The sequence below is a fragment of the Pelophylax lessonae genome, assembly GCF_965119305.1.
Source record: "Pelophylax lessonae genome assembly, chromosome: 1".
In the NCBI taxonomy this organism is placed as follows: Eukaryota; Metazoa; Chordata; class Amphibia; order Anura; family Ranidae; genus Pelophylax; species Pelophylax lessonae.
Window position 1 is genome coordinate 429,456,410 of NC_138768.1, and position 72,089 is coordinate 429,528,498.

Here is a 72,089-nt window from a genome sequence, read left to right on the forward strand (position 1 = left end):
ATCTGTCCGCCGCAATGTCGCAGTCCCGCAAAAAAAATCGCAGATCGCCGCCATTACGCGTTAAAAAAAAACACCAAAAATGACAGAAATCTTTCCCTTTGTTAGTAAACGCAATAACTTTTGCGCAAACCAATCAAAATACGCTTATTGCGATTTTTTTTACCAAACATATGTAGCATAAAACAAATTAGCCAAAAATTTTTAAAAAAATTGGTTTTTACATCTTTTTTGGGGGGAATTTCATATAAAAAAATGTTAAAAATATTGTTATTTTTTCAAAATAAACGCTCTTTTTTTGTTTATAGCGCAAAAAGTAAAAATCGCACAGGTGATCAAATACCACCAAAAGAAAGCTCTGTTTGTGGGAAAAAAAGGACGTAAATTTCGTTTGGGTACGGCGTTGCACGACCGCGCAATTGTCAGTTGAAGTCGCACAGCGCCGAATCGCAAAAAGTGGCCTGGACGGAAGACAGCAAAATCCTCCGGTGGTAAAGTGGTTAAGAGAAGTTTTAACCCTTCCTCACTATATGAAAAGAAACAAATAATACAGCACGGGGAGCCAAGAAAACAATGATTTCTAACATGGCAAACAAGCTTGGGTGTCTGGTTTCCACAATATATGCACAAAAATCATCAAACATAGATCCTAGTACCACATATAATAAACGCGACAGAAGCACTGTATGATATAATGTATCCACAAAGTGCAAAACATTTGAAAGTCAATTCCATCTACTTTCAATAATAAAAAAGCTCCTAATGTATTAAAACAAGTTAAAAACTCAAAGTGTTTACAAACATACATCACTTCTTCAGGCCTTGGGTTAGGTAGAAATCAACTCTTTGCAGAGAAACTGTTTTAAAATGTTTACTCTATTATCCGTACAATGCAATTAAAGAAAAACTGTAATTGTTTGATGAGGCAGGGGGGTAGCGTAATAATGTGGCTACATAAGGCTGTGTTCACACGGATCCGATACGAAAGTCATATGACTTCCAATCTGACTTTGCCCTGCGATTTCAAGTCCAACTTCTATGTGACTTCAATGAACAGGATCCGACCATACCAGGCCCTTTGAATTTGGTATGAATCTTGAGGAGGGAACCCCACGCCAAAATTGAAAAAAAAAAAAAACAGCGTGGGGTTCCCCCTAAATCCACACCAGACCCTTATCCAAGCATGCAGCCCAGCAGGTCAGGAAAGAGGGGAGGACATACGAGCAGTCCCCCCCCCCTCCTGGACCATACCAGGCCACATGCCCTCAACATGGGTGGGGGTGGGTGCATTGGGGCAGGGGGGCTCTGCACCCACACCCTAAAGCACCTTGTTCCCATGTTGATGGGAACAAGGGCCTCTTCCCGACAACCCTGGGCAATGGTTGTGGGGGTCAGCGGGCAGGGGGCTTATTGGAATCTGGAAGCCCCTCTTTAACAAGGGGACCCCCAAATCCCTGCCCCCCCCAGTGTGAATGAGTATGGGATAACCCTACCCATTCACCCCTAAAAAAAGTAGTGTAAGGTAAATAAAAACAAGAGACGGTTTTTGACAAGTGAAGAATGTCCCCCATCATAGCTCCAGCGCGTCTTCTTTCTCCAGTTCCGCCACTGTTTTGTTCTTCCTCCAGTCTTCTCTCTCAGCTGCTGTGGTCGTCGCTGCTGCTATCTTCTTTGCCACCAGCTCCCACCTTTGTATCATCTCCGATGTCTGCTAGTTCTTATATAGCCATGAGGCATGGCCATTCGGTGACGTCACCATGAGACCCTGTCCCTTGTGACATCACAAGGGGCGGAGTCTCATGGTAATGTCACTGGATGGCCATGCCCCATGGTTATAACTGGCAGACATCGGGCTGACACAAAGGCAGAAAGCAGCATCAGGGGATGACCGGGAAGGTGGCAGAGAAGACAACAGCGGCGAACACAGCCACGGCAGAGAGCCCAGAAGCGGAGGGAGAAGATCAAAGGAAGAACACATGACCAGAGGGAGAAGACAGCAGCAGACGGAGAAGACTGGAAGAAGAACAAATCGGTGGCAGAACCAGAGAAAGAAGACACCTTGGAGCTACAATGGGGGACATTCTTCACATTTAATAAAGTACTCTCTTGTTTTTATTTACACTGCACAGCTTTTTTTAAGGGTGAATGGGTAGGGGTACAATGTACCCCATACTCATTCACAAAGGGGGGAGGGCCAGGATCTAGGGGCCCCATTGTTAAAGGTCACTCTAAAGTGGTTGTAAACCTCAGACATTAAATATGAAAAAGCATATCCCTCTATGGTGTGTGCTGTCCCAACCCAGAGCACTAAATGTCACTTCTGACAAGTTTTCCTGATATCAAAAGTTAAATGGTGACAGGGGAAGGCGCTCCAGCTAATGTACATCCTCAGTTATTTTGCTGTGTGTTGTGTGCAGAGGGGTGTGTCCCTTCTCTCCAATAAGCTGTCAGAGATCTCCTCATTAAGCTCTGCAGAGTGTAACTTCAGCTCTCTGCCCCATTTTTTTCTGAAATCTCAGACAAGCTCATACATTCAGGACTTTAAATAGATGTAGAGAAGAGAAGACTGCAGATAGACAGATACAACTTATGTAGGAGGATTTCTTTCATCTCCGTGTATCACTTCACTGGGAACAGTGGGGAAAAAATGTATTCGATCGACTACACATTTTGTAAGTTTGCTCATTTACAAAGAAATTAACGGTCTATAATTTTTATCATAAGTGTATGTTAAATGATAGAGACAGCATATAATTTAAAAATCCAGAAAGAAACACATAAAACAAATGTTATCAATTAAGTTGCAGTTCAGTGAGTAAAATAGGTGTTTGATCCCCAAGCAAAACATGGCTTAGTACTTGGTGGAGAAACCCTTGTTGGCAAGCACAAAGGTAAGACATTTCTTGTAGTTAGTGACAAGGTTTGCACACATCTCAGGCGGGATTTTGGTCCACTCTTTTTTACAGATCGTCTCTAAATCCTTAAGGCTTTTTGACTGTCGCTTGGCAACTTGAAGTTTCAGCTCCCTCCATAAATTTCCTATAGGATTAAGGTCTGGAGACTGGCTAGCCCATTCCCTGACCTTAATGTGCTTCTTCTTGAGCCATGTCTTTGTAGCCTTGGCGGTAGGATTTGGGTCATTGTCATGCTGAAAGACCCATCCATGACCCATCTTCAGTGTTCTGGCTGAGGGAAGAAGGTCCTCATCCAAGATTTTACAAAACATGGCCCCATCCATTGGCCCTTCAATGCGGCAACGTCTGTCCGTATCTTCAGCAGAAAAACCGCCCCAAAACATAATGTTTCCACCTGTTTAATTGTAGGGATGGTGATCTTAGAATCATAGTCAGCATTTTTCTTCCTCCAAACACGGCGAGTCCCCCTCCTCAAGAAGGCACATGTATAGTCATGCCAATGAATAGCTAAATGTTTCAGGGAAGGATTGGGAGAAAGTGCTGTGATCAGATGAGACCAAAATTTGGCTCTTTGCCATTAACTCAACTCGCCGTGTTTGGAGAAAGAAAAATGCTGACTATGACCCTAAGAGCACCATCCCTACGGTCAAGCACAGAGGTGGAAACATGATGGGGGCTGTTTCTCTGCTAAAGGTACTGGCTGACTTTGCCACATTGGGGGGTCAATGGACAGGGCCATGTATTGTAAAATCTTGGATGAGAACCTTCTTCCCTCAGCCAGAACACTGAAGATGGGTCTTCCAGCATGACCATGACCCAAAACATATCATTAAGGCAACAAAAGGAGTGGCTCAAGAAGAAGCACATTAAGGTCAGAGTGGCCTAGTCAGTTTCCAGACCTTAATCCTTTAGAAAATGTATGGAGGGAGCTAAAACAGAGTTGCCAAGAGACAGCCAATAAACCTTAAGAATTTAGAGAAGAAGAGTGGACCGAAATCCCTCCTGAGATGCGTGAAAACCTGGTCACCAATTACAAGAAGCGTCTTACCGCTGTGCTTGCCAACAAGGGTTTCTCCACTAAGTACTAAGCCATGTTTTGATTGGGGATCAAATACTTTTTTCCCCACTGTATATGTAAAGGTTTACAACCACATCAAACTGTAACATCGCATGTCATTCATACAGGAATCGCACTACATTCCTGTGCAAATCACATGCGATTCTGCGCAGTGGGATTTGAGCCCATTAATTTTGATGGCTCAAATCGCACCACATTAGCATGAGACTCGGCTGATCACAGATCGAAGTGAGGGGCCGGTCCCCACCCCTTACCACGTGACCAGCTGTCAGCTAATGACAGCTGATCACGTGATGTAAAAAGCAGCCGGCGATCAGCTATTTTTTTTCTCCTCACGTTGTCAGCGTGAGGAGAAAAAACAACCGATCGCCGCTGCTGTCAGAGGGACATCAATCCCGAAGAGGAGCATCTGTGCCCACCAGTCCCCACCAGCACCACCTACCAATGCAGGTCAGTGCCACCTACCAGTGCCCAACAGTGCTACCTATCAGTGCCACCTATCAGTGCCCACCAGCACCCCATCATCAGTGCTGCCTATTAGTGTCACCTACCAGTGCTTATCATTGCCCATCAGTGCCACCTATTAGTGTCCATCAGTGTCCATGAGTGCCACCTATCAGTGCCATCTATTAGTGCCCTTCAGTGCCACCATCAGTGCTATCATCAGTGCCACCTTATCAGTGCCCACCAGTGCAGCCTATCAGTGCCTATCAGGGCCCATCAGTGCCGCCTCGTCAGCACACATCGATGAAGGAGAAAAATTACCTGATTGCAAAATTTTATAACAAACCATAAAAACAGTTTTTCTTTTTTTCCAAAATGTTTGGTCTTTTGTTTGTTCAGCAAAAAAAAAAAAAAAAAAAAAAGTGGGGATTAAAAAGAAAAGAAAGCTCTATTTGTTTGAAATTGTTTCTCATTCAAAGAGTGACAGCGCTGAAAGCTGAGAATTGGCCTGGGCAGGAAGAGAGTTTAAGTGCCTAGTGGGCAAGTGGTTAACAAGCAGGTTGATAACAAAGAATAATGTCTCACATTGCACTGGTTACAGGAGAGTACTGGAAACATAAAAAGGCAGAGTACATGCTCACTTACAAAACATGATTATCACTCTGTAAGTTGTACTACCAAACTGGTTGGCTATTACTTATTACGCTCCACCCTATAGATAAGTGGGTATATAAAGAGGATCAAAACCTACCTGTTCCACACTATGATTAAGGCATGTCTACTATGTTATTGCACAAAGCTTGTAAGTGGATTTCAGAATGGTGGCCAGTTCATCTATGGATTGTTTGACACTGCTTGAAAAATGTAGCCATGAACCACCAGCTGAGGAGATTCTGGCACTTCATCTATGGTGAGCTGTCTTTCCTTGATTATATATTTTTACTGAACCTTACACAAATTATGTACATTAGTAAGAAGGCAATAACAGTTGTGCCAATATAAACATATTTATACAGTATGCTTGTCAAGGTTCAGCAATAATGTAACATTATACTCCAGTCCAACCCTGAGTGGACACCTCATTTTCACTTTTAATATTTTGACAGGTGTAGTAATGGTAGTTTTCTTTAAAACAGCGGTTCTCAACTCCAGTCCTCAGGGCACACTAACAGGCCAGATTTTAAGTATTACCTTGGGGAGACACAGACTAGAATACTGCAATCACTGAGCAGCAAATTATATCACCTCTGATGTATTTCAGTTATCTTGCAAACCTGGCCTGTTAATGGGCCCTGAGGACAGAAGTTGAGAACCACTGGTTTAAAAGGATCATTCATCTGCTATAGTCACAAAATGAATGATCAATTTAAAACCTGACTCTGCATGTGGGAAAGGGGTAGAAGTAAACATGTATAAATATTCATGCAAAAAACAAGCATAATGATGGTCAATATTCAGCTAGATTGTAACTGGCTAAACCTATTTATGGAGCACTGATACATGAATCTTGAATGAGTTCAGAGCTGTATACCGCATTCGAAGAGCCATAATCCCAGATTTCATCAGTAGATGGCACTGCAGCTTAAATAAAGAATTACATTTTGATTGAAACTAGTCCTCTTACAATTTAGCGAGGCTTCACAACCAGATGGGGTTTCATTTAAGGCTGGTTCAAACCAGATGCAGTCCAGTGCATTTTTACCCTGCATCAAAAACGCATGCAGAGTGTTTTCCATGTAACCCAATGGCCCTAGTTCACATCAGTGCAGTGCATTCCAGTGCAGTCAAAAAAAGCAGAACATGCTGCATTTTTTTGCTGTATGGAATGCATCTCGAACATGACAACACATGGAAAATGCACTGGAATGCATGTAAATAAAACAGAAATGCACAAGAACACACATGCCCTGAACTGAGAGAAGGAAAAAGAGGGGGAAAATGCATTAAACACATCAAAAATGCATGTAAATGTGCATGCAGGAACGCATCTGGAATGCAGAAACTGTAGTGTGCACTTGTCCTTAGAGCAGAAACTTTCTATAATTTTATTAAAATAAAAACAAAACAATTCTTGTGAATATTTTATTACTTTAAAATGAAATTCAACTGCAGCCAAATATTTCATGTTCTCTGTACTATGCTTTCATGACCAGGTTTCTTGGAATCCATTTGTCTTGTTTTAATACTGGCTCTGATAAGCAGTATTTAGCATTTTGGAACAGGACTATGGCTATGCTAACACAAAATGAACAAGAACAGTGCCATATGGTTAAGCACCCATTCAGACTTGGGCATGTGCGTTGGCCCATTCATTTCCTACGAGTCTAATGCACCAAAAATAGTACTTGACTCTATCATATGTTATTCCTCATTATCTATAGTATAGTAAGTGTGATTGTACTTATAAGTACACTGACAGGACCATACCGGGTGCCTAGGGGGGTAGCTGCATGACTACTGCCAAATTAATGATTTTATTCATGTCTATTCACTTTGGAGGAAATCCTTTTTTATTTTTCAGATGACAATGTACATAATTAAGCCCCAATATACTGTACCCATGTGAAATTAAAAATGTTTGTTTTGGCAGGATTCTGACATCATTATGTTTCGGTAACTGAAAGGTGTTGTTCTACTGGTAGCGGTTTTCCTTTAAATTTTCATGGTGTCCTGCTTGGCTCTAAAACATTGCACTGTGGTGCAATTTTATCAAGTTGCTATAAAAATCTGACTTTCGACATGAATTAAGGTGTCTAGGTGACATATTTTCTGAACCACAAGTGTAAAACATTCATGCATTACTGGGGGGCTGAAGGGTCAGGTTTGTTGTTTTGTAAGGACGTACTGGGAAAATATAGATAGAAATGAATGGAATGTACCCAGAAATGCATGTGCAGTGCATGTTAATAACGTGCACTATTGTGTAAAACAAGAATAGACAGTATTTTTAAAATGCAGAGCAATTTTGCTCTTTTATATGTAACAGCACCTTTGTAATCATCCCTGCCCCCCAGTCCTGTCATTAGTTCATGATCCAGCAAGATGTTGAATATTTGGCCTTGTCAGCATTGCATAGCTGCTAGTCAAAATGTTCTTGCCTAGGCCCAATCAAGCACTCTGCACTCTCACTGAATCCCTAGGGGAGCTTTGTCGAAAAGCTACAGCAGCAGATGCCTATCTGGGTTAGTAAGTATAAGACTAGGAGTTCTCTTCTTTTTCTTATAGCTCGGAGATATTTTTAACTTTTTTTTTCAATAAAACGATAAAGTCTAAATCTCAAAAGTACAAAACTACGGGCATCGAGCCTGTGAAACTGGCTGTATTCTAACTACTTCTGCAAACCCATCACCAAACCAGCATGTCATGTGCATGGTATCAAGGCTAAAATAAAACAGACGATCCAGGCAACGATTTCTTCTGTAAACTGAGCGAGGGTCAGCTGATAGTACAGTGCTGATTGCACACTTTGCTTCTTCAATTGAATGAAAGTAGCGGAAGGATGGTCCCCCTGAGAAAATACATTTAAGTAAATTATGGTTATTCATTTCATGCATCATGCTTGCAGGACCAATTCTATTACCATGTTTTTTTTTTTTACAAGCATTACATCACACAAAAATCAGGTGTAGAGGAGTAGTACAGCTTCACTGTATGGGTACCATTTCAGTATAGCAAACATTCAAGATTGAACCCAACTACTCTAGAATTAATTTACAAATACTAAAATAAAGCCATAGTCAAACCTTTAAGATATGTAAAAATTATTTTTATAGAGACCCATTTGTTTATATTATGACATGAAATGTTAATGGAAATTCATATCCAGTATATAAGTTCACTGTAAAATGAATAATGACCTGCTTGTATGCATATATGTTATCGTTGCTTCCTCTGTGGCTAAAGCTCTGAATTAAGAAGGGAAGGGTGTCTTCTACTTCATAGTTACTGTTGACCATTAGAAGTGTCATTCCACTCAAAGCTGGCATTTCAGTTCTTAGCAGATGTTGGAGATGTAAACCACCTGATAGCTTCTCGTGCCTCTCAAAAGGGATCTCTGCACACAGAATTTCAAAAGTGGATAGGTATATAGTTGAGAACTATCGCAGGGAAATCTCATCTTAGAGTATCTAAGACATTTAGGGAACCTATGGACTGACATTGCCTATTGGGCTCCACTAAAATATTTTGGTAGACCGACCTTTTAAAAAATGTTAATAATCTCCCACTATGTAATGGAACAGCAGGATACAAAATATTGCCATTACAACACATTCTATACTTATTCCATTGAATCATGCAGGTTGTATATCTTACCTGAGTCACATTCTGCTTGAAACTGCTTCAATTCCATTTCTGCATGTGGTGTAAACCTGACTTTTAACTTGGGCACGGGTGATTCTGTCACCCAATTTGGGACAAAACTATCAAAAGTGCTGGCTATGTCTTCACCATCCTTTATACTTGGGTTCACTTGATATGCAAGCTCTGTCCTTTCAGCTAGTATATTTAAATCCTTTCCTTGTTGCCTGGAAGAATATTCCTGCAATGAACATGATTCTTCCACAGGAAGAGATGATCCATCAGTAGTCTCCAAAGCCACCTTTTCCTTATGGTTATCTAATATTTTACCATGACTGCTAGATATTTCAGCTGTATCTTCCATTTCATTTTCCACACTATGACAGATTGTATTAAATTGATTTGAAGATGTCTCTTGCTGGTTTCCGGATGTATCACAACTACGCTCATGTTTCTTTTTGTTTTCTTCTGGGTCCTTAACAAATGAATGCATTGGTCTTGGTGAATCATAATCTGCAATATATGGCTTGATGTCAAGAACTGGCGTTCCTTGTATCATGTCAATTCCAGACAGATACAGTGTTCCGCCTGTAAAAAATAAATATGTACATTATAGAACTCATGCATGCTAAGATGCAATCTCCCTTATTTTAAGAAACAGTCCTCACTGAAAGTGTAACTCCACTTTCATGGGAAAAAAATAATCTAGCATATACAATTGCTACACAAATCATATTGTAATTGAATGGTATTAAAAATGACCTTTCCTTTTAAATCTGAAGCTCTGTAATTTTCTGTAAAAACGCAATGCAATATGGCAAAATGTTCTGTACACACTAATTTTACAAAATTCCTGCTAAATGCCTACTGAATATAAAAGCTTAACCTGTAAGGAGTTAATAAATAAAGATTTGAAATTTTTACATTGCGCCTTTTTGCAAAATGGTGAAGATCGAACATACGCAAAAATGTAAATATTAAAAATTTCTATAAAAATCTGAAGGTTTCATTTTTCCCTTACAGCTTTCTGAATTTCTGAAAGACCCCCCAAACCATATATTTTCTGAAAGCATATGACCTCTAGAATAAAAAGAAGGTGCTACTGATTTTTTTAGGCCCTGTGGTATTTGCGCAAAGGTTTATCAAAACAATATTTTTGCAAAAAATGCACTAAAACCAGTAGTGGCAGATAAAAACACAGCTCATTTTACAAAATTCCTGCTAAATTTAAAAGCTTTACCTGTATGGTGTTATTAAATAACAAATATTTGTCATTTTTTCATTGCACCTTTTTGCAAATTGGTGAAGATCGAACGTACGCAAACATGTAAATATCCAAATTTCTATAAAAATCTAAAGGTTTTCATTTATCCCTTACAGCTTTCAGAATTTGTGAAAGGCCCCACAAACCATATTTTTTCTGAAAGCATATGACCTCTAGATTAACAAGAAGGTGCTACTGATTATATAATTCCCTTGGTATTTGCGCAAACGTTTATCAAAACAATATTTTCGCTAAAAATACACTATTAACAGATAAAAACACTGCTAAATTACTACTAAATATAAAAGCTTACTCTGTGTGGAGTTAATAAATAAATACTTGTAAATTTTACATTGTGCCTTTTTTGCAAAATGGTGTAAAACAAACATACCCAAAAATTTCTTAAAAAATCTGGAGGTTTTGATTTTCACCTACATCTTTGTAAAATACCCCCCCCCCCCCCAACCATATATTTTCTGAAAGAACATGACCAGTAGAATAAAAAGGTGCTACTGATTTTTAAGGCCCCACGATTTTTGCTCAAATGTTTATCAAATCACTATTTTCACAAAAAACAAAAAAACAAAACAAAAATCCTTATTTGCACATAAACACAATATAACTTACGTAATTCCTGCAATTCCTGCTAAATTCCTACTAAGGCCTTGTTCAGTGGGGGTGTGCTAAAGCGTACGCCCGTGAAGGGCCATGTTTACCTGCATGGGGATACACAGGTATTCTGTGCATCCCTGTGCAGGCAGTCCTATTCAAGTAAATTGGGAAGCACCAGCTGCAAGGACAGATCTGACATCCATGCGGGTGTAGGTGCATGGACCCAAATGCAGACAGTGAGAGTTCAGGGACATGCATCCACATTGATGTCAAGTTGAAAGCAGTGGCTGTGTCCTTGCAGCTGTTGCATCTCAATTGACATGAATGGGACTGCCTGCACAGGAATGCACGGAACACCTGTGCATTTCCTTGCAGCTCCTGTGTCCCAATTTACATCAATGGGCCTGCCTGCATGGGTATGCACGGAACACCTGTGCATCCCTCTGCAGCTAAACACAGCCCTTTAGTAGTATGCCCCGCGTAAATAAGGCCTTTTTGATTTGTTATGACCTATGGTTGGGGGGGGGGGGGGGGGGCGGGCGGCAAAAGTGCACGATTGAGCCGCGTTTCTGCCACCCACGAACCACAGCCCTCAAGCTGCAGTAGGCAGTGGATGGGGGGGGGGGGTTTACATGCTGGGGCTGCAATGCTTTGCGCCCGTGGCAAAGTTGACCTGACTTGTAGCAATGTCGCCTGCTGATCGCTACACATTCAAATTATTGGGGAAGTGCCGGTTGTCCTATTTTCCATCCATCGGATCAAATAAAAATGGACGGGTGGTCTGTTTTCACCCGATCTCCCCATAGAAGAGACTGGGACTGTGTCCGTCTCCGCTCTGCACACCGGAGCAGAGACGGACCTGTCATCTGCGGGGGATTAGCAGACCGATCCCCCACTGATTCCGTTCTATGGAGGTGCCTGTGTAAAAGAGGCCTTGCATTGATTTTTGTTAACAGATACAATACATTTTTTTTTTTAACCACTTCCCGACCACCCGCTGCCTTTTTACTGCGGCAGGGTGGTTCTCCTGCGCAAACCAATATAGACCTACTTGTATATTAAGTCGCGCTATATGATAATCAATGGAGATATAAAGTCCATACAGTCCAAACAGTAAATGAAGTTGTAATCCAGGACCAGGCTCCCTTAAGGGTATATGCTTACCAGATTAAGGTAAGGTAAAGGCAGATTCTCTAGGTAAATCTTGTCACCTTGATAGTAGATCCAGGTCCACGTGAACGATTAGCTCAATGGTCATTGGATCATGGAAGTAAAGTAAAAACGCAATAGCGTAAAACCCAACAAACTGTGATTGATTTAAACACCACAGTGTTCTTTGAAAATAGGTAGAAGTGTATGAATAAACTTCCACCAATAGGATTAATCACTGATATCAGTGAATTAGTATAAAGTAAACCATGCAAAAGAAAGAAAAATTGTGTGATAGATACCCCTTACCCATAAATGATAAGGGTTAACATAAAAAACATATATGGCGTATTCTGGCTGAAGTCACCGCTTACCAGACAACAATGATTGAATAGCCAAGGTAAAAGGACAATGTTGTGAATATTACGTGCTGAACCACCACCTCTTATAGTTAGATTCTCCTCTTACCATGTGGAAAAAGAAATATATCAAAATAAGTGCAGATCACAATCCAGTGTAACACCCGGAACCAGTAACAAGACACACCAGTAGGGGTCGCCTCTTACCAAATGGAAAAAGCAGTCAAGCCTGTATGGTAATCAAGCATCCAGGAACCCGGCCCTTGACCTGGGGTGCTGTTTCCTCAGATGTATCCGGTATTGCAAGTGTTCACCAACATAAAGAAAAGAGGGCTCCCATAGCGTAAAACCATTTAAAATTTATTCCAAATAAAAGCAAAATAACTTACAAAGGACCAGGAATGAAGGAGCAATGTTGTCAGCCGCCGGCCGGACGGCTTCGCTCGTCCGCACTCTCCGGTCGCAATCCGATGACATCAATGCGCCGTGACCTAACGACGTTTCGTCACAGATGACGTTTTCAAAGGTGCGGACGGCGTACTGGACGCCATCTATTTATGCGAGGGGGTAAGCTGAATAACCGGAAGAGGGTGAGGATCATCACGCCATCTTAAGTGAGGGAATTAGGATCGGAACGATAACCCACACTCTACCCGGCAAATAACGATATACATTATACATAAGCAAAATTAAAATTGTATAAGAGCATCACGCAAGACAGCTATAATTTAGACCCATATAGTGAACAGCAAATTGATTAACAGACAAATGGTAATCATAACCACCTAAAAAGGGTCCGTCATAACGCCATCCAGTGGATATACAGGAATATTACAAGTTTAAATATCATATCAAGTACAACAGGACAGCACCAATATTAACCATCATATTGTGAATAAAGGTAGTAAATAGAAAGATTTAATGATGTGAACAAAAAATTCTTTCATTCCTAGATATTGATGTGGCCAACCCAATTGGCCCCTAATTTAGTAATTGGGCCCAACATAGTGCTAATAAAGTGAAATAAATATTGTCACACATATGTCGGTTCCAAATAGTCGATGCTGTCCCGTTACAGTGACAATTAAGTGATAATGGACTTAAAAAGAAAGTCAATATAAAAATTATAAATAATTAGAAAGAAAGGATAAATAGAACCAATTAAATTAGGTAAATTATGCATTGTCTATAAAAGGCATTTATTTCAATGTCAACATTGAGTCCAAATGGCACGTATGTTTTGGCCTGATGAATCCAGGTCATCTCTAATTTAGAGATGCCTCTAACTAGGGGTTCACCCCTCCAATGAGGTACAAATTTGTCTATCCCTAAGAATAAAGTATTCCTGGGATTTTTGTCATGGACAAGGGCATAGTGTTTGGACACCGAATGCTTGGGGAAACCTTTAAGTATATTTGATATATGTTCATTAAGTCTAACTTGTAACGGTCTTTTGGTTCGTCCTATATATTGAAGCCCGCATGGGCACTGGAGCAAATAAACAATGCCAGTGCTCATGCAGGAAATAAATGGCCTAATGGCGTGAACTCTACCTGTAGCTGTAGACGTGAAATCTTTGACTGATCTACATTTATTAGAACTAAAAGAACAGACACGGCATCTGTTACATTTATAAAACCCAGTCAACTGACTTAAAAAAGTAGGTTTGGGAGCTGGTGGTTCTAAAACATTGGGTGCCACTTTATCTCTCAAAGTCGGAGCCCCTTTGAATACCACACGTGGTCTATCTGGCAGAGTACTGCCCAGGACTGGATCATTGCCAAGAATGTGCCAGTGGCGACTAACAATATTTTTAATAGTTATGTGCTGACTTGAAAAAGAGGTAACGAAAGGTAAATTATAAGAAGAATCTTTACTGTCAGCTTTAGACACATTGTTCAGTAATTGTGTTCTATCCAATCGACTAACCTCCATAAGTGTTTCATTGAGAAATTTCTCACTGTAACCCTTATCGAGAAACCTCTCAGTGAGAATACAGGCCTGAGTTTGGAACTCCTGAAAATCACTACAATTACGCCTAATACGAAGGTATTGGCCTTTGGGTATGGCCCTCAGCCAAGGTGCATAATGGCAGCTGTCGACAGGAATATATGAATTCCTGTCGGTTGTTTTAAAGTATGTGGATGTGGAAAATTGTCCATCTTTAATGCTTATGGTAAGGTCAAGAAAATTGATAGTGGACTGACTACACTCATAATTTAACTGGATACCCCGATCATTGGAATTCAAATATTCCAAGAAGGATATCAAGTCACTGTAGTGGCCATCCCAGAGGAGGAGCACGTCATCTATGTACCTAGCCCAGAGCAGTATTTGCAGCCTGCGGTGGGCATAGATGACGTCCTCCTCCCACTGGGCCATGAACAAGTTGGCAAGAGACGGGGCATATTTAGCGCCCATGGCCACCCCAGTGACCTGGCGATATACTGCTCTGGGCTAGGTACATAGATGACGTGCTCCTTGGCTGAGGGCCATACCCAAAGGCCAATACCTTCGTATTAGGCGTAATTGTAGTGATTTTCAGGAGTTCCAAACTCAGGCCTGTATTCTCACTGAGAGGTTTCTCGATAAGGGTTACAGTGAAAAATTTCTCAATGAAACACTTATGGAGGTTAGTCGATTGGATAGAACACAATTACTGAACAATGTGTCTAAAGCTGACAGTAAAGATTCTTCTTATAATTTACCTTTCGTTACCTCTTTTTCAAGTCAGCACATGACTATTAAAAATATTGTTAGTCGCCACTGGCACATTCTTGGCAATGATCCAGTCCTGGGCAGTACTCTGCCAGATAGACCACGTGTGGTATTCAAAGGGGCTCCGACTTTGAGAGATAAAGTGGCACCCAACGTTTTAGAACCACCAGCTCCCAAACCTACTTTTTTAAGTCAGTTGACTGGGTTTTATAAATGTAACAGATGCCGTGTCTGTTCTTTTAGTTCTAATAAATGTAGATCAGTCAAAGATTTCACGTCTACAGCTACAGGTAGAGTTCACGCCATTAGGCCATTTATTTCCTGCAAGAGCACTGGCATTGTTTATTTGCTCCAGTGCCCATGCGGGCTTCAATATATAGGACGAACCAAAAGACCGTTACAAGTTAGACTTAATGAACATATATCAAATATACTTAAAGGTTTTCCCAAGCATTCGGTGTCCAAACACTATGCCCTTGTCCATGACAAAAATCCCAGGAATACTTTATTCTTAAGGATAGACAAATTTGTACCTCATTGGAGGGGTGAACCCCTAGTTAGAGGCATCTCTAAATTAGAGATGACCTGGATTCATCGGGCCAAAACATACGTGCCATTTGGACTCAATGTTGACATTGAAATAAATGCCTTTATAGACAATGCATAATTTACCTAATTTGATTGGTTCTATTTATCCTTTCTTTCTAATTATTTGTAATTTTTATATTGACTTTCTTTTTAAGTCCATTATCACTTAATTGTCACTGTAACGGGACAGCATCGACTATTTGGAACCGACATATGTGTGACAATATTTATTTCACTTTATTAGCACTATGTTGGGCCCAATTACTAAATTAGGGGCCAATTGGGTTGGCCACATCAATATCTAGGAATGAAAAAAATTTTTGTTCACGTCATTAAATCTTTCTATTTACTAAGAGGTGGTGGTTCAGCACGTAATATTCACAACATTGTCCTTTTACCTTGGCTATTCAATCATTGTTGTCTGGTAAGAGGTGACTTCAGCCAGAATACGCCATATATGTTTTTTATGTTAACCCTTACCATTTATGGGTAAGGGGTATCTATCACACAATTTTTCTTTCTTTTGCATGGTTTACTTTATACTAATTCACTGATATCAGTGATTAATCCTATTGGTGGAGGTTTATTCATACACTTCTACCTATTTTCAAAGAACACTGTGGTGTTTAAATCAATCACAGTTTGTTGGGTTTTACGCTATTGCGTTTTTACTTTACTTCCATGATCCAATGACCATTGAGCTAATCGTTCACGTGGACCTGGATCTACTATCAAGGTGACAAGATTTACCTAGAGAATCTGCCTTTACCTTACCTTAATCTGGTAAGCATATACCCTTAAGGGAGCCTGTTCCTGGATTACATCTTCATTTACTGTTTGGACTTTATATCTCCATTGATTATCATATAGCGCGACTTAATATACAAATATTCATTAGGGTGTGGTCACACTAGAAGTTGCTGCTGTTTAATTTTGCTTCCTTTAGCGCGGTTAATTTTCCTATACATACGATATAGACCTACGTCAGTCGCGTGCAGGAAGCTAGGGGGCGAAATTACAATTCCCACGATCCTATAGAGTCATACTTGTGAATAGGTGTGGCAAGTGTGGGCTGAACTGGTGGTGTGTGTGTAGCTTACAGCAGGCATTGCTAAGGGTAAAAAGTCCAGCAGTGTCCTGGCCTCTTTAAGAATAAGGTAACTGTGGGGTGGAACAGAATACTAAGTTATGATCTTGAAGATTTTCAGTGTCAATAAAAGCATTCCCAATTTAAAAGAAGAAAGGTAGTCCAAAAATTGCTTAAAATGTTAGAATGGGTAATACCATTCACATAAATAATATTATTGCTCCAAATAGCAGCCCTACATCCTTGTTGTATAGGATTATGCCCTGTATGCTAATTCTTGGCATCCTTCACGTTTCCTTTAGCCTGCAACAAATTGATGACATCATTCTCCCAAGATGCTCCTATCAGGTATAGGCATAGTCACAGTTGTCCTATAAGTAACCTCCACCTCCCTGAGTACATCCCCCCTGTTAAAATAGTTACATTCATCACTGTTCCAGTGATCTTCACTGTGTGGGCCCTGCATGTCACTGCACAGCCTTTGGAAATTAGACATCCATGACAAGCTCTCCTCATGGCACTCTCCAGCCATCCACTATAGAAGAGTGAGGCTGGGTTCACACTAGCTGCAGCCGCTCCTTTTAGGGACAAATCAGGTCCACTGTTTGGCCTGAATTTTGACCTGAAACCGAGCCAAAGACGCACAGGACCCTTTTGAAGTGCGAACCGCGGCCGCCCAGGAGGTGTGTGAACTGACTCCTTTGAGAGCCAGCACAGTCTCCCGTCATGCAAATAAGATGCGAGAAAACCCGCATCCAATTCGCATACGTGTGAACCCAGCCTAAGTCTGTAGCTGCTGACTTTTAAAAACAGCCACTCACCTGTCCCATGATTCAGCGGTGTGCTCACCCCTGACGGTTTAACCGGCTGTCTTCTTTCCTCCGTGCTGCATCTCAACTGTGGGCACACGGCTGTGACAGCTTGTGACTTCACAGCCTGTCGGCTTCTGCACGTGCGAGAGCAGCGCTGCGCATCGTGAATTGTGGATGCAGTCTTCTGGGACCTGTCAGTGCCCCAGAAGACTGCAGTAGGGAGGGAGAACTTCAGTTTCCGATTGCCTAGGCGATCGGAGTGGAAGTGGGAGTGGGTACCTGTCAAAATCGGGTACCCGCCCTCCCCGTTCCTCAAAAGTGCCAATTCGTCAAGAGAAACAGGAGCAAAACTTCCCTTTTTGGGTGGAGCTCCACTTTAACCTATAGCCCTCAACAGAAAATCGGTTATTTGCCTGATAACACTAAATACCGAAGGCCCCAATAAAACTGACTGCTCTCTGAGCCATGTTATTAAAAATAAAATCTATCTGATTGATGGTATTAACAGTTCTATTCAAAACAGTACAAGATCTATGAACTAGCAGCAAATGTCTTTGCTCACAAAATATCCCCAAAAAAACAAAGCATCAAAACAGGAAATCCCTAAGGAAACAGCTAAATATGTATTTGAAATACACATATGTTAACTGTCTTATATGCGGATAGATGCGTTATTCTGTTCAGCCACTTCTGCAATTCATATACCCCAATCAGACAGGAGAGTAACCCCACTTTTTCTTTGAGGGTCCTTTCACATATGGCACTGCTCTCCATTAAGCAGGGGATCTGAACTAATCTCCTGATAATTCGAAGCTGAACGTGACAGATGTCAGTTTTGTGACATTCATGCCCGTTCGGTTTTTGTCCACATTTTGACAGCAAACTGTGGCAGACCCGTGATGGGCAGCCAGATGTAAATAGACTTGTGACCATTTACATGAGGCTACCACCGCTTTTAGTTCGGAAAAATGGGAAAGTCCTTTTCCTTTTTTTTCCCTGGACCTGGACAGAATAAGAGGTAGGCATGTGTAAATGGACCTGCCAATAGATCTGAAAAACTGATAGACGAACCTGATTTGAAAGCCTGTGTGCAAAAGGACTTAGGGCCCTTTACAGCTGCCTGCTTTATGTGCCAAGTGTAGCAGTGCCATTCATTGTGAAAGGCACCACCACTCATTATACAGCAGAACACAATACACATATTGTCTGTTGCAGTGTGCTGCATTGTCAACAAACAGTCATGCATGGTTTTTCAGCTGTTGTGGTGTGTTGGCAACCGATTTATAATGAATCAGCTGCTGCAACACAAGTTAATGCATACCTAAACGCACCTCAGCAGAACAATAATGGGTGGCTGAGCACTTACAGTTAAGACATACAATGACGTTACCGTCTGCAGCTTGTTGATTGGACAATGAAGGAGCAATAACATACTAAGAAGTGATCAACTCAGCTCACTCTGCTCTAGCAAGTTTCCTGTCAGCACATATGAACTGGAGCACAGCTTGACTGGCTCTTTGAAACCCACTCCCTATCCCCCCAAGTAGGACTATACTTGTAAATTATGCTTTCAAAGTGTTTAGTCCATCAGGCATCACCTATAACTATACAGGTCTTTATATTTGGTAAACAACCCATTCAGAGTTATTTAATGCAAACTCTACTGTAAGCTTAGTGTTTCGATAAACAGGTCAAATTTTAAAGCGCAGATGTGTGCCCATCTGTATGCTCAGCCATTTATTTTGCATATTTGCCAAATGCCCCAAACCAAGAAGAAATCCTTAGGACTGCCATAGAGAAGCCAGAATCAAAGTGAATCTCAAATGGACTATGCCTCAGCCTGCCAAAGAAATGAAAGCTAAGCTTTTTAGTTAAAGAGATCTTATCCTGTCTTCTGAGACAGAAATGTTAAAGTGTATGTAAACTCCAACAAAGAACTTATGTGGGGTACACACAAGAAGTTTTTATTTGTTCAGCCCAGTGGTCGCCATACTAACACAAGTGATGTTAGTGCAGCAATTCCCCCTGATCTGCTATTGTGTTCTGCCAGGGGGGCTACCCCAATTGGATGCGGGTCAGATGTTGGTTTTCCAGTAGGACCATTCTACAGAAATTGGTCATACGACCAGCTTCTGTAGAACAGACTGCCGAAAATCAGCCAGCTCCTGCTGAACCAACCATTTACGGATGATTTTCGGCCAGTGCGTACCCATACTTACTGCTACCTTTTGGTCTATTTAATATACCATTGTATGTGCTTTGTTACAGATGTTTGATAAGTCCAAAGAATAATTGTTAATCCTGCCAGAAATCTTGATAACTGACAATTTCCTGTGCTATTGATGGTGCTGACAGTTATTGGTAAGTATTGTTCAAAGTTCTCTCTGCTGACTACAGACCACCTCTCCCTTATATTATGGACATGAGAGGAAATGGAGGTGTAGTAGTAGTAGCTGTAGTGCTAACACCCTTCCTGTACACGACAATACAAAATTGCAGTGAGTGAGCACTGTAAAAACGGACAGGAAGTGTATTACTGTCAGGATCACCAGGTTAAAATAAAGGGAGAAATGTAAATCACTGGTAAGCTGAAGAAATACTGTATATATATATATATATATATATATATATATATATATATATATATATATATATATATATATATATAAAAAGTAAAAAAGTTATGTTTATAGCTTTAGATGCAATTTAACACAGCTTGCTCTTTGTGGAAGAAGAGGTTAAATTATGGGTAGGCTGTTGGAATTATAGCCTACATTTAAGCATTGCAATGGCATTAGACTCCAGAAAGCACATGGGAGACCTATCCAGCCAGGACTAAAGAAGCAATGCTTAATGTTGAAGATATCAACCATGAAGACCATCAACCCAGCCTCACAGACAGAGGTAGGGCCAGAGATTAGATCTGTTTATAAATGGTTTGAATTTAAACTGTGCATACTAAAGTCAGTACCTGTTTTTGAGTCACAGTGTCATTCTCTGTGCCCACTGTTGGTATCAGCTTTCAACTCGCTCTATACACACCAATCAGCAATAACTTTATGACCATGGAGGGGTTAAATGAATAACATTGATTATCTTGTTACAATGGCATCTGAAAGTTGGTGGGGTATGGTAAACAGCAAGTAAATATTTTGTTCATGAAGTTGATATGTTGAAAGCAGGAAAAAACGGAATTTTTGTAAAATCTTACCGTAAAATTCCTTTCTCCGAGTCCTCCGACAGTCGCCGCCCCCTTCCAAGTCCTCACCAATGGGTATTGACCTTTGCTCCGCAGGAGTAGCTAGGCAACAAGAATTGTTAATACAAAAGCTTTTAGCATAGACACACCCCTAGGGGCTGTCCCCTCAGTCAATACCTCCCTGCACCAGCATTCCCAACTCAGCTTGGTAGCATAGCAGTAAGAGTACACAAAAACCCCAAAAGAGGGGCGGGGGGCGGCGACTGTCGGAGGACTCAGAGAAAGGAATTTTACGGTAAGATTTTACAAAAATTCCATTTTCTCTTACGTCCTCCGACAGTCGCCGCCCCCTTCCAAGTCCTCACCAATGGGATGTCCCAAAGCAGTGTAGACATGAGGGGTGGGAGACGCAACCGTAGAAAGGCAACGCAGTACCCACATCAGAGAAAGGAACCTTACCACAGTAAGAGAACCAACTGGGCAACAGGAAAGCTTGCTCAACAGGAGCAACAACCCAGGAAAAACAAGTAACCCAGGGGTAAAACACCCCAATAACCAATGGCCCACAAAAACAAGGGTCCCTAAGAAACTGCCGCACTGAGAACTTTACAGCCAAAGGAGGCATCAGCCGATGCCTGAACATCCACCTTATAGAACTTTGAGAAGGTGTGAACGGACGACCAAGTCGCCGCCTTACACACCTGGGCCACAGAAGCCTGATGACGGTAAGCCCAAGACGTACTCAAAGACCTGGTAGAGTGCGCCTTCACAGGGAAGGGAGGAACCTTCCCCTTCAAGGCATAGGCTTGTTCAATGATCTGTCTGATCCATTTGGCGATGGTCGCAGCCGACGCCGCCATGCCCTTCCGAGGTCCCTCAAGAAGGACAAAGAGGGAATCCGACTTGCGAAAAGATTTAGTGGACGACAGGTAGACCCTGATCGCCCAGACAACATCCAAGGAATGTAAGGCAACCTCCTTCGGATGCTTAGGCTTCGCGCAGAGCGAAGGCAAGACAATGTCTTCATTCAGGTGAAATTCCGAGATCCGTTTCGGAAGAAAAGATGGGTTAGGCCGCAGGACCACCTTATCCTTGTGGACCACCAGGTAGGGAGAGTTGCAGGACAAAGCCGCCAGCTCCGACACCCTGCGAGCCGAAGCGATCGCCACCAAGAAGGAAACCTTCTTGGACAACAGAGACAACGAGATCTCCCTGATCTTTTCAAAGGGAGCCTGTTGCAACACGGACAGAACCAAGTTCAAGTAAAGGTTCCCTCCTAGGAGGGGCCAAAATGTCGCACCCCCTGAACAAAGGTGCTGACCAATGAATTAGACGCCACAGGGCGTTGAAAGAGAACGGCCAGCGCAGAAATCTGACCCTTAATCGTGGCCAACGCCAAACGCTGGTCCACTCCCGTTTGAAGGAAAGCCAACACTCTCGACACCGAGTATGAGCGAGGGGAATACCCCCTGGACTCACACCAGGAAAAATACGCCTTCCAAGTACGGTAGTAAATCTTCCCCGAAGAGGCTTTTCTAGCCTTGATCAAAGTGGGAATGACCTCAGGGGAGAGACCCCTATCCTTCAGGACCTGGCTTTCAACAGCCAGGCCGTTAAAGCCAGCGACTGTAAAGCAGGATGGAATATCGGCCCTTGAGACAGGAGGTCTTCTCGAAGTGGCAGACGCCACGGAGCGTCGACTGCCAGATTTACGAGGTCTGCGTACCAAGACCGGCGAGGCCAGTCCGGCGCCACCAGAATCACTGTGTGCGGTTCCGAGGCTAACCTGCGAAGAAGCCTGGACAGCAGTTGAATCGGTGGAAAGGCATACATCAGACGATACTGATGCCAGGGCGCCACTAACGCGTCTGAGGCGTCTGCCCGAGGATCGCACGTCCTTGCCACGAACCTTTCCACCTTGTTGTTCAAACGAGACGCGAACAGGTCCACATCCGGGGAACCCCACTTCGCGCACAACATCTGGAAGACATCCGGGTGAAGGGACCATTCTCCCTGGTCCAGGGTATGGCGACTCAGATAGTCCGCCTGCCAGTTCTCCACCCCCGGAATGTGAACGGCCGTTATCGCCGGGACGTGCGTCTCGGCCCAAGACAGAATGTCGGCTACTTGCCGAGCCGCTCGGGCACTCCTGGTGCCCCCTTGATGGTTGATGTAGGCCACCGCGGTGGCATTGTCCATCTGAACCCAAACTGGACGGCCCCGAAGCCGGTCCGTCAATCTCAGAAGGCAAAGCTTTATCGCCCTCAGTTCCAGAATGTTGATCGGAAGGGAGGACTCCTCCTCCGACCAAGTTCCCTGGGCGGACAGAACGCCCAGAACACCACCCCAGCCCGACAGGCTGGCATCCGTGGTGAGCACCGTCCACGATAATGGACGAAAAGACTTGCCCCCCGACACCGCCAGGGACTGGAGCCACCACAGAATATCCCTTCTGGTGCTGTGGCTCAACGAGATCCGCAGATCCAGGGATTGCGGCCGCCCGTCCCACTCGGTCAGAATCTCCGCTTGGAGACTCCGCGTGTGAAACTGGGCAAAGGGGATCGCCTCAAAAGACGAGACCATTAAACCTAGACATCTCATGCATGTCCGGAGAGACGAGCTCCGGTTGTCCCTGAGGGACCGACCTCGTCCTGAAGAGTCTGAAGCTTGTCCTCCGGCAGGAAGACCTTCGCTTGGACAGAGTCCAGAATCATTCCCAGGTAGGGAAGACGAACGGAAGGACACAGAGTCGACTTCGGAATGTTTATAGTCCAACCGAACTCCTGCAGTGTCCGCATTGTGGTGGACAGGTCGGTCACCAGGCTCTGACTGGCGTTTGACCTTATCAGGATATCGTCCAGATACCCCAAGACAGCAATGCCCTGTGCTCGCAACAGGGCCAGAACCGGCGCCAGCACTTTGGTAAAAACCCGCAGAGCCGAAGCGAGACCGAAAGGTAACGCCACGAATTGGTAGTGATCCTCCGCAATGGCGAATCGAAGGTACCTCTGGTGACCCTCGAAAATGGGGATGTGTAGGAACGCATCCTTCAGATCGATGGAGGCCATGAATTCCCCCGGACTCAGGGCAGCCACCACTCAGCGCGGAGATTCCATGCGAAACTTGCGAACCCGTACAAAGCGGTTCAGAGCTTTCAAGTCCAGAATCGGACGCACTTTGCCCTCCTTTCTGGGCACAGTGAACAGATTGGAGTAAAACCCCCGAAATCTGTCCCGATGAGGCACAAGGACCACCACCCCCTGGGCCCGCACCGCCAGGTGCAAATCCTGCAAGCGCTCCGGAGACAGCTGAAGATTTGAGGGAAAAAATCTGCCCACCGGCCGAGAGAGAAATTCGATCTTGTAACCAGATCGAACGATTTCCTGAACCCATCTGTCCCGAATGCGGGTCAGCCAAGGTTGTAGGAAACCGAGCAGACATCCCCCCCACTCCAGAAACGGGTGAGGGTGCCCCTTCAGGCCGAAGTGGTATGGGAAGTGGAACCGGACTGGCCGGACTTCTGTTTCCCCGCCCACGGCTTCTTCTGGGAGCCTTGGCCCTTGAACTGTGACCGAAAGGCACGAAAGGACCCCTGAGAGGGCCTAGACGAGGAATTACGTTTACCACGGAAGGACTTATGCTTGTAGGACTGAGGCAGGAGAGTACTCTTGCCCCCCGTAACCCCTTTTATCAGGGTATCCAAAGCCTCGCCAAAAGGCGAGACCCCGCGTAGGGAAAATCCGCCAGCGTCTTGCGAGAAGATTGGTCGACCGACCAATTCTTCAGCCAAATCAGACTACGATTCAGTATAGCCACGCTGGACAGGCGTGCAGCCAAGGGAGCTAAATTCAAGTCCGCATCGCACAAGTACATGACACCCTGATGGATCTGATCCACTATAGCCAACGTGGTAGGTGAAGCTGAATCAGCCACCAAGGTGCGCCTGAGCACCTTAGTCCAATCAGCAACAGCCTGTGCCGCCATAATGGAAGCAAAAATAGGCTTCAGCATAGAACCAGCCACCATATAGGCATGACGGGCAAGAGACTCTATTCTTCTGTCCGTAGGGTCCCGGAAAACCGGGGTATCCTCAGAAGGCACCGCAGTAGCTTTGTTCAACACGGCCACCTCGTGATCCACCGGAGGCGCCACACACCAACGCTCGTCGGTGGCAGGCGCAAACGGATAAAGCAGTTTAAACTTATTTGGCACAGTAAAGGGCTTCTTTAAATTGCGCCACTGTTCATTAACCGTATGGTGAAATTCAGCAGGGCAGGGAAAAACCTGCTCCGATTTGCGAGTCCTCTGTGTTCCAAAAGAAGACACCCTAGCAGGAGGAGTAGGCTCATCCTCCAGGTGCAAGGTATCCTTTATGGAAGCAATTAGCTCGTTCATGAGTGCAAGCTCTTCAGGCGAGTCAGGGGGAGAAACATCAACCCCCTCCACCTCTGCCTCCCCCTCGGACCCCACAAGGTCCAAAGATGAGCGGGACCCCGAGAAGGGTACGCCAGCCACAGCAGCCACATCGCCCTCTGAATCAGAGGAAATGGATAACCTGGCCCTTTTTGCGGATCGTTCAGCCAACAGCATCTGCACCTGAGACACTAAGGAAGCCACCACAGTGGTCAGATCGGCCCCCTCGGGGGGTGCAGCAGCCCCCTGGTCCCCCACCAGGGTGGGGGGAAACTTGCTATCCTGAGAATCCATGCCCCAGTACAGAAAAGTAATAAAGGTACTGGCCCTTTAATACCACGGCGAGCGCAGCCCACCGCACACTGCTGTATGCACTGACCCCGCAGGGATAGACAATACTGAGCAAGGAATGACAGGACAAGAAGGTAAAAACCTGGAGAGAGCACACCAGACTGCTGCCACCGATCGCTGTTCCCAGAGAAAGAGGAAGTGATGCAATGCTGGCTGACTGATATATAGCCAATTTAAGGCTCCAGCAAAATGGCCGCTCGGCCCGGGGGAGAAGGCTACAATAAAATGGCGCCGCCATGTGCATGGATGAGCACCGCCCGCCAAAATGGCGGCGAATGGCGCCAAAACACGGCGCTGCATAGGGACAGGGCCGGTCACAGTAGTTAGGCAAAGAAAAAAACGCAGCGACCGCCGCTCACACACATGTCTGCACACAAAAACTGCACCCAGAGCATAATAAACAGCAGAGCAGGATGGCCCCCCCTCGCAGCCCACAGGCAGTGCAGCCACACAGGGATCTGACAGGGAGCCCGCAGTTACACAGACATGAAGGGTACTAAACAGCCACATACTGACACCCGTACAGAAAGGTCCCCACACAGAAGGTGCTTACCGTACCAGATGGCGTGGGGAGCCGTCTCCAGCGACAAACCGCTATCAAGGCAGACAGGGAGTGCCGCAGCCAGGACGCTTGTGGACCGCAGTCATGGCGTCCAGTGAGGTAGCCACCTCACAGGCAGCATCCCTGCAGCGAACAGGGATGGGTCGTTCAATGTGCCAGGGCAAACCTAAGCTGAACGCTCGATGGCAGGCTGGGGATCCATCTGGCTCTCAGCCCTGGGATCCAGGGCTGCCAGTCCGAGACCCAGCTCCGCATGACGATTCTTCATCAGAAGATCCCTAAACTAAAGCTGACAAAATAACTGCTAGCAAGGAAAAGAGAAAAATACTTGAAATAAAATCAAATAAAGGGTAGAAGGCTGAGACTGAGCCCCAGCACAGGAAAGCCAGCTACTCCTAAGCTAGGCAAGATCAAACTGAGTTGGGAATGCTGGTGCAGGGAGGTATTGACTGAGGGGACAGCCCCTAGGGGTGTGTCTATGCTAAAAGGTTTTGTATTAACAATTCTTGTTGCCTAGCTACTCCTGCGGAGCAAAGGTCAATACCCATTGGTGAGGACCTGGAAGGGGGCAGGGACTGTCGGAGGACGTAAGAGAAAAATGGGCTTCACAGTATGGGGCGGTCTATCCGCAGACGAGTCCGGGTGCCTATGCCAACCCGTATCCACAGCCAAAAGCACCTACAGAGCAACAAAAGACGGTGGCCTGATCCAATGAATCACATTTCCTTTTACACCATGTGGAGGGCCTGGTGCGTGTGCATTGCTTACCTTGGGAAGACATGGCACCAGGATGCAATATGGGAAGACGCAGGCTGGTGGAGACGGTGTAATGCTTTGGGCAATGTTCTGGTGGGAAAACTTGGGTCCTGTCATTAATGACGAGGTTACTTGACATATACCATTTACCTAAAAATTTGAAATATTGTTGCTGACCAAGTACACCTATTCATGGAAGCAGTATTCCTTGATGGCAGTGGCCTTTTTCAGCAGAACAGTGTGCCCTGCCAGACTGCAAAAATGGTTACATAGTTACATAGTTAGTGAGGTTGAAAAAAGACACAAGTCCATCCAGTTCAACCCATGATGCGTGTGTGTGTTTGCTTTTAACCGTACATTGTGTACCCCTGTATGTTGTGGTCTTTAAGGTGTACATCTAATAGTTTTTTGAAACTATCTATGCTCCCCGCTGATACGACTGCTTGTGGAAGAGAATTCCACATCCTTACCGCTCTTACAGTGAAGAACCCCTTACGCACTTTAAGGTTAAACCGCCTTTCCTCAAGTTTTAGTGAGTGGCCACGTGTCTTATTGTATTCCCTTTCTCTGAATAGTTTGTTCCTTATGCTAGGGTCGCCAGTACAGTATTTGTACATTGATATCATATCCCCCCTCAATCGTCTCTTCTCCAGAGAGAATAGGTTCAGTGCTTGTAGTCTTTCCTCATAGCCGATGTCCTCCATTCCCCTAATTATTTTTGTTGCCCTCCTCTGGACTTTCTCCAGTTCCAGCACATCCTTCCTGCGGACCGGTGCCCAGAACTGGACAGCATACTCCAGATGTGGCCGGACCAGAGTCTTGTAGAGCGGGAGAATAATCTCTTTATTTCTGGAGTGAATCCCCTTTTTTATACATCCCAGTATTCTGTTGGCTTTGCTTGCGGCGGCTTGGCATTGCATGCCACTGCCAAGCCTGTTGTCTACCAGTACCCCCAAGTCCTTTTCCATCCTAGACTCACCCAGAGGTTCACCCCCTAGTGAATAGCTTGCTTTCTGGTTTCTGGCACCCAAGTGCATTACTTTACATTTTTCTACATTAAACCTCATCTGCCATGTAGTTGCCCACCCCGTTATTTTGTTCAGGTCTGCTTGCAAGATTTCCACATCCTGCATAGAAGATATTGGCATGCCTAATTTAGTATCATCTGCAAATACTGAGATTGTACTAGATATCCCCTCCTCTAGATCATTTATGAATAAATTAAACAGGATTGGTCCCAGGACAGAACCCTGGGGGACCCCACTTTCCACACCCGCCCAATCCGAGTACTCCCCATTAATCACCACCCTCTGTACTCTCCCCTGGAGCCAGGTCTCTATCCAGGTACTCACCTTATGATCCATACCTACCTTCCTTAGTTTGTACAGTAAGCGTTTGTGAGGAACGGTGTCAAAGGCCTTTGCGAAGTCCAGATACACCACATCCACAGGCTTACCTTTATCTAAGTGGCAGCTCACTTCATCGTAGAAGGTTAACAGATTGGTTTGGCACGAACGATTTTTCATGAATCCATGCTGATTTCTACTTATAATACCATTTTCATTACTAAAGTCTTGTATGTGGTCCCTTATCATCCCCTCCAAAATTTTGCAGACTACTGATGTTAGGCTGACCGGCCTATAGTTACCCGGGATATATCTCGGCCCCTTTTTAAATATTGGTACCACGTTGGCTTTTTTCCAATCAGCTGGCACCATACCCGTCTGTAAACTATCCTTAAAGATCAAGAATAATGGTCTGGCAATCACCTGGCTGAGCTCATTAAGAACCCTCGGGTGCAAGCCATCCGGTCCCGGGGATTTATTTATGTTAAGTTTCTCTAGTTTAGCTCTAAGTCTATCCTCTGTTAGCCATGGCGGCACTTCCTGAGGTGTATTATTTAGTTCGGCCTTACAAGCGGGTTTCGTGTAGCCCCCCGATTCCTTTGTGAAGACTGAAGAAAAGAAATTATTTAACACTTCCGCCTTTTCTCTGTCCTCAGTGGCCATTTTTCCTTTATCATCTTTTATGGGGCCAATGTGCTCTGGCCTGGCTTTCTTACTGTTTATATACTTAAAGAACTTCTTGGGGTTCTTTTTGCTCTCCTCCGCTATATGTCTCTCGTGTTCTATTTTAGCCGCCCTGATTTCATCTTTACATTTCTTATTACACTCTTTGTAGTGCTTAAATGCTGCCAATGACCCCTCAGTCTTGTATTTTTTGAAGGCCTTTTCTTTAGCTCTAATATACATTTTAATGTTGGAGTTTAGCCACCCAGGGTTTAGTTTTGCTCTTTTAAATTTATTTCCCTGTGGAATGCACTGGCCCACTCCCTTGTTAAGTATGCTCTTGAAGCACTCCCATTTTTCCTCCGTGTTCTTTGTTCCCAGGGTTCTATCCCATTTGATATTTTCTAGCAGCGAGCGCAGTTTAGGGAAATTGGCTCTTGTGAAATTCAGCGTCCTTATATTACCCTTGTGTTTCCTATTACTGTAATTAATACTGAAACCAATTGACCTATGGTCACTGTTCCCTAAGTTGTCCCGTATTTCTATATCCGTGATCAGGTCTGTATTGTTGGTAATCAGTAGGTCAAGTACCGCATTGTTTCTTGTCGGTGCATTCACCATCTGACCCATGAAATTGTCCTGCAAAACATTTAGGAACTGCCGAGCCTTGGCTGAGTGTGCGGTTCCTTCTGCCCAGTCTATATCCGGATAATTAAAGTCCCCCATTATAATGACATTTCCCATCCTTGCTGCCAATCCTATCTGTAACATGAGGTCCGCCTCACCCTCCTCCCTCTGGTTGGGGGGCCTATAGCATACGCCCAATATTACCTTCCCCGCTGTGCCTTCCCTTTGAAGCTCTACCCATAGGGATTCTGCCTCGTCCATAGCTCCATTATTAATATCATCCCTCATATTTACCTGTATACTGTTCTTAATATACAAACATACCCCTCCCCCTTTTTTACTTTCTCTATCTCTGCGATAAAGGGAATACCCCTGAATGGACGCCATCCAGTCATGAGAGCTGTCAAACCAAGTCTCAGTTATCCCCACAAAATCTAAGTCCTCCTCAAATATCAGCAGCTCCAGCTCTCCCATCTTGTTGGCCAGGCTTCTGGCATTGGTATACAAACCTCGTAATTTTGATCGGTTATATTTATCCTCTTTTGATGTTTTTAGGCTGCTCTCTTGATTTTTCCCCGTACCCACCCTGGGTATAGGAGCTCCGCACACCCTATCGCTAATGCCCCCATTTCTGCCCTCTGAAACTTGCTTTCCACTGGGTAATTCTACATCTGTACCCTCCCCCCCATTCCCTAGTTTAAAAGCCCCTCTAACTCTTTGGCCATCCTCGCACCCAGTACGGCTGCACCCTCCCCATTTAGGTGCAATCCGTCCCTACCAAAGAGCCGGTGACCGACTGAGAAGTCGGCCCAGTTCTCCAGGAACCCGAAACCCTCCTTACTACACCAGCTCCTCAGCCACTCACACCAGCTCCTCAGCCACTCATGAATGGTTCATGAATGGTTTGAAAAACATAACCAATGATCTTCAAATTCTTCAGATCTCAATCCAATCGAGCATCTGTGGAATGTGCTGTAAAAATAAGGCCAATCCATGGAGGCCTCACCTTGCAACTCAAAGGACTTAAAGGATCTGCTACTGACAGCCTGGAGCCAGACACCACAGCATCTTCAGAGTTCTAGTGGCATCTATGCCTTGATGGGTCAGGGTTGGTTTAGCAGCAAAAGCTAAAAATACTTATTGGTAAGTATTGTTCAAAGTTCTCTCTGCTGACTACAGACCACCTCTCCCTTATATTATGGACATGAGAGGAAATGGAGGTGTAGTAGTAGTAGTAGCTGTAGTCCTAACACCCTTCCTGTACACGACAATACAAAATTGCAGTGAATGAGCACTGTAAAAACGGACAGGAAGTGTATTACTGTCAGGATCACCAGGTTAAAATAAACTTTTTGCTATTAGTGTACACAAAACTGTACACTACTGGGGCCTGAAGGCTGTTCAGTAAGTACCAAAGAGCCACACTGTGACCCTCGGCTGTAGGTTGGGCACCAGTGGTCTAGAGTGATGACAGCCATATGATGCTTACCATGACATTCCATTTTCTTATATCAAATAGAACCTCCTACAACTAATTTATGCTTAAGCAGGCCTACCTGTTATTCATTAGTTAGAAGGTTTACAATACCTAAATAATCCAAAAGATTGACAATAAAGATAAGTGAGCCTTTGATTGTCCAATTAACCATGAACTTTCCGACACTGCAAGTCTGGGAGTATCTGCATTTCAAGAGGTTCTTTAAATGAATAGAATGGATTAGTATGCTGCCTATTTAACTACATTTACATTACCTTCTACTTTATCTAGTTTGGCAAGAGTCAGTCCAATTGCATTAGGTCTATGAGGACTTCTTGTAGAGAACACCCCAGTTTTTGCTCCATTTAGTCTTGGTGGTTGAACTTTTGCTTTGCAACTCAAACGTCCATTTTTGTGGAAAATAAATAAAATCCTGCAAATTAAATGATAGTATGAAACATAACATGTAGAGCAACATAAGGAAAATCACAAATAAATCAGAAAGTTTTGTATATTTTATCTCCTTCCACTGTACAATGTAAATACTCATTTATTTTTGCATCATACCAAGCAAAGTAAACCCTGAGGCTTTTTTCACGCCTGTGCAGGTACAATGGTGTGCACACCTTTTTGCATGATTTTGTGCGTTGCATTTAGGGCAGCCTATTCATTTCAATGGGCTTACCTACGCACATAAATTGCACAAAGGAATTGCATGACTGTATGGTACTGTGTTACCACCCGTTTTGGCTCACATGTTAGAAAGGCTCATTGGAGTGCCATCAAGAATTAATGGCAGTGCCGTGTGCCTGCAGAATGTGCAAGCCCTGTGTGTTGCAGGAACACGTGCAATTTCTCTGTGGGTTTCTGCATTGCACAAATGTTAACTTAGGCTGAAACAACAGCTGCTGACAACAACCAGCAGACTCTCAAGATTCCCTTTTTGCTTCACAGTTTACTTACCAATAAAGCTCATCAGACATACAGTCAGGTCCATAAATATTGGGACATAGAAACAATTCTAATTTTTATGACTCTATACACCACCACAATGTGCTTTAACTGCAGACTTTCAGCTTTAATTTGAGGGTATTTTACATCCAAATCAGGTGAACGGTGTAGGAATTACAACAGTTTGTATATGTGCCTCCCACTTTTTAAAGGTACCAAAAGTAATGGGACAGATTAACAATCATAAATCAAAATTTCACTTTTTAATACTTGGTTGCAAATCCTTTGCAGTCAATTACAGCCTGAAGTCTGGAAAGCATAGACGACATCAGACGCTGGGTTTCATCCCTGGTGATGCTCTGCCAGGCCTCTACTGCAACTGTCCTCAGTTCCTGCTTGTTCTTGGGGTATTTTCCCTTCAGTTTTGTCTTCAGCAAGTGAAATGCATGCTTAATCGGATTCAGGTCAGGTGATTGACTTGGCCATTGCATAACATTCCACTTCTTTCCCTTAAAAAACTCTTTGGCTGCTTTCGCAGTATGCTTCGGGTCATTGTCCATCTGCACTGTGAAGCACCGTCCAATGCGTTCTGAAGCATTTGGCTGAATATGAGCAGATATTATTGCCCGAAACACTCCAGAATTCATCCTGCTGCTTTTGTCAGCAGTCACATCATCAATAAATACAAGAGAACCAGTTCCATTGGCAGCCATACATGCCCACGCCATGACACTACCACCACCATGCTTCACTGATGAGGTTGTATGCTTTGGATCATGAGCAGTTCCTTTCCTTCTCCATACTCTTCTCTTCCCATCACCCTGGTACAAGTTGATCTTGGTCTCATCTGTCCATAGGATGTTGTTCCAGAACTGTGAAGGCTTTTTTACATGTTGTTTGGCAAACTCTAATCTGGCCTTCCTGTTTTTGAGGCTCACCAATGGTTTACATCTTGTGGTGAACCCTCTGTATTCACTCTGGTGAAGTCTTCTCTTGATTGTTGACTTTGACACACACACACCTACCTCCTGGAGAGTGTTCTTGATCTGGCCAATTGTTGTGAAGGGCGTTTTCTTCACCAGGGAAAGAATTCTTCGGTCATCCACCACAGTTGTTTTCCGTGGTCTTCTGGGTCTTTTGGTGTTGCTGAGCTCACTGGTGCGTTCTTTCTTTTTAAGGATGTTCCAAACAGCTGATTTTGCCACACCTAATGTTTTTGCTAACTCTCTGATGGGTTTGTTTTGTTTTTTCAGCCTAATGATGGCTTGCTTCACTGATAGTGACAGCTCTTTGGATCTCATATTGAGAGTTGACACCAACAGATTCCAAATGCACTTGAAATGAACTCTGGACCTTTTATGTGCTCCTTGTAAATGGGATGATGAGGGAATAACACACACCTGGCCATGGAACAGCTGAGCAGCCAATTGTCCCATTACTTTTGGTCCCTTAAAAAGTGAGAGGCAAATATACAAACTGTTGCAATTCCTACACCTTTCACCTGATTTGGATGTAAATATCCTCAAATTAAAGCTGAAAGTCTGCAGTTAAAGCATATCTTGTTTGTTTCGTTTCAAATCCATTGTGGTGGTGTATAGAACCAAAAAGATTCGAATTGTGTCCCAATATTTATGGAACTGACTGTAATCCACACAATTCGGACATTGTAGAAATTATAATTAAAATACTTTTAGATTTGTTTTTGAGAGGAGATGTTTTATTTGCTGTCAGTGTTGGGGAGATTTCCTTTCACTTTCTGTACAGAAGGCACAAAAGAAATTTGGAGAAAATCTCTACAAATTGATCAAACAGATGTCCCCACTGGGAGATTTCCTCCCGCCTTCTGTTACCTTAGCAACTGTAAATTTTGGGATTTCCCATCACATTCTGCACCATTGTAAAACACAGAGTAGGAATCTACCCAGCACAGACAGCAACAAAAACTTGGCAAGACATTCTAACTCTTCCACACCCCAAAACTAAAGCTGGACATAGATGGACTCTCCTCTGCCAGAATACAATGATCAGTGGTTGTAGTTGACAAAAGTTTTACAACATCAAGTTCTATAGAAGTCTTTTATCAAGCAGGGGCAGCAACACATGGATCGAAATGTGGCTGCTCGTGGCTGAACCATCCGAATTTTCCATCCATGTATGGTCAGCTTTATCGTACAATCGATTTGAAAGCGGTATTTTTTGTATACTTTTCTGATCGTGTGTACGAGACTTAAGCCCTGTGGGTGGGGGACACATGTCAGAATGGCGTGGCCTGGGAGGAGACTAGCTGAAGCTGTTTTTCATTCATCCATGTATATGGCTGTCCTTGGTGTGTGGCATATCCTTCTCCCTTACTATCACCTAATTGCTTGGGCCAACCCGCGATTACATATAAATGTTAATTGATCAGGTTTATTATGACTTCATGTATTCTTCAAGCTTCTTTTCACTGCTTTAGTGACCCAGCACATGCAGGTCAGCAAGCAATGCACTTCAATATGTTAAGCATAGTACTGTACACAACATAATTGCCTTTCAGTGCTAGCCTGCATTGCAAAGCAGAAGGCCTCTTCCTCATGGGACGGACTAAGACAGGAGTCCGCCTGCTCAGAAGGGAATCTGTCCGCTGATCCCTGCTAAACAGGCAGATGGCTGGTCTGCGTCCACTCTGCTTATGCACTCTCCTCCATGGGTAGTTGGATGTAAATGGACCGCATGTCTGTTTACACCCCACTGCCATCTGAGCTGCTAGACGGAAGGAAACGGATCCCCATCCATCTGTTTTTATCGGATCAGATGTAAGCAGGTGTAAACAGACTAATGTCCATTTACACCCGCTGCTCCATAGAGGAGAATGAAAGGTCTGATCCTGTCCGCCTGAAAAACTGACAGATGGACCCGATGGGACTGCTAGTGTGAAAAGAGTCAGGCATTTTTTATAAACGCATAATCCATATACATAATTTGCATCCAAGTACACAACAAATAATTGTATTACTTGCACATATTTATTTATCAATAGGAATGAGCCTGTACCACGTGAGAAAATACTTGTAAAGGCTTGTTTGTGTGACTTTTTCTTCATTTTTAACTAATGCTTTACTTAATTTTTTGCTTTTGGAACTTTTCTGAATAGTGGATTTCTAAATTGTCTGTTTTAGGAATTCCGCTAACAGCGCCACATAATGTAGCTCAAAAGGTGTGCAAACTTTCCTTTTAAAATTAAAAAATACACACTTTATTGTCCCAGTAACTATACCTGTGTATGGGTAAGCCCAGGGGCGCTAATACTAGAGTCATGGCTTCAGTTAAATAAAATAAAAATACAGTCTGATTTCACTTTGGTGCAGAGCTTTTTTGTTTGGTGAATTTCATATTTAAATATATTGTACTGTTGGTCTTAAACAATTTGCCACCTGGAAACTGGAAAGAGCCAAATACAAATTCTGACAGGCTACCAAACACTTATTTTGGTGCTCATGGAATAAACTTAAAGTGAACCTAGCATCAGAAAAATGTTATCATGTTAAGAGCATGCATGTCAGTAATGTTTAAATATGGGACTTACAGGTATTTATTACATCTTATGGATCATAGTACTCCTCCAGACAATGCCTCTAGTGTCTTTCCTTTTTAGAAGAAAACAGCCATCTTTGTTCAAACGACATCAATAGTCAGCATCTGTTTCCTGGACTGAGATACCAGCTCAGAGGACACAGTTAAGTACATCCTGGTGTCTATGTAGTTCCTGACTATAATAACAAATGTTTGACACAAACTAGCCCCTTCTGCAGTCTCTCACCTTGTTACTGTTGTAGGTGCAGGTGCACGTCCCCAAATTCATACAGTGTGCATTTGGGGACATGCACTTGCATCAACACACATGTCCAATTGGGAGCAGCAGCTGTGTCTGTGCAGCCGCTGTGTCCCCACTGACATCAATAGGGCTGCTTGGACAGGGATGCACTGAACACTGGTGCATTCCCGTGTGGGTAAATCCGGCCCTTCACAGGCATAAGCTTTAGTACACTCTATGTGAATGAGGCCTACAGACCAGAATATTTATTAAACTTTTAAATATGTAACACAAATATTGCCACAAACAAAGTAAAACCTTTTCTAGACAAGACTCTAATTCTAACAACTTACCACACATGAGAAAACTGTTGTAGATCAATCACAGAATGCTCAGGATTATTGAAGACACTCTTGCTTATCTTTAAGCATCCACGAGACAAACTGCAAACAGAAGGTTGCCTTGGTGTGCCATTTTTTTCAGCGAAGCAGGATTCAATGTATCCAATTGGTTTAGTCAACAGATGACCTGTTAAAATATTTTTTCAGAAAAGAAAAAAAAGCATTTATTTTGATTCCTAGAAAAGAAAATGAAATGGCATTTAATTATTTTATGAATTTGTGACAGTAGATCATAACATAGAACTACTCTATCAATCTCTTCAAAACTTCAAATACTATAATTTGTAAAGAACTTTGCAAAAGGGTTTATAAATAATTTAACATTTATTTTTACTCCTCTGTAGTCCTGTTAGAATTGATGACCAATTACAACTTGGAAATAGCAAAAATTGACCGTTTGTCGGTTTAAATCAGTTTTTCGTCCATTCCATTTTTTTTCAATGGAACAAAAATAGGGCTTTGATGAGTTTAAAAAAAATGGATTTTGACAGAAGCAGATGTAAACTGATTTCAAAATGTCTCCATAGAGATGCATTGATGTAGGTTTTTCATCCGTCAACGGATGGATGAAAGACAGACAAACAGAGCTCCTGTATGAAAGGGGCCTAAGTGGAAATCTTGTTTCCTGCCCTCACATTGCAGTGCTCTGTGCTGCTATAGCTGAGTAACAGCCACACCTCTCATAGAGACTTGTTTTGACGAGGAAAAAAGGAGGCACATTTGATCAGCTCTGCTACGGAGTGCCAATTACTAAATACACAAGATCTAACTCGGGTGCTTACTGGACTGCACAATCATATTTAGACAACCTGCACAGCTGCTACAACAGCAACATGGAGGTAAGATTATGAAAACTGAGATTGTATGGCGTACAATGTCTGTCTGGTTGCATATCTATTTCTGCAAGTTCAACTTGGCTTTAAAAATAAGCTTGAGCACCATAAGCCTGCACACATTTATTACATTACACCAAAAGTTCTGCCCTCTTCAGGTCAATGCTGAAAAAAAAGAGGGGCATCACTTCCTTGATATGAGACTCTGTCACTCCCTTATACAAAAGTGAACTATTTGTCTAAATACATATTTTCAAGAAATGATCACTGATAAATGTTGGATCAAAAATGGACTGCGATTTATCCCTATGGGCAGCCAGATGCAAGTAAACTGTGTGTGCATCTACCTATATCCACGACACTACCTGCCTGGAGTTTGCATGTTCTCCCTGTGCCTGCATGGGTTTCCTCCCACACTCCAAAGACATGCTGGTAGGTTAATTGGATCCTGTATAAAAAAAAAAAAAAAAATTGGCCCTATTGTGTATGTATGTGAGTTAGGGACCTTAGATTGTAAGCTCCTTGAGGGTAGGGACTGATGTGAATGTACAATGTATATGCAAAGCGCTGCGTAAATTGACAGCGCTATACAAGTACCTGAAATAAAATAAAATAAATATCCACCCTCATCCAGGTCCATTTAGGCTGATTAGACCAAGTGCAATACAGTTGCATCCAGGCCCGCTTTTTTGATCTGATCAGATGTGGTTAGGTATTTAGCCCCCTTTGTGTTCTCTTTTTCCTCCATGATAAAATCAGAATGAACACAGATGTCACATTTGTGACATCCATTTCTGTTTTGATCTGACATACCGGGAAAGTCAAGGATTCCCAGGTGAGATGGAACAGAGGGCACCCATGTGAAAGGAGCTAAATATTTAAGTATGCTGCCACTCCAGTTCTTCATTACATTGCCAGGGCACATTCTCTTCATTCTTTCTTACATGGCCCAGTATCCCTCACCTTTAAGCAGGAGAGGTTTTCTTTTTAGTTCAGATGGAGTAAGGAATACATATGGTTAGAATGTACCACAACTTGTTTACTACGATATTATTCTCTTCTTCTGAAGAAAACTTGATAAACAGTCAGAGGCTGGAGCATGCAGACAACCATGTCACCACAACCCTAAATCCTTGGTCACTGACAGCCTGAAGTTCCAGGCACTAGGCCTATCAGAGGCAAGTGTCATTAGGGCACTTCTGCAGAGAATCACTACTACAGTTTTAAAAGGACAAGCGCACATTCAAAGAGAACATTTTTACCCTGCCTAGCCCACACTTATGTTTTTTTTACTGCTGGACAGTGGGCCATCTGCCAAGTGTCTCTAGTCTCTACAGATTGTGCCATGGAAATCCATGAGGGCCTACGGCACAAGCACTGCCAACAACAAGGAGGCTTGTGGCAGCAGAATTCACACTATCTTGGAGGGCCACAGCTGCAAAACCTAGATAAGCATGGGGGGTGGTTGGCTAGTTTAGATCAGGGGGACTAGGCAGGGTGGACAAGTGCACTTTTGCTGAGACAAAATTATCATGTTCAAAAAAATATTTACATTGCAAGGATTTTAACAAACTTTATTGCAGATTTCTACTTTTCTCTGTTGTAAAGTTATTGATGCAAGTCTTATCAGCATTTAAATAAAACTGTGAAATTGGGCCTGTTACACACAGTTTTTTTTTTTAATTAAACCCAGTGGTCTGAATCAGTGGTATCTTTAGGTTTTGTGCTGCCCTAGGCTGTTCTAAACTCGTGCACCCCCTAATTTAACTACGGCCCACCCCTTCCTGTCAATTCCACACCCCTTCCTGTTTCAGACCCACCCTGTCATCTGTAAACCACACCTTTCTCTTTAGGCTCCACCTTTTCCTCTCTGTTCATTAAAAGTGGGTACAAAGTGCCTACTTGTATATTTTGTTGTTTTGTATGGGTACGCCGGTTCGCAGGAGCGCTCCCGGGGGCCCCCACTAGGCAGCAGGGATGCCGATCCACGGGGCTGGCGGCCACAATTGCCGCCGGGCACCCACGATCGCTCCCCGCTGAGAGAGAATGACAGTCTGCTGTTCTTTCTGAAATGATCACAGAGCGCCTGTGATCCTCCTATTTAGGATCACAGGTCTCTATGGTCATTTCACAAGTCCCTCCCCCATACAGTTAGAAAAGCTACTCTAGGCTCACAGTTAACCCTTTGATCACCCCTGGGTTAACCCCTTCCCTGCCAGTGTCCATATTACAGTAACAGTGCATATATTTAGCACTGAATACTGTAGTATTGAAGAGAGTAATAGTAACGGTAGCCTAAAATTGTGTTTCTTACCTGCTGTCCTGGCCTAGGGGTTCCTTTGTCCTCCTCTCTCTCCTCCTCCTCCTTGACACAGACAGACCCCGCCCTGGCGAGAAGTTAAGTGTGTAAGGATGCCGCGTGGAGAAGAGTAGGCGGAGCATTAAGCTCTGCCCCCACCCATTTAATTACGTACAGCCGGTCTGGCCAGTCACCAGCCGCTCTATGGGGGTGCCAGTCCCTCCCTCCCTGGCAAAGTACGCCCCCTACTCACTGCCGAATGCCGATAAGTGACACTGTATAGCAAGCCGCCGGGGACTGTATGTGTGTGGGAGGTGGCCGTGGGAGGCAGACACAGGAGGCGGGACTCAGAGGACGGATGGGGGTTTTTGTTTGTCAGCCTATGCCAAAATACAGCACTGTTGCCAGGTGTGTGGGTGCAGGTGTACAGCCCTGAACATAGACAGTGTGCATTCAAGGCCATTCACCTTCAAATTAGGACCTGCAGCTGGCTTCGTACAGTCTCTGTGTTCCCATAGAGTAAAAGGCAGCTCAAGGAGCATGAACAAACCACTCTTTCAGACAGCCAGAGTACTTGTGTGAATGAGCCCTTAGGGCTTGTTCATATGTGAGGTTGGGGGGCAGTAAAATCCCACAGTTAAGCTGCTCCTTTAACAATCCCAACCACTATCCCCTTTAGCTGCAGTGGCAGCAGCTGGGGTTGAAAACATGCTACAGCCGTGGCAGGATTGAAACCCCTGTTAAAATGTGACCCATTCAAGTGAATAATGCTGCTCTGCAAGTGCCCTGCAACCACATGCATTGTAAGACATGCTAATGTGGGGTTGAAGAGTAAACAGGCTGTGAGAAGGAGATACAAAACCTCCTAATTGCCTGTCAAATGCTCTTTGAAGAGCGATCTGTAAGCAGATCACACTTCAGGGGGGAAAAGCACACATGAACGAACCCTACATTTTGATAACAGCCCTGTTGGGGGACTTTGGTGAAATATCAGGGGTCTAAATAGACCCCTGATGTCTCACTTTTGTGACATAAAAAGGGACTGAGGACACAAATGTCTTAATCCTTTTCTCCACAGCCTCAGCTACGCTGAATAAATGAAGCGCTCTGTATAGAAGCTCCCAGTTCATTCATAAACTGAAAATCCTGTTTGCTATGCTTCAGTTATGAATGAACACAGGAAGAGATTAGTAATGATTACTCACTGTTTTCATTCAGGAAAGGAAAATGCCGGTAAATATGACTCAATCTTTCTGTGCCCCGCTGCAGCCAGTGGGAGAGAGAAGAGAAGAAGCTGGTAGCACTGCAGAAAGGGGCCAACAAGGCGTTCAAAGCAATGGGAAGGGAGGTGAATAGAGCAGTGAGGCTGATCCCCCTGCATCAGCTGAAAGTCAGCAGGAGGGAGAGGAGAAGAAGCCACCTGTGCTTCAAGGGTAGCCACAAGGGGATCGGTTTCACAGATTGCCCCCGCCGATCAGGTGCACAAACAGGGCTGCTGGTGGTAGTATAGCTGGCCATCCTGCTTGTTAGGTGCTCAAGCCACACTGCTGAACTGATGGAGCCCAAGCCCCATACAGAAGGGCTGGCTATACTGCCTTATCAACAGTCCTGCTTGCAGCTACAGCGTGGAAAAATGCCCTAGCAGCAGAGGATTAGCCCAGGATAGTGACAGCTTCCTGGTGGGCTCGTTCAAATGGGTTCGGACTAAGAAACAAACATCCCTATGCTGATCCCTAGTCACAACACAGACCACAATAAAAACCTGAAAGAAGCGCTGATGTTTCCCCATTATGTCCAAAACCATAGAAAACATTTAGGCTGGAACTGCAAACAGATAAAAAGAAAATCCCTAAGATGCACATTTGGGAATTTTTTTTTGTGTTTTTTTTTTTTTTAAGGGTCTACTTTACGCTTTGTGCCTTTATTTTACATACAGACCTAGCTCACATTCATTTTTACAGGATTTGTGTACCTCAGAGTTCTCTCCCAGAAAGAGGTTATGATCTATAAAATATGGAATAAACCCATTTTCTTTTGTTGCCTTATATCTGCTTTAAACGTGTGTTCCATTTGCCCACATTAAAGTGGAACTTCACTCACTTAGGCCCCTTTCACACATACGGTCCGTTTGTCAGTTTTTCATCCATCCATTGACGGATGAAAAACGGACATCAATGTATCTCTATGTAAAAACGGATGACAACGGATGATCATCAGTTAACATCCGTTTTCATCGGCTTCCTTCAATGTCCGTTTTTTTGAACGGATGAATGCCCTATTTTTCATCCGTCAAAAAAAAACGGATCGGACGAAAAACTGATGAAAAACAGATAACAACTGACGAAAAACGGATGAAAAACGGATACATTTTGACCTACCTGAACTGATGAACTGAACGGACCGTATGTGTGAAAGAGGCCTTAATCAACTATTGACTATTTGTATACCTCATGCTGCAAGCATTAGCTAATAGATAGGAAATTAGACCAAGTAAATATGTTAACCACTTCCATACCATATGACGGCCTGAGCTTTGAGTGGGGATATCTGAATGATGTCTGCAGCTATCATTCAGATATCATTTCTTTCAGCCGGCAATTCAACGTGTGTTCCATTCCCCCCCCCCCCCCCCCCCCGATGCTTCTACCAACTCGCCCGTGCGATCAGCGAGACAGAGAAGGACCCTCCCGGCAGTCTCTATGACTCTCGGAGGCCTGGGCACTGCGTTTTGACGTCACGTCTGGCATGGCAGTTGTAAATACTGCCATGATCTAGACTGGAAAACCAAAATCTTTTTTTTTTATTTTTTTTTTTTTTTATTTTAGGCATTCCAGCCTGGAGGAGAGATCTGGGGTCTTACTGACCCCAGATCTCTCAATAAAGAGGACCTGTCTTGCACTACTCCTATTATAAGGAATGTGAACATGGCAATAAAAGTGATCAAAAAAATTTTTTTTTAAGGCCCCATGCACACGGGGCGTTAGAAAAAACGTACGTCAAAGTTAGTTCTGACGCCGGAAAAAGCAGCTGTAAAAACGTGCTTTCAGTAGCTTTTTCCATTGGCGTTATTGCACGTTTTGCCACGTTGCTTTTAGCAGCGTTTTTTTTTTTCTTCCATTCAAAATCAATGGTTCCCTATGGGAGCCTATTGATTTGAATGGAGGTCGCACCGCAACACCGCAAGTCGGATCCGACTTGCGGGGCGACTTGCGCTGTGAGAATCTTGAGGGGGAACTCCACGCCAAAATGGGAAAAAAACGGCGTGGGGGTCCCCCCCAGGGTTCCAAACCAGGCCCTTCGGGTCTGTTATGGAATTTGAGGGTAACCCCATGCCGAAAAAACGGCGTGGGGTCCCCCCCAAAATCCATACCAGACCCTTATCCGAGCATGCAGCCCGGCAGGCCAGGAAAGGGGAGGGGACGAGCGAGCGGGCCCACCCCCCCTGGACCACACCAGGCCACATGCCCTCAACATGGGGGGGGTGTTGGTGCTTTGGGGCAGGGGGAGCTCTGCACCCCCCACCTCAAAGCACCTTGCCCCCATGTTGATGAGGACAAGGGCCTCATCCCCACAACCCTGGCCGGTGGTTGTGGGGGTCTGCGGGCAGGGGGCTCATCGGAATCTGGAAGCCCCCTTTAACAAGGGGGCACCCCAGATCCCGGACCCCCTCCCTATGTGAATGGGTATGGGGTACACTGTACCCCTACCCATTCACCCCATAAAAGGCAGTGTATGGAAATAACGACAAGAGACGTTTTGGAAAATTTATTAAAAATCTTCATCCGACTCTTCTTGTCTTCTCCTCTCCGGGGTCTTCTGCTCTTTTGCTGTCCGCCCTTCTTGTCTTCTCCTCTCTGGGGTCTTCTGCTCTTTTGCTGTCCCCCTCTTCTTGTGTCCTTCTCTCCAGGGTCTTCTGCTGTCCCCTCTTCTGCTGTCCTCTCTTCTTTTCTTCTCCTCTCCGGTCTTCTGCTCTTTTGCTGTCGGCTGTCGGCTGTCTTCTTCCTCCGGTCCTCCTCCGACGACGTCTCCGCTGATTATGCCTATCTCCGGTCTCTTCAGCTTATTATATAGCCATTAGGGGCGTGGCCCCGATGACGTCATCTGGAGACCCCGCCCCTCATGTCACAGATGACGTCATATGTGACATGAGGGGGCGGGGTCTCCAGATGACGTCATCGGGGCCACGCCCCTAATGGCTATATAATAAGCTGAAGAGACCGGAGATAGGCATAATCAGCGGAGACGTCGTCGGAGGAGGACCGGAGGAAGAAGACAGCCGACAGCAAAAGAGCAGAAGACCGGAGAGGAGAAGAAAAGAAGAGAGGACAGCAGAAGAGGGGACAGCAGAAGACCCCGGAGAGAAGAACACAAGAAGAGGGGGACAGCAAAAGAGCAGAAGACCCCGGAGAGGAGAAGACAAGAAGGGCGGACAGCAAAAGAGCAGAAGACCCCGGAGAGGAGAAGACAAGAAGGGCGGACAGCAAAAGAGCAGAAGACCCCGGAGAAGACCCCGGAGAGGAGAAGACAAGAAGAGTCGGATGAAGATTTTTAATAAATTTTCCAAAACGTCTCTTGTCGTTATTTCCATACACTGCCTTTTATGTGGTGAATGAGTAGGGGTACAGTGTACCCCATACCCATTCACATAGGGAGGGGGTCCGGGATCTGGGGTGCCCCCTTGTTAAAGGGGGCTTCCAGATTCCGATGAGCCCCCTGCCCGCAGACCCCCACAACCACCGGCCAGGGTTGTGGGGATGAGGCCCTTGTCCTCATCAACATGGGGGCAAGGTGCTTTGAGGTGGGGGGTGCAGAGCTCCCCCTGCCCCAAAGCACCAACACCCCCCACATGTTGAGGGCATGTGGCCTGGTGTGGTCCAGGGGGGGTGGGGCCGCTCGCTCGTCCCCTCCCCTCTCCTGGCCTGCCGGGCTGCATGCTCGGATAAGGGTCTGGTATGGATTTTGGGGGGGACCCCACGCCGTTTTTTCGGCATGGGGCTACCCTCAAATTCCATAACAGACCCGAAGGGCCTGGTTTGGAACCTTGGGGGGGGACCCCACGCCGTTTTTTTCCCATTTTGGCGTGGAGTTCCCCCTCAAGATTCCCACAGCGCAAGTCACCCCGCAAGTCGGATCCGACTTGCGGTGTTGCGGTGCGACCTCCATTCAAATCAATAGGCTCCCATAGGGAACCATTGATTTTGAATGGAAGAAAAAAAAATGTATAACGTGGCTTAACGCACGTTAAGCAACGTTATAGCAAAGTTATTCAGCTTTTAGCAGCGTCAGGCGTTTTTAACGCTGTAACGCTGGTCCTCAGAACGCGCAGGTGGTGGGTTCTTGTTGCAGCCTAAAAACGCCTAAGCCACTTACAGCTCAAAAACGTCTGAGTGTGCATGAGGCCATAGAATAACATGGAGGGGCGTTTTTAGGCTGCAAAAAGAAAACGCCTGACGCTGCTTACAGCGGCGTTAAAAACGTCCCGTGTGCATGGGGCCTAAAAGAAAATGTAAAAAAATAAAAAATAAATAAATAAAAAATGTAAGTGCCCCCGCGCTCGCATGCAGAAGTGAACGCACACGTACGTCGTGCCCACATATGTAAATGGTATTCAATCCACACATGTAAGCTATTGCCACGAATGTTAGAGCGAGAGAAATAATTATTTGTAACTCTAAACAGGTAACCTGTAAAAATATTTAAAGCGTGTCCTATGGAGATTTTTTAAGTAACGAAGTTTGGTGCCATTCCACGAGCGTGACAGGTTCAGTATCTATTTACTCGGCGTAACATTATCTTTCACGATATACAAAAAAATTGGGCTAACTTTAGTGTTGTCTTTTTTTTTTTTAATTTATCAAATCGTTTTTTTCCCCCCAAAAAAACGCGTTTGAAAATTGCTGCGCAAATACTTTGTGACATAAAAAGTTGCAATGACCGTCATTTTATTCCCTAGGGTCTCTGCTAAAAAAACATATATAATGTTTGGGGGTTCTGAGTAGTTTTGTAGCAAAAAAATAATGATTTTTTTCATGTAGGAGTGGTGTGCTATAATTGGCCCGGTATAGAAGTGGTTAATTAGGGAAAACTTCACCTATCAGCATAGAAATGTACCTCGTAAATTTTTTAACATGTGGCAGTCATGGTTAGATTCACTAGGTCTTTCACCACAACAACTGATCATGGAGGGACTACAGGGTTAGAATTACTAAGGCACTTAAAGGAAATGATGAGCATAAAGCTCGATTCACACCTATGCATGTTGCTTTTGAGCATTTCTGTAGTGCTTTTTGCAGTGCTTTCCACGTTTTTTGACGATTTTGCCGTGATTTGCGTTCCGAGTTAAATTTTTTGGGAAAATTTGTTGTTGGGAAGATTTAAAAACGCAAAAACGTAAATCGCAGCAAAATCGCATGTAAAAATGCAATACATGCTTTTCTGCAGCTTCTCTATTGAACCAAAAAAAGCATAGTTTTGCATTCAAAAAAATTCCCTGACCCTTTCCAAAAACGCAGAGGCACAAAAATGCATTGATGTGAATGTGTTCCATAGGAACCCATGTTAAAAAATTGTCCTGCATTTCTGCAAAAAGCATGAAAAAACACATTGGTGTGAATGGAGCCTTATGGGCTGGGAACTAGGGCTGGGCGATATGGCTGAAAACTGTATCACGATATCAGTGTTTCATATCGGTCGATATCGATAAATATTGATATTTTTTATTACCCATTTAAAATAAGGACCAGGAGAAAAATGTTACATTTAAACATTTTTATTTTAAACTTAACCTTCCTCTGATCATAATCCCCTCAGTTCTTAAGACAATAAAATGTCAACACAACCATACTTGCTTTGCGTCCTCTGTTTGCTTCCGACGAAGAAGAAAAAATGAAAACAGAAGTATGCAGCGCTTGATGGAAAACACAAAAACAGGCAATCACTGATATATATATATATATAGATGAATTTCCACAATGTATCAGAGTGTACTGAAAAAACAGTAGAAGGAGAGTCCGTGGAGAGGAAAAAGTCCAATAAGAAGCTCAGGTGATAAGTTGAAAAGATGTGACCTCCACATCCTGGTAAAATCCTGCGGGGATCTCTGAATGGATGGTGCGGCAGCTGCAGCCCGGTCTCCTGCGATGTAAAACAGGAGGACACTACAGGGTATACACAGGGCGGACGATCACCGGTCCCCTACCGGTTTCGTCAAAGCGTGACGTCATCCAAAGTCCCAATGAAAATCAATCAGTACCTAACCGCTATCCAATCATAGCCTCCGAGCAAGTAGGCGGCAACTTCCAACTGTAAAAAAGAGAAAAAGCAGGAGGAATAGAAGCCGACTTGCAGCGCTATGAGTGAGACTGCTTAAGGAAAAATATCGAACGTTTTATCGAACAATTTTTTTATTGATATCGATCACGTGTCTATCGCGATACATATCGTTATCGTTTTATCGCCCAGCCCTACTGGGAACATTACCTTATATACCCAACCCAGTACAAGAGATGAGGTCAGGCGTGTTCGAGTTCATACGTGCCCGATCCCCCCAGGAAGTCGTCACTGCACTCCATTAATCACAGGCAGTGAGACATTTCCCGATCTGTGCAGCTGCGGATCAGGAAATGTCTCATTGCCTGTGATTAGAGGAGTGCAGTGTCGGCTTCCTGACCGGGATTGGGCACGTATGAACTCGAACACGCCTGACCTCATCTCTGCCCAGTACCCAAGGCCACCTGTCTCAGGAATTGTTTTATGATATACTGTATTGTTGTTAAGGAGATCTATATGTGTTCTATCCACTAAGGCAGGGCTTGACAAACCCCGGGTGCCAGGTCGCATTGGCGACTAGAATTAGCAGCCTGGGTTACACTGCCGAAGGGGTCTTGATCCCAGGTCTCCTGTGAGGTGCGGGAGTCTCCGGCATGCGGGCTGCGGCTCCCTGACACCCGCATGCGGCAGACTCCCACATCTCCCAGGAGACTGGGGATGTCAGGCAAAAGAGTGGTGTCTGTCAGCTGTGACAGAACGGAGCAGATGCTTCTTGTGTAGTTCCGGCTCCGTCCTGTCACAGGCTGAGTGATATCAAATGCACTCCGCCTGTGACAGGAGAGCTACAGGAAGCATCAGCTCTGTATGCTTCCTCCAGCGCTGTTCAATGATCTCGGCCAGCATTTCCCGCCAACAGTACCAGGCAGCAGTACCCACAGCAGTACCCACCAGCATTACGTCACATGTGCTAGGGGTGCAACTAGCCCCCAGCATATAACTGTAAATATCCCAGCATGTGCAGTGTTTCTGACTCCTACCACCATGACCACTTCAAATCACTGAAGTGCACACAAGTACACATGGATCGAATGCCGGTGTTCCGTGAAAAAACCATACCCGTGAGAAAACCATACCCTCGTCACTTCCGGAGGGTATGGATTTCTCACGGTAGTTTAACTTGCGGCGGTTACATTATAACAGCTCCTCTGCATCATGCCTCATGTCCGCTTCTTCCCCTGTCACTTCCCTGATCTCGGTTAATAAATATAAAAGCGGATCACGGAGCACAGATCGCCGTCACTTACATTTCATACACCCGCCGCCGCTTTTATATTTATTAGGGGAGATCAGGGAAGTGACAGGGAGAGGAGATGATTGATGTTGCAGCAGAACTGTTTTAATGTTACCGCCGCAAGTATTAGTGCCGTTAACATATCATACCCTCCGAGCATGCGCACTTGTGAACTTCTTTCTTGTTCAATTACGTCTCCGGGGCTCTGAGCATGCGCTCTGCTGCGCTGCTCTGCTGTTTCAGACCGGAAGTGACGAGGGGGTATGGTTTCCTTCACGGGGTATGGTTTTTTAACGTTACACCGGGCAACATCAGCCGGTTCAATAAAAACTGGCCGCCATTTGGCCCGTGTGTATAGCAGCTGGTCCGACAGAAGCCGGCCATTCTGCATGCGCGAAAAAAACTGGCTCCAAACTTTTTTAGCTGGTTCCTAGATTTCAAACAAATGTGTCAAGTCCTGCACTAAGGAAACATCAGTATGGTGATCATGCAAATATGTGCCTGATGAGTTTATATTTGCTGCTCTAGTGCATAGCACTGTATAAGATTGTTCTTATGATAATATGTATCTAATGTGGATATCGGTTTACTCTCTCTTCAATAAAAATGTTTCTTGATTTAAAAAAAGTATATTTAGTTACATAGTTACATAGTTAGTGAGGCTGAAAAAAGACACAAGTCCATCCAGTTCAACCTATGATGTGTGTGTGTGTGTTTGCTTTTAACCGTACATTGTATACCCCTGTATGTTGTGGTCTTTAAGGTGTCCATCCAATAGTTTTTTGAAACTATCAAGGCTCCCCGCTGATACGACTGCTTGCGGAAGAGAATTCCACATCCTTACCCCTCTTACAGTGAAGAACCCCTTACGCACTTTAAGGTTAAACCGCCTTTCCTCAAGTTTTAGTGAGTGGCCACGTGTCTTATTGTATTCCCTTACTCTGAATAGTTTGTTCCTTATGCTAGGGTCGCCAGTACAGTATTTGTACATTGATATCATATCCCCCCTCAATCGTCTCTTCTCCAGAGAGAATAGGTTCAGTGCTTGTAGTCTTTCCTCATAGCTGATGTCCTCCATTCCCCTAATTATTTTTGTTGCCCTTCTCTGGACTTTCTCCAGTTCCAGCACATCCTTCCTGAGGACCGGTGCCCAGAACTGGACAGCATACTCCAGATGTGGCCGGACCAGAGTTTTGTAGAGTGGAAGAATAATCTCTATATTTACTTGTTTTAAACTTTTTTTTTCCATTTCTGCAGTTACTTCCTGCATTCCAGGCTTAGGCAAATGATGCTATACATCCCAGGAGTCTTCAGAAGAGAAGGATGGGTTTTCTCAGCTAAGCACCCCCTTCTGCCTGTGTTCTATCAGAATAGCGCTACCCATCAGAAAATGCAATGGAAGTGAAGTTGCGAACACAATTGCTTATTGCGCACGCTCTATGCGTTCCAACATGGCCGCTATGCGTTTCAATAGGTTTCCTAATGTGACAGAACATGAAGGCAGCAGCGGACATTTTCTTACACCCAGGCAAAGGTTAATTTTCACACTTATTTTAGCAGTAAAATCACCTTAAATACTGAAATAGACTACTTCACTGCAACCGAATGAAATAGTCTGTTTCACTATATAATCAGTTTGTCGCTGAGCAGTGCGGGGTGTACCAAGATGGCCGTCACCACCTTCTGCTTGCAGGTTTCTCACTATAGTTACTATAATACAATAAAATTACAAATAAAATACTCTGATTCAGTCTATAAGCTGAGTTTACTGCTAAAATAAATGTAAAATTCAAGACTTGCATGGGTGTAAGAAGATACATAGCGGCCATGTTGGAACGCATCGCGCATGCGCAGTAAGCAATTGTTGCTCAGAACGTCACTTCTGTTACATTTTCTGATGGGTAGCGGTATTCTGACAGAACACCTGCATGCTATAGCTCAGGGCAGATGGATTCCAGGAAATAAATTCTACATGAATCATCTGCCCTTACTCAAGATGACCACGGCCAGAAATGCTAGGGGATGTTTTTCAAAGTGATTTCTCACAAAAAAAAAAAAAAAAAGCATGGAGACAGACATGGATGGATGGGGGAGTTTGCTTTGAATGATAAAACCAAATTAAATAGCATTTTTGGTTAGTGCTCAGATGCAGTGTAGTTCCACTTTAAACATGGCTGCCCATGTGCCTACCTGTCTCCAGTGAAGACATCGTGGGCTCCGTATCCCTCTTCTCTTGGCACTTTTCACATTTCTTGTCCATTTATGTTGCCTCCGACCGGCACGAAGCTTGGTTGTATCTCCTGTACAGGCTAAAGCTCTAATCGCAGAGCTGTGTAGGCTTCTCTGGGAATTGCTTAAGTCACCTAAGCCCCTTTCACAAATAGAGTGCATACAAAACACTGAGCTCGTATACTATTCACCTCCTATATCAAAATGGTTACCCACTATATAAGGTGTCCAGTCGAATGCAGTGTGTTTATATCTAATAAATGATATTCTTCTCAGTCAGTACTTCTAGTAAGAACACAGTATAGTCTATTCTCCTCTATCAGTGCACCCTATAATACAGCACAGCCTGTCCTCTTTTCCTCTATACAGCCCCCATTATTGCATAGACTCTGCTACTTCCACTCCTCGTTGCACACTGTCTGCAGACACTTCCTGGTTGTGACATGCTGCTGGTCATGTGACATGCCGTGCTCCAATCAGTACTACTCTGTGCGTCCCCTTGTTTGTTCCTCTCCTCAGCTCTAGCTAAAAATGTTTGTATAAATTGTAATGTAACATAAAACGAATTCTTTCTCCGCTTGAAGCAATTAGTAACAATGCTTGATAAAAGCAAAGGTAGACAGCTATATGCTCTACTATGAAGTCTATTATTAGAGCCCTTTTACGATGAGGAGCTTTTTAAGCGCTTTGGCTGAAAAAAAAAAGCGCCTGTATAGCTCAGGAAAACCTATTCCTAATGAAATCAATGAATGCTTTCACACTAGGTAGGTGAAAAAAATACTGCAAGCAACATCTTTGGGGCGCTAAAAAAAGCGCCTCAAGAACACCCCTTTCCAATGAAATGAATGGGAAGCGTCTCAAAAGCGCCTCAAAATGGTTCTTAACCACTTGCCTACAGTGCACTTTCACCCTCTTCCTGCCCAGGCCGATTTTCAGCTTTCAGCGCTCTCACACTTGGAATGACAATTGCGCGGTCATGCTACACTGTACCACACAAATAGAGCTTTCTTTTGGTGGTATTTAATCACCGCTGGGTTTTTTATTTCTTAATAAAGAAAAAAGACAGAAAATTTCGAAAAAAAAAAAAGTTTTTCTTATTTTCTGTGAGTAAATTTTGAAAAAAAATACATTTTTCTCCTTCACTGATTTGCGCTGATGAGGCGGCACTGATGGGCACTGATAGGCTGCACTGATGGGCACTGATGAGGTGGCACTTATGGGCACTGATGAGGTGGCACTGATGAGGAGGTACTAATATGCTGCACTGATGAGCACTGATAGGCGGCACTGATGAGCACTGATAGGTGGCACTGATGGGCACTGAGAGGTAGCACTGACGGGCAGCACTGATGGGCACTGACAGGCGGCACTGATGGACACTGACGGGTGGCACTGATGGACACTGATGGGCGGCACTGAGGGACACTGAAGGGTGGCACCATCAGTGCCCACACTCAGTGCCCATAGTGCTGCCAGTCAGTGCCCATCAGTGCCTAGATGAGCAGGCACTGATAGGCACTGACTGGCAGCACTATGGGCACTGATGGGCAGTTATGGCACTTTATTTCACTCTTGTGTAATCAGGGCACTGGTGATCAGTGCCCTGATTACATTTCCCTGTGTCCCCTATGAGGAGGAGCGGCTGATTGGCTCTCCTCGCCTCACTCACTGACAGTATGAGCCGAGGAGAGCCGAATAACGGCACTTCCTCATTTACATGTGACCGGCTGTAATTGGACACAGCCGTTCACATGGGTAAAGAGTCATGTCATTGACTCTTTACCGAGATCGGGATCGTGCCGTGTCCTAGCAACACGGCGCGGTCACGATCGCCGCTCCGCTCGCCCCCGGGGGTGTGCAAGAGAGGCTGTTCTGGTGTGCTGTCATATGATGGCGTCCCAGGATAATAGCTACATCGCTCCACCGTCATTTGACGGTGGGCGGGTAGTAAGTGGTTAAAGCAGTTTTTGAGTCACGTGTGTATAAAAAAAAAAAGCACACTGCTAATGCCTCAAAATCGTCTTAAAGCGGTAATATACTCCACTTTTTAACTTTTACCTACAGGTAAGCCTATAATAAGGCTGACCTGTAGGTAAAATTAATATCTCCTAAACCTGCACAGTATAGGAGATATTCGCCCTACATGCAGCGCATGCGCTCTGAAGGTCCGGCGGACCTTCAGAGCTCCTTGCCGGCTCCTTGCCGAAAAGTGAACTCCCACGCATATGCGCGGGGGTGAAGTCATCGTGGCTCCGGCCACTCACAGCGCAGGAGCTGCTGAAACCAGAAGAGACGCCGAGGGATCATGACAGCTCCCTCAGCGGTGTCTTGGCAACTGTGTAAGGGCTTTTTTTTTTCTCAGGGGGATACTACCACTTTAAAAGCGCAGCAAAAGCACTCAGAGTTTTATAGGCAGTTTTCAAGCTCCTCAGTGTGAAAGGGCTCTTACAGTATTCTACTATAATGCTGTAGAAGGAAGCGATCATGCCCTTTTTTTAGTTTTGGATGGAGTGGAGAGATATTAGAATACCTGTAGGGTTTTTATTGCTATCTAGGAGAGATTCACCCTCTCTATTTGTCCGGTTTAACCACTTGCCGACCAGCCGCAGCAGTTATACGGTGGCAGGTTCCCGCGAATCGCCGTACCTGAACGGCGGTTCGCGGAAGCGCTCCTGTGGGCGCGTGCCCGCACCCACTCGCCACCGGGCACCCACGATAGCTCCCAGAGAAAAGAGAACAGCAGTCTGCTGTTGTAAAAACAGCAGACCGTTATTCTCTCTGCTATCAACACAGAACCCCTGTGTTCCTGCTATTTAGGAACACAGGTCTCTGTGTTGATTTCACAAGCTTATCCCCCGCACAGTTAGAAAACACTTCCCTGGGATCACACTTGACCCCTTAATCACCCCTAGGTTAACCCCTTACCTGCCAGTGTCATTATTACAGTAACAGTGCATATTTTTAGCACTGATTACTGCAGTAATGTCACTGGTCCCCTCAAAAGTGTCAAAATGTCAGTTAGGGGTCCGATCTGTCTGCAGCAATGTCGCAGTGCCGCTAAAAATCGCTGATCGACGCCATTACTAGTAAAAAAAAAAGACATAAATCTTTCCCCTAGTTTGTAGACGCAATAACTTTTGCGCAAACCAAAATACGCTTATAGGGATTTTTTTTACCAAAAATATGTAGCAAATAAGAGGATTTATGGCATACTGACAAGTGACTACATCCATATGAGCCTGCCTTTGGATCCATAACGAGTAATTGCATATCTGTAGTATATGGCATACTGACAAGTGACTACATCCATATGAGCCTGCCTTTGGATCCATAACGAGTAATTGCATATCTGTAGTATATGGCATACTGACAAGTGACTACATCCATATGAGCCTGCCTTTGGATCCATAACGAGTAATTGCATATCTGTAGTATATGGCATACTGACAAGTGACTACATCCATATGAGCCTGCCTTTGGATCCATAACGAGTAATTGCATATCTGTAGTATATGGCATACTGACAAGTGACTACATCCATATGAGCCTGCCTTTGGATCCATAACGAGTAATTGCATATCTGTAGTATATGGCATACTGACAAGTGACTACATCCGTATGAGCCTGCCTTTGGATCCATAACGAGTAATTGCATATCTGTAGTATATGGCATACTGACAAGTGACTACATCCATATGAGCCTGCCTTTGGATCCATAACGAGTAATTGCATATCTGTAGTATATGGCATACTGACAAGTGACTACATCCATATGAGCCTGCCTTTGGATCCATAACGAGTAATTGCATATCTGTAGTATATGGCATACTGACAAGTGACTACATCCGTATGAGCCTGCCTTTGGATCCATAACGAGTAATTGCATATCTGTAGTATATGGCATATTGACAAGTGACTACATCCATATGAGCCTGCCTTTGGATCCATAAAAAGGGATTGCATATCTGTGGTTTAATGCCGTTAACTTCATGCTTATGTAGATCTCTGTAGTGGGGGTCTGCATCTTCTGGTAAGCAGCTGTGTGATGGGGTGCTGGTGAAGGCTTTTTAACAGGACCACAGAACAATTTCCATCTGTCTTCACAGAGTTTTATATGAACTTATTTATTTATATAGCGCTGCACAATTCTATTTTTAGCTTTTGTTGTTGATTAACAATATTGTGCCAGCTGCTTCTTTTGTGTATGATATTCAATTTTTTAGCTAAGAGCAGCAATTTCTATATTACTTGTATATATGAAACACTTACCTATTTAGTCATTTTTTTTGTCACTTTCTAGTTATTATTTTTACCTTGATATAGAGGCAACACGATCACACGTTTTAGTATTGATTCATTTTGGTTGTGGGACCACATTTGGTGATTGCAGCAGCTGCACCCTGTAATTTCCTAATTTCCATCAATAGGTGGCAGCGCGCTACTACCGCATTTATATACTAAGATCTCTTCTTTCATGCTGCTGGCACCACTCTGGAAACCACTACCGGGGACAGGAGGTGGAGTGCAGTTGGTACCACTCTGAATGGGACAGAAGCCAGCACTACAGAGGAGGCATCGACTTATGCGGCTCTTGCTCCTTACTACAGCTTCAACATTACAAGTAGTCCATCTGCATTGCACTCTGTTTGATGGTCTGGGATGGCAGTGTTAGCAAGTACAGACCGCGATCTACCAGTCAACTCTCTGTGATTTACTGGTTGCTGACCGCCAACTTAGGAAGAAGTGTTTGGAACTAGGATTGAGGAGTAAGGCAATTGATGCCCAATGCATGATCTTTTTTTTCCTGTAGTTTGGCTTTACTATAACACTGTCTTCATTTTAGGATGGTATTGTATTTAATGTACTTAATAAACTATCTGAAAAAAGAAAAGATGATTTATTGGTACATGTAAGAACAAGTCTTAGTCAAATATTGTTTGTGTAATCAAACAAAAGTCAGGTACTTTATTTGACAGCAGATGAATTACAGTGACCGCAGAGCTCTATAATCTATTTATTTAATTAGTTAATAAGAGCACTTTACATGTTTATTTTATATAAAAGACATAACAATGGTAAGCTCTTCTTGTCAGAGTAAACACGGCAAATCCTACAAACACAGAAAGCAAAATCTGCTTATAGATAGATATTATTGCTAATAAGTTATACATACATGATGATAAGGCCCTATTCATACTATGTGTAGCAGGAATGCACGTTTCCACACGTTTCTTTTTGCGCATTTTTCACGCATTTATTTGAATAGCAAACACACCAAAGAACCTCATGTATCAGTGCCAGGCACGCTTGGAGATTTGTGTTTTGTTGCAGTTTTTGCACATTTGGCTTTCGACAAACATGACAAAACCAGACCACATTTTGGATGCAATTAAGAAACAATAATAAGCGAGCCATGCATTTTGACATATTTTCAGAACCACCGTGTGAATGCAGCCTAAGTAAAAATTATTTAGCACAGATAAGACTAATTGAACTGTTACAATTATGAATGTGGCAATTACATTAAAAAATATATATAACTGGTTGAAATTTTAGGCTGCATTTCCACTTGGTCACTTGGAAAAGAATCACACATTTGTGCCGTGCTCTCAGAAATATGGCAAAACGTGTGGTGCAATTTTGGCGCATGCGCCTTGCTAACTGCCACAGTTTGGTACATGGAGGAAATGCATTAAAAAGGTGGGGGAAAAAATGTGCACAGGACCTAAAGCAAACTGCAGGTATTTAAATATGCAGTAGTTCTGTTTAAAAACAATATATCTTCATGTTAGACAATTTATAGGTTCTTATTGGTTTATTGAACAAATTAGAAAAACAAGCCGATCAGATCTTTTCAAGTGCTAAGCAGAAATATGGAGTCTGATTGATACTGTGCAAACTTTATTATACCAAAGTCTCATTGTAATACATTTTATGCCAAAAACTTTTTTTCTCATGAAATTACCATTGCTGGCCCTCTTTTGAAAATGCTAGTTGCCTGACTGTGTCTACCTTCCAAATTTTTTAGACAAGGACTTGAAACGAACATGCTGTAAATGGGCACCAAAAAGTGTCAGAATTTCTTAACTTACTTTATGCTTATTCCAGGTCAGGGACTCTAAAAGCATTGCACCAAAAGCAACAGTTTGACAGCCAGTTGACTAAAATTCTCAAAGACGAGGTCAGCAATGGCAGCCCTCATCCTTTGAAGTTACTTTTAAAGCTCAACTCCAGGAAACATGGAAATTTTCACTTGAAGTGAGGCTGCGTCTATACTGCAAGAGTTAAAGTGGATGTAAACACCATTCATGAAATCTGACCTGGGCACATCTATCTGTAGTGTTTACTTATCTCTCTCCAAAGCCCTAAAGTGGGGTACACACTAGTAGAAAATCTGCCGAAAATTCCTGTCCGAGGTAAAATCGTACGATTTCCAGCTAGTGTGTACACAACTTTCAGCAGCCGAAGCCGACGTTTTCAACAAAAAAAAAAAAAAGGAGGGACAAACACCAAAATTTTTTATCTTCCGTCCCCAGACAACCAATTTTCGTTTAATGTGTATGCAGTACGTCCATGAAAAATTGGATACGAAAGACCACGCATGATCTGAAGTTGCTGACAACCCGGAAGTCTAGGAACAAATGTCCCAAAAAAAAAAAAAAAACGGACGAGAAATTTTCGTGAACATTTATACACCGTCAACTAAAAACGGTTATGAACGCTGAGCAAGAGAGAGGAAAATCGGAGGATATTTCGTCCAATTTCCGACAAGTGTGCACGAGCCTTAAGTCTGTGTCTTTCTGCTGCTTCATTCTTCTGTTATCAGCATGAAAACTTCTGACAAGTTCTCCGCCAACTGAGATAAAACCAGGCTTAAATTTATGTTGGGGTGGAGGCATAGAAATAGATTAGCAGACAGCTTTTCATATTTCTTCCTTTTTCTGCCTATGTGGAGAGGGAGTGTGTGCCTTTCCTCCAATCAGCTGTCTCACGGTGTATGCAAAGACTCCCTTCCCAAAGCTGAATCAGGAAGAGAAAATTCTAACAGGAAGTGCACTTTCTAAACCGTGTAGAAAGCTGAAGACAGCATATATACAAGTAAAACTTATGTAGGAGGATTTGTTTCATCTCTATGTATCATCTGAGGCTGTTCACTTCACTGGGTATATGTGAGAGTTTACATCCTCTTTAACCACTTGCGGACCACCCGCTGCAGATATACTGCAGCAGGCTGGCTCGGCTGCACAAACTGCCGTACCTGTACAGCGGTGCGCGGGAGCACTCCTGGGGGGCGAGCCCGTCCCCACTAGGCAGCGGGTAAGCCGATCTTTGGGGCCGCGCCCACAATTAGCGCTGGGCACCTGCGATTGCTCCCCATGAAGAGAGAACGATGGTCTGCTGTTGTAAACACAGCAGACCGTTGTTCTCTCTGGAATGAACACAGAGCACCTGTGCTCCTCCTATTTAGGATCACAGGTCTCTGTGTTGATTCCACAATCCCTCCCCCATACAGTTAGAAAGCACCCCCTAGGCTCACACTTAACCCTTTGATCACCCCTTCCCTGCCAGTGTCAGTACAGTAACAGTGCATATTTTTAGCACTGATTACTGTAGTAATGTCACTGGTCCCCCCCAAAAGTGTCAAAAATGTCAGTTAAGGGTCCGATCTGTCCGCTGCAATGTCTCACTAAAAATTGCAGATCACCACCATTACTAGTAAAAATAAATAAATAAAAATGAAACAAATCTTTTCCCTAATTTGTAGACGCAATAATTTTTGCGCAAACCAATCAAGATACGCTTACTGGGATTTTTTTTACCAAAAATATGTAGCAGAATACAAATTGGCTTAAAAGGATGAAAAAATTAGATTTTTTATTATTTTGGGGGGAATGCTATATAGCAAAAAGTGAAAAATATTGTTTTTTTTTTTTTTTCAGAATTGTCACACCTTTTTTGTTTATAGCGCAATAAATAAAAATCGCACAGGTGATCAAATACCACCAAAAGAAAGCTCTATTTGTGGGAAAAAAGGACATTCATTTTGTTTAGGAACGGCTACGCACGACTGTCCATTAAAATAACACAGTGCCGAATCGCAAAAAATGGCCTGGTCATTAAGGGGGCAAATCCTTCCGTTCCAGAAGTGGCTAAAGTGGAAATTCACCCTAAAACCAAAGTTCCACTTTAAAGATTCTTCCCCCACTCTTCTAACATTAGTGAGTACCTAGTTATGGCAGGTACCCACTCCCATTTCTACTGGAATTGCCTAGGTCCCCCCTCCTCTCCCTGCCTGCAACCTCTTGGGATACATCACAGGTCCCAAGAGGCTGCGTGACCATTCACAATTAACATTTACAGTGGGGAGTTGGCTGGCTTCCCACATTAGACATGCCAGCATCGGCGACCCAAAGACTAGCTGGGGTGAGGACAGTGCTGGATTCCTGGACAGGTAAGTGTCCTTAAATTCAAAGTCAGTAGCTACAGTATTTGTAGCTACTGACTTTGATTTTTTTACTACAGACTGAAGAACCTCTTTAATTGCTTGTTTAGTCTAGGAGAGAATAAAAGCACTTTTATTTACGTGATCCTCTGCTCCCCAGCAGGTAGTGTTTCCCTGTTTTCCAGTGGTGGACTGTCCCTTGACATTAGGCTTGGCTATGGTCCCTGCTTTGGTCTTGATGACGTCTGAACCTTAGACTGATGAAGCATGGGGGAGAAGGTACAGAGGGGACCGGTCTAAAAAAACAAATTAGCAGAGGACTGAGTAGGGTAATCTACTCTAGCAAGTCCCCTAGACCTAAACAAGCAATTAATCCTTGCAATGTGGTAACTTTCAAATTTCCTAGAGTTGGGCTTTAACCGCTTGCCGACCGCCGCAAGTACATATACTGCAGCGGTCAGCCCCGGCCAGGCAAAGTGATGTACCGGTACGTCACTAGCCTGTGAGCCAATAGGGGGCGAGCGCGCGCCGCTGGAGGCGCGCTCCCGCCCTGGCTCATTCCCTAACAAGTCTGCGCGTGTGACCGGTGGACCCGATGTCCGCCGGTCACTCGCGATTGTCCGCTGTGAAGGGAGAAAGGCAGGCGGCTAATGTAAACAAAGCCGCCTGTCATTCTTCCCTGTGTAACAGCAGAGATCTAACGGTCCTGCTATGTAGGACCGTAGATCTCTGCTGTTACATGTAAAGCCACATCCCTGCACAGTTAGAAACATGCCCCTAGGGACACACTTAACCCCTCCTTCTCCAATAAAGTTAACCCCTTCCCTGCCAGTGTCATTTTTACAGTAACAGTGCATATGTATAGCACTGATTACTGTAGTAATGTCACTGGTACCCCCAAAAGTGTCGAAAATGTCAGTCAAGGGTCCGATCTGTCCGCCGCAATGTCGCAGTCCCGCAAAAAAAAAATCGCAGATCGCCGCCATTACTCGTTAAAAAAAAAAAAAACAACAAAAATGAAAAAAATCTTTCCCTTAGTTAGTAAACGCAATAACTTTTGCGCAAACCAATCAAAATATGCTTATTTTTTTTTACCGAACATATGTAGCAGAAAACAAATTGGCCAAAAATGTTAAAAATTTTGATTTTTTAATTTGTTTTTTGGGAATTTCATATAAAAAAAATGTGAAAAATATTATTTTTGCAAAATTGTCGCTCTTTTTTTGTTTATAGCGCATGATCAAAAAATCGCACAGGTGATCAAATACCACCAAAAGAAAGCTCTGTTTGTGGGAAAAAAAGGACGTCAAATTAGTTTAGGTACAGCATCGCACGACTGCGCAATTGTCCGTTAAAGTCACGCAGTGCCGAATCGCAAAATAGGCCCTGGTCAGGAAGGGGGTAAAATCTTCCGGGGCTTAAGTGGTTAAATAAAGTGACACTGAACATTATGAGCAACTGAACTCCTAGGCATTGGTAGACCAGATGAAATGCTGCCATTGGTTCATTAAAGTTTTATGGGTAAACAACAATGTAATCTAAGCAAAGGAACTTTTGTTTTTTTGATATTCCTGTTCAATAGAAAATGATGATTTGTAATTCTTAAATCTGATTAAAGGGATCACAGCCAAACTGCATCTCCTTCGGAAAAGACCTTTTGCAGATAACCTGTTCTGCAAGACATCAAGCCCATCAAATGATAACCTCCTGTTTTTACCTCTTCTTTTTGCCTGTGCCTCATTTTTCAAAATCTCATCCTTGGGAATTTTAGGATACCGTTTTATACTTGGAGGCAAAAGTCTGGCTTTTGTGTGGTATGATGAAGTCAGTTGTATTTCCAGCATGGCAGTCAGTCTTTTTATGTCTTCTCTCCAGGTATAGTCAGGTGAACTCTCCTGGATTCCTTCCTTCTTTGGAATGGTGCTGAGCTTTGTGGTTTTCTGCAGTGCTGGAAGATAGTTTGTGGATCTTTGTTTGCTGTTACTGGAGAAATTCTCTTTATTACTGTAGAATTTCACTCTTTTTTCCCAAAGGTTTGCTGGCAATGGTTTGAAAGGCAGCAAATATGATGTCCTGTTGATATTGGCTGTAGAACGTTTATTGTTAAGGCTGTTCTTTGTATAGTCACGGGTATAAAGTTTATGTTGTGGTTGCGAAGGCCTATTTTGAATAGATGTATTCAAATTTAGATTTTTTCCAGAACCTTCTGCGTCCGAACAATACTTCTTTGAAACTTCTTTTACCATTGTTGTAATGTTAGTGTTTCCACACTGAGCTGCATACCACATTGCGGTGCGATGCCACTTATCAGTGTGTTCCAGGTCATAGTCCAGTGCATCAAGGAAAAGCTTGACAACATCTTCTCTCCCATACATGATACCATACATTAAGGCGTTTCGACCTACCTTGTCACAAAGACCTACTTTTGCCCCATAAGTAAGGAGCAGCCTAGCAGATCCCAAAGCCCACTTTTCTCCATCATGAAGGCAACAGTTTATCAAAGCAGTACGGCCCTCCTTGTCTTGGATGTTAACGTTGGTCCCAGACTCCACAAGGTTTCTTAGAAGGTTAAAGTCCCCTTTCGCTAATGCCATATTAACATCCAGTAAGGGTAACATCTTTAGCCAAGACAGACTGAGCACAGATAATGTATATTATTCAGATGAAGCGAGGAGAGCCTGCTCAGCTGTTCATTCAGCTCTGTAACAGAGTTATATTGTTAAACTGTTACTGATGTTGCCTCTTCTCTGTCACCAGGAGAGCTGTAATTTCTCCATTGTAATTGATACTGCAGGGAGTGGTTTGTTGACAGGAAATCATTGACTTGTATTGAACACACAGTTATGTTTGGTAGTTAACAATATAAATGCCTGACTTTTATTAATGCCTGCTGTACAAACCAATATTTAGAATGTTTAGGAAGATGCTAATTAAAATATGCCTCTTTAATGCTAGTAGGAAAAACAAACATTATTATTTTTAATAATTATTTATTTTTTATGGATAAAATAAAATATTTATAAAATATTATTATTGTTTAATGCAATAGCTAATGTAATTACAGAAATCCATAGAAACGAATTGTCAACCATTTTTCATTGAAGTGACTTTAGTAAATTATAGTGTGATTGTTTTTATGGTTATTGCGAATCTCAAAACAAAGCAAAAAAAAAAAAATCAAATTAAATAAACTAAAAGCTATAACAGATATCTGACTTCCTAATTTACCAGCTAATACAATTTCCTTGGTGATGCTCCCCTCCACTGCTTCCCAAAGTGCATTAGAAGTGTCTCTATTATGTCATAGTAGAGAATTAACATATTTCGGTAGTCTGTTGGTAGGTCTGACCATTGCCATGTGGGGGCTGGTTATGCTTATTCTGACTAAGAAAAAATAAAACATTTACATAGGCCCTTTGCAGGGCCATAGATATTTTTTTTTCCTGGTAGGAATTCAGGTTATGGCTGAGCTTCATTTTTACCTTTCCCCAACTGCTCTCCCTTAAAATGATTGTAAAGGTTTGTGTTTTTATTTGTTTTAACCACTTCTGGACCGAAAGGATTTGCCCCTTTAATGACCAGGCCATTTTTTGCGGTACTGTTACCGTAATAATGACACTGGCAGGGAAGGCGTTAAATCGGGGTGATCTGCTGTGTTTACAATGGCAGACCGCTGTTCTCTCTCCACGGGGAGCGATCGCGGTTGCCCAGCGGCAATCGTGGCCACCGGCCCCCTGGATCGGCATCTCCGCTGCCTACAGGTACGACAGTTCGGGCATCCGAGCCAGCCTGCTGCAGTATACCTGTGGCGGGTGGTCAGCAAGTGGTTTAATAACAAACATGTTATACTCACCTGCTCTGTGCAAGGGTTTTGCACAGAGCAGCTCAGATTCTCCTCTTTTGGTTTGCCCCAGCGTCGCTTTTGGCTCCTCCTCTTCATTGGGTGCCCCCACAAAGAGCCGCTTTCCATGGGGGCACGTATGGGGGCTCGCTCCTGAATCCTGCTGCTGCGTCCACTGACACAGACAGCAGGACTCGGCCCGCCCCCCCTTTGTGTCATTGTATTTTAATGACAGCAGCGGGAGCCAATGGTTCCTGCTGCTATCAATCTATCCAATGAGGACCTGAGACAACGACTGGAGCTGCTGGGCTTGTGCTCGTCACTGGAACGTTCGGGCTCAGGTAAGAATAACGGGGGGGGGGTCTTGAGGGGCAGCTGCAACCAAGAAGGTTTTTCACCTTAATGCATAGAATGCATTAAGGTGAAAAACCTTGAGACCTTACAATTCCTTTGAACTGCAAAGCCAGCAGACGGGGGCAACAGTTATACAGGCTGTTACACTCAGTAGGTAGTAGCGCCTATCAAATGTGACCCATTTACCATGCAGTTGTGGTGCAGGTTTTTAGGGGTTGAAACAGGTGGTGAGGAGGCAATGTTAATGCCTCCTCACAGATGCATAAACCTAAACAGAATAAAGACAGAGAGCTAACACTTTGTCGAAGCCTACCCTGAAAATAAATTTCATTAAAACAGTTGCAACCTACACAGCAATGGGCAACTGTTAAAAAAATGTAAAAAAAAAAAAACAAAAAACCTTAATCTTACCTTTATCAGATATATGGAACACATAAGATATATGGAATGCAAGTGTAAGGCTATCCATACACAGATCTTTTTTTTTCGATCAGTCAGTGGGCTGATCAAAAAAAATAAATAAATAAATAGATTTCCCCATCCACAAAAGCAAGGTGGATGGAGAAATCCTCCCCACTGTGTTATTGTATTCTGAATCTGTCCACACATGGATCAACATTTAGCAGGGACTGGCCAAATTTCGATCCATGTACAGTGCATCCAATAAGTATTCGTAGCGTCTCATTTTTTCCACATTTTGTTATGTTACAGCCTTATTACAAAATGGATTGAATTCATTATTTTCCTCAAAATTCTACAAACAATACCCCATAATGACAACATAAAATAAGTTTGTTTTGAAATCTTTGCAAATGTATTAAAAATAAGAAACTAAAAATTCCCATGTACATAAGTATTCAAAGCCTTTGCTCAATTATTTGTTGAAGCACCTTTGGCACCAATTACAGCCTCAAGTAGTTTTGAGTATTATGCTACAAGCTTGGCACACCTATTTTTAGGCAGTTTCTCACATTCTTCTTTTCAGGACCTCTAAAGCTCCATCAGGTTTGATGGGGAGCGTTGGTGCACAGCCATTTTCATATCTATCCAGAGATGTTCAATCGGGTTCAAGTCTGGGCTCTGGTTGGGCCACAAAAGAACATTCCCAGAGTTGTCCTGTAGCCACTCCTTTGTTATCTTGGCTGTGTGCTTACGGTTGTTGTCCTGTTGGAACATGACCCTTCGCCCCAATCTGAGGTTCAGAGCACTCTGGAGCCGGTTTTAATCAGGGATGTCTCTGTACATTGCTGCATTCATCTTTCCCTTGACCTTGACTAGTTTCCCAGTTCCTATTCCGCTAACATGGTCCCCAATATTGCGCTATCGTCATGCTCTTTCCCCATAGAAATGTTCATGACTTCCTGGTATGTACAAACCCAAATCCAAAAAAGTTGGGACACTGTACAAATTGTGAGTAAAAAAGGAATGGACTAATTTACAAATCTCATAAACTTATATTTTATTCACAATATAATATAGATAACATATCAAATGTTGAAGACGAATCAAAATTTGAAGTTTTTTTTGGAAAACTGGGACGCCATGTCATCCGGACTAAAGAGGACAAGGACAACCCAAGTTGTTATCAGCGCTCAGTTCAGCAGCCTGCATCTCTGATGGTATGGGGTTGCATGAGTGCATGTGGCATGGGCAGCTTACACATCTGGAAAGGCACAATCAATGCTGAAAGGTATATCCAAGTTCTAGAACAACATATGCTCCCATCCAGACATCGCCATTTTCAGGGAAGACCTTGCATTTTCCAACATGACAATGCCAGACCACATATACTGCATCAATTACAACATCATGGCTGCGTAGAAGAAGGATCCGGGTACTGAAATGGCCAGACTGCAGTCCAGATCTTTCACCCATAGAAAGCATTTGGCACATCATAAAGAGGAAGATGCGACAAAGAAGACCTAAGACAGTTGAGCAACTGGAAGCCTGTATTAGACAAGAATAGGACAAAATTCCTATTCCTAAACTTGAGCAACTTGTCTCCTCAGTCCCCAGATATTTGCAGACTGTTATAAAAAGAAGAGGAGATGCCACACAATGGTAAACATGGCCTTGTCCCAACTTTTTTGAGATGTGTTGATGCCATGAAATTTAAAATCAACTTATTTTTCCCTTAAAATGATACATTTTCTCAGTTTAAACATTTGATATGTCATCTATGTTGTATTCTGAATAAAATATTGAAATTTGAAACTTCCACATCATTGCATTCTGTTTTTATTCACAATTTGTACAGTGTCCCAACTTTTTTGGAATCGGATTTGTAGATTTAGGATAAGAAATCTGGTAAAACACAGTTATAATCTATGCAAATATTCTTGTGTATATTGTACTGTTACTACATCGATCTCTATATTGTTGTATTGATCTTTTTGTTATTCTAGTATGACTTTCCAACAAAAATATTTGGTAAAAAAAAAAAGACACAGGAAGTAAGTCACCAGCTGACATTTCTATGGGGAAGGAGCATGACGGTGGCAAAATATTGGGGAACGTGTTAGCGGAATAGAGCTGGTCTTAGGGTGATATTATCAGGCAACCTGGCCACCCTTCTTTGTCCGGTTGAAAGAATCTGACTGTCTCCTGTCGGGATTTACAGGCGTAATTTTACCAATATCTGGTAAGCAGCTTTAATGTTGGTGGAGGATCGAACACTCGTGGTGGACTGCACATATATTTTAGCTTCACTTTGTATCACATCCCTTGAACGGGGTCTTGGACTCTTATTAGAGACTTTATTTATTGCACTCATTTACTTTGTGCTATTTTTATTCACTGAAATTTGTTATTTGATCATCAATATTTAATGTGTATAATTTTTGGTCACCTATTAATTTGCTTATTTGATCACACTTTAATTGCATCATATTAGTTGTGATTTGGGATTGATCACATATGATTAATCAACCTTTTAGTTCATTTAGCGCAGCTTGTTTATTATTATTGTTTATTTGGTGATATCACACTGGAAGCTGCAGCTTTTTATTTTTTACACTAGGTTATATTTTTTGATAATAATTGCATGTACAGTATATGTGTGAACCCAAGTGTGAACCCAGAGTTAAGCTGGATACACTCTATACAACTTTCTTTAGATTTTTTTCTTTTAGATTTACCAAAGCCATTTAATATGAGGACAAACCTAAACACTTTCAATTTGTATGCAATCAGGCAGGCCCTTGCATGACATAGTTAAAGGTAAATCTAAAGGAAATTGAACAACAAAAGTTGTATAGTGTGTATCCAGCTTTATAAGGAGAATAAAGCTACATCCAGGAGCAGTCACCAGCAAAAATCAATAGATTCTTGGCCCCGATTGTAAAGCTGTTTCACACTCTGTGTGTGACCAGCAACGGCTGTTAGCAGCAGCTGTCAATCACCTGTGCTGTTGTTCACATTTAACTAAAGCGGGCCATACATTATACATTTAGCACCCTACAAGGTAGGTGCTAGGTAAAGTATAGTGGGCCTTGGCTGCTCAAAAGCAGGGCCATGATTTTCAGCTGGGCTGTCATGTCTCCCAGGTGTGGCTGCTGAGAGGTGAGTCTCCCTACTGGCTCTATGAGAGGATTCTCATTGGGCAGCGGAGGAAACCCAATCAGAGGCACATTCAGGCCTGTATCTGCCCCAGAAGGTAGATTCTGCCGCAGAGGATTCTTGGGGTGGGTATAAGTTTGAAGGGAGCAAATGACACAGTGTCTTTGGTGGGAAGCAGAGTCCCAGGAGGGAGAGTATGGCTGTCTCTCCTCCTGTCAGAAGGATCGGGGGTCTCGGGTGGTCTGCCTGAGAATCCAGAGAGAGCTGAGCTGAGCTGCAGAGAGGATCTGGTGTGCCGAGGACCAGCGGAGAAAGAGGAAAGCATTCCAAGTTCATGAGTACTGTGAACTGCCCAGGGGGGTCTGCCCAGCTTAAGGGGGACCACTCCAGTGAGGGTCCTGGGGATTCAGGAGCTAGCTAACCGCAAAGGGGGTGCCTAGTGAGAGGACCCTGAAGTGTCAGAGGGGGTGCCTAGTGAGAGGACCCTGAAGTGTCAGAGGGGGTGCCTAGTGAGAGGACCCTGAAGTGTCAGAGGGGGTGTCTAGTAAGAGGACCTTGAAAGTGTAAAGGGGGCGCCAGCGGTTGGGCCCTGAAGAGTTAAGTGTACAGCGTGCAGTGTGCAGTGTACAGTGTAGAGAGTTGCAGCAGCACAAGCAGTTACAAGGAGCTACCTCAGTCAGTGAAGGGCTGGAGGGAGCTCTTCATTGGACTTTTGAGCTAAACAGAGTGTCAGGAGTCATGTGTCACTACAGTCCGTGATCTTCTAAGTTAACCAGAGTGTTAAAGTCGAAGTTCTAGCACAGTTCAGCAAAACAGTATCTCCAAGCGCCAGGAAGCGTTGGTCGGCATTCAGCTGGCGTCAAAACAGCGCCAACAGGCATTTTTCTGTCAAGTGTCCCAGTTAAACCTAGTTGAGCCAGAGGAATATCCCACTCATTCCCTTCTCCCATCCCCATTTCAAAATAAACAAAACAAACCAAAGATGCCGGAATGGTCATGGTCTCCAATCTCACCCTCGGGTATTCAACCTAAATGTGCTGGAAGTGTTACCGGTAACAATGGCAGACCCATATCAGGCTCAATGCCTGGAAATATTGCTACATACAATTTTCTTGTTTGATTTCCTTTAGATTTACCTTTAACTATGTAGTGCATGGACGTGCCTGATTGCATACAAATTTAAAGTGTTTAGATGTGACTTCATATTATATGGTTTTGGTAAATCTAAAGGAAAATTGCACAAATTGATTATCTAATGTATGGCCAGCCTTACTCCGACTGATTCTGCACGCAGATGCTGTACATTGTGAGTCAGACCCTGTCCACATCCAGCGATCACGGGCGGAATTGCTGTGATTCTATCCACAATTACGAATCGCACTGTAATCTTGGCAAAATGCAGCATACATGTTTTTGTGGCATTCATTTTTAATGGCCCCTAAAACGTGGTGTGGGTTTGCAACGATTGTTGTGTTGCAAACCATATCACACAAAGCTTATCGCCCAAAAGAAGTTCCTGCTCCTGTTTAGGCGACAAACTTCATGTGACAATTGTGGCAAAACTGCACCTCATTATAGGTTGCATTAAAAATGATTGGCACAAAAACATGTGTGCTGCGTTTTTTTTTCAGGATTGCAGTGCGATTTGGAATCACGGGCGGAATCAAAGCAATTTTGCCGGTGATCACAAATCACTAGATGTGAATGGAGCCTCAGAGTTTCTGTAGAGTTCTGGCTGCAGACAAACTGACCCCAGCTAATCAGCCAGTTTATAGACATCCATAATACAGAGTGTTGTTGCATCCAGAGGTACCGATTAGCTGCCTCTGAATGCAGCAGACTATCTGCCCTGTGTGCCCCTGTGAATGTACTGTGTTCTGTTGAAGATGATTGGAGACTAGAGTGGAGCCAGCAGCACTTACATTCGTTATTAGCACTTGAGTCAGTGAGGATGAATTAGCCCTGTAATGTGATGGATTTGGCCTGTTGTTCTCATACCCCCCCCCCCCCCCCCCCACACACACCACAGAACATTTTCTCTCTCTCACAAATCTGCTGATATCGGAACTGTCAGAACTACAAAAGGCAGTGCATAGGTGGCCGTCCTCACTGCAACTTGTTCCTGTACATTGAAAATAGCAGACGGGAGCAAAATGTCCTGTTTTTTTTTACAGTCTCCTCCACTAACAGACAGTCAAAAATTGCTCTGGGGGGGGGTTAAGACCTGCAACCCCCCCCCCCCCCCCCCCCCCGCCTATCTATGTCCCTGGCTCTTTGGAAGGGTTCTGGGCAGTGCTTTGTAGCACCTTCCTAGGTAGGTGCTAGAAAACACATTTGGGTGGCTCTGTTCTGCTTATCAAGAGAGTCTGATCTGTTAGTTCTGCCTGTCACATGTTTCCAGGTGTGACTCATTGGGTTTAAGGGAGTATCCCCACTGTATCCAATGAGGGAGCTTGTTGGACAGTGGAGGATACCTAACCAATAGCACACCAGGGTTTATGACTGTCCCAGTGGGTGGGCATTGCTGCAATGCATTCTGGAATTGGGAATAAATCCTGAGGGAGCATGTGACAGGGTGTCTTTTGGCGGGAGCAAAGTCCCAGGAGGAGGTGGACGACTGTCTGTCTTCCTGCAGGTGTGAGGAAGGTGGTTCAGGCGGTCAGCCTAGGTACAAGGTGTGGAGCTGTGCTGCAGAGGATCCAGTGTGCTGACCAGTGGAGCTGTTGGGCAGAAGACTTTGGGAAAAAAAGGATTGTGAATACTGAAGGATCTGCCGAAGGGTCTGCCTAAGAGAGGGGACCACTCCAGAGAAGTCAGGAGCTCAAGAAGCCAGCTCACCCAGAGTGTTACAGTAAAGGGGGTGCCAGATAGTTTAAACACTGAAGATTAGGGATAAAAGGGGTGCCAGGAAGGGCCCTGAAGTTGTTCAGCAGTCAGGGCCGCTGATAGGGGGGGACCACCAGCCCTCTTCTAGGGGGCCCAAGCACACAGGGGGGCCCACACAGGGAGGGGGATTAGTGATGGACAACAAATACAGAAATCTTCCTCCAGCACCTGAATCTGAGCTGTCCCTCTCCCTGCTATCAGCTTTCATCTGCTGAGAAAGAGACAGTTGTCCCTCACTAATCCCCCTTCCTGTGTGCCTCCCTCCCAGCACTGGCTATAATGTTATCTCTGCTCAGGAGTTTATTTGTAACTTTGTTTCTCTCCCTCTGTCTCTCTGATCCAGGAGCTCCAACTGCCCAGCCTGTATATTTTTTGAATCTCCTCTTCATTTTTATTTATTAACATGGTTTTTTTTTTTTAGATTTAGCAGGAATTATGTGATTTATGTTATATTTGTGTCTGCTAATAGTGATTTTGATGTAATTTTAGCTAAATATATCTTTAATATTTTCTTGGGGGGGCCCTGCCAGGTAGTCTTTACGGGGCCCCCGCGATTGCTAACAGCAGCCCTGTCAGCAGTACAGTCCACCTCAGAGTACAGCTTGCCTCAGGATAGAGTTACCTCAGGAAGCTTTAGTAATATCTTTCACAGCCAAGGGCAAAGTGAAGCAGCGGCCTAGCCGTGACTAGCTGAATTCAGCACTACTCAGGGCTAATCCCCATTTTTCAAGTGGTCCCTGCTTATTGTGCATAGTTCTTTTCAGTTGGAGTATCCCACTCATCCCTTCTCCTATCCAAGTTCTTAATAAAACATAAAAACCAAAGACACTGGATTGATTCTTCTCTGAGGTAAAGCACTTGGAAAAATGTCAGACTGTTCTACTGTTGCTAGTGGTAACCCAGGGGAACCCGTAACCAGCAGCTGTAGTAATGTCACTGGTACCCCCAAAAGTGTCAAAAATGTCAGTTAGGGGTCTGATCTGTCCGCCGCAATGTCGCAGTCCCACAAAAAATCGCAGATCGCCGCCATCACTAGTAAAAAAAAAATAAAAAAATTAAAATGACAACCCGTTGTTAGTAAATGTGATAACTTTTGCGCAAACCAATCAAAATACGCTTATTGCCTTTTTTTTTTTTTTACCAAAAATAAGTTAGCAGAAAACAAATTTGCCTAAAACTTTAAAAATTTTTGATTTTTACATTTTTTTGGGGTGGAATGTCATATAGCAGAATGTAAAAAATATTGTTTTTTTTTTTTCAAAATTGTCGTTATTTTTTGTTTATAGCGCAAAATTAAAAATCGCACAGGTGATCAAATGCCACCAAAAGAAAGCTCTATTTGTGGGAAAAAAAGGATGTAAATTTTGTAAATTACGTAAATTTTACGACCGCGCAATTGTCCGTTAAAGTAATGCAGTGCCGGATCGCAAAATAGGGCCTGGTCAGAAAGAGGACAAATCCTTCCGGGGGTAAAGTGGGTAAAGATATTCTATTTACTATAGGTTTAAAGCGCGTGCACCCAGAGCATTTGCAGCAGCCTTCAAAAGCTAGTAGTTACTGCTAAAAATTTGGGCTGTATTGCAGTTCCAGTATGTCCTGATAGTGCCAAAGCACCTTTGTGTCATCTGTGAATCCCAATTGGCCAATGAGAGACCCATCATAGTAATGGGCCATTACATTAGCAATGTGTGGGGACAGGAGGTATCTCTGACACTATCCAAAATGCTTGTCTTAATGTCCAGTATTTGCTGGTAGCTGCATATGTGTGCAGATACCTCTAGGTTCCTGAATTTTTACCTGCAGCATTTTCTCTCTGACAAAGTCCCTTTAACCACTTAAGGACCAGGCCTATTCTGACACTTTTTGTGGGGATTTTTTTTTTGCTAGAAAATTACATAGAACCCCCAAACATTATACATATTTTTTTTAACAAAAGTCCTAGAGAATACAATGGTGGTCATTGCAACTTTATGTCACATGGTATTTGTGTAGCAGTTTTTCACATGCAATTTTTTAGGGAACAAAATACAATTTGATGAATCAAAAAAAAAAAAAAAAACACACTAACTAGTTTATTACATTTTTTTTATTTTTACACTGTCCCTTTAAAAAAAATTTGATCACTTTCATTGCTATCACAAGGATGTAAACATCCTCTTTATGGAGAAGATGGGGTCAATAAGACCAGACCCTACATCTCTCCTCTACAATGGAAAGCATCAGATCAAAAAAAATTTGATCTGATGCTTTGATGAAAATGGCCTCGTTTACATAAGCCATGAACCGGAAGTGATGTCATGACTTTGCTCCGGCCCTCCTTGACAATAGAGATGAGTGGAAGCCATCCTTCTTTTGCTTATCTCTAAGGCCAGACACCTCAACCGCCGGATTGGTTCTCGGGCCAGGTAAGCTGGAGAACCACCAGAAAGCAGCAGGAGGGATGGAAAAGGTGTGTGTGTGTGTGTGTGTGGGGGGGGGGGGGTTGTCACAGTCCCGGCTGTCAGAATACATCTCAGCAGGGAGAATTTCTCCATTTAGCTCAGTTGCGAGGAGGTAAGAACCTTTTTGTTTTTTTGTTCTGCCCGCTGGCCAGCTTTACAAGTATTTATTATCTCTCACAGAGCTCACCGTACTCCTATGACAATGCCTTCATCTGCCTTTCTCTCCAGAAGGGTGACCCCAAATTTTTTCCAGATGTACCTGAGGGTCTTGGCTACCTACCATATTTTCATGTCTGACGCGACCTATGGCTCGCCCGTGACAGCTCCCCAAAGGGACCGTGACCAAACCGTGAGGTGACCAGGTTTAACATTGGAGTCTATGGCAGGGGGAGACCCAGTTCTTGGGGTCACTGCTCCGCGCCCTTTCATACCCGAGACTTTTATCAGCTGTAGGGACGGGTCTCGGCCACCTACGATAAAATTTTGGGGTCTCCAGCACCTTTGGTTCGCCCGTGACAGCAATTTTCCCGCAGTGCGTCCCACCTCCTCCTCTCAATCAGCTGTTCGCCAAGTCTTAGAATTTCATCGGACCTTGAAAATGTCTTGTGCGCATGCGCACCGGGGCTCGCACCAGCTGGGTTATGACGTAGCGTCACCGGAAGTGACGAGGTCCGGAATTTTCATGGGTCCGACAAAATTTTAGAACAGGTCTGATAGGTCTGATGCTGATAGCTGGTCTCCTTCTGCACCTTGCAAGTGTCATTCTCCGTCTTACTCCCTTATG

The 72,089-nt window shown here is 43.7% G+C and overlaps 1 protein-coding gene across 1 annotated transcript; it reads right to left on the reverse strand.

Annotated features, from left to right (window-relative positions):
* Positions 1 to 7,707: 7,707 nt before the first annotated feature.
* On the reverse strand, positions 7,708 to 49,953 carry TRMO (tRNA methyltransferase O). Its single transcript, XM_082263502.1, has 5 exons — positions 49,744 to 49,953; positions 35,814 to 35,988; positions 30,992 to 31,149; positions 8,749 to 9,321; positions 7,708 to 7,942 (listed from the first exon to the last, which is right to left on the reverse strand). The coding sequence occupies exons 1-5, from the start codon at positions 49,811 to 49,813 to the stop codon at positions 7,725 to 7,727; spliced, it is 1,194 nt and encodes a 397-aa protein (XP_082119628.1). The 5' UTR covers positions 49,814 to 49,953; the 3' UTR covers positions 7,708 to 7,724.
* Between the last annotated feature and the right edge of the window lie 22,136 nt (positions 49,954 to 72,089).

Bases quoted from the DNA above. Each gene is read 5' to 3' on its own strand.
- TRMO (XM_082263502.1), bottom strand. From the start codon at position 49,813: ATGGACAAGAAATGTGAAAAGTGCCAAGAGAAGAGGGATACGGAGCCC. The intron at 31,150-35,813 runs GTAAGTTGTTAG...TTTAATTTGCAG, and splicing joins CAACAGTTTTCTCATGTGTG to GATTTTATTTATTTTCCACA. The intron at 9,322-30,991 runs GTAATGTAAATG...TATTTTTTACAG, and splicing joins CAAACTAGATAAAGTAGAAG to GCGGAACACTGTATCTGTCT.